Source organism: Corythoichthys intestinalis, chromosome 14, assembly GCF_030265065.1.
Source record: "Corythoichthys intestinalis isolate RoL2023-P3 chromosome 14, ASM3026506v1, whole genome shotgun sequence".
NCBI classification, from domain to species: Eukaryota; Metazoa; Chordata; class Actinopteri; order Syngnathiformes; family Syngnathidae; genus Corythoichthys; species Corythoichthys intestinalis.
In genome coordinates, this window is record NC_080408.1 from 32,004,696 (window position 1) to 32,076,784 (window position 72,089).

The following is a 72,089-nucleotide window of genomic DNA, read 5'->3' on the forward strand; positions in this document are numbered from 1 at the left end:
GCTGCTATATGCTTAGAACAATTAAAGATCATTAGTTAGTTGCCTTCTATTAGTGGTAAGTATTTACTGTGTTAAAAGTCATACTTTCAAACTACATGTCTTTGGCGGAATCTTGTTGCATCTAAGCTGAGTTGGCTAAATAGCTGTGGGAAATCATCCCCCCCCCCCCCCCACAAAAAAAAAAAGGATAATTACTATACTCCACCTGATTGGTCTTTAGAAAACCTCAGTTTTCCCATCAGGTTGACGCATCCATCTTGAAGGGACTCCAAGCTCCCCACCGCCTGCTCCCACGATGCTTTGAGGGCCATTGCTTGCTGCGTGTGGGCTACCCAGACGCCACTGTGGTCCAGGGACAGATAGAGTGACCCGTCTGAGAAAACCCGGTCAGCCCAGTGCAGCTCCGAGCCCTCCAGTACGCAGTCACGGGAGCGAAGGACCGTGTAGCCCTTCCCTGTCAACAAAAACATTCATGTAGGGCTGGGCGATCTGACCAAAAAAGGATCAAGATTCATTTTTAATCTCATCTCGTCCAATCTGATTTCTTTTAATTTTTTTGTACTTAGGTTTGCTATTGTTTTGTTTTGTTTGTTTCCTCCACCCTTACCCTTAAAGACCAAATGTGAAGTAAGGTTGGCCAACCATGTTTTTGAATAATATCAATGGCTAAACAATTATAAGCATATTTTCGTTTTTTTTTTTTAACGCAACCCTTCCAGATTCTTTGTAACCCATAGCAACGCCCTTGACAACGAAAATGCTTTTCTTCGACAATCTTTGGAAATCTTCGGAAATTACGTCATGCAGAGAACTGTGAGGGAAGTCCGCCATAGAACAGTATTGATGCATTGCTTCTCGGTAAGATGCCACGGCGGTGTGTGGCGATGTATTGTTCTCAATCTAAAGAAAAGTTGTCTGTGTGGCCAAAGGATAGAAGGGCACGTAAATGGACATCTTTCGTTCGCACAAAGTGAATGAATTTCACGCCACGTTTGTAGTGTTCTCTGCTACAAAAACTTCGAAGATGCCTGCTTCCTCAACCGGTCTGCTTATGATCAAGGATTTGCAAAAAAGTAACAGGATTTTTGGATAGATGACTGATTACTTTTTCAAAGCAGAGCTGCCAACTGTTGTGGAATGAACAGTAGAAGGTAGCGACGTTAGCCGAAAGGTAACTTGAGGCATAACCCCGATCGTGTTGTTGAATGAACAGTAGAAGCTAGCGACGTTAGCCGAAAGCTAACTTGTGGCAATCCCCGATCATAGTTGTATTGAGTTCATTTTGCCTACACTTATAAATTCATCAAAACTTTTCTTTTATCCCAGGCAATAGTAGGTGGTTTATTTACCTGACATGTTTCGGCGAACACTTCCGCCTTCGTCGGTCAGAGTACGAAGGCGGAAGTGTTCGCCGAAACATGTCAGGTAAATAAAAGCTAACATCACTAGCTTCTACTGTTCATTCCACAACATGATCGGGGATTCGTCAAAACTTTTCTTTTATCCCAGGCAATTGTAGGTGGTTTATTTACCTGACATGTTTCAGCGAACACTTCCGCCTTCGTCAGAGAGTCCACAGGCGGAGGTGTTCGCCGAAACATGTCAGGTAAATAAAAGCTAACATCGCTAGCTTCTACTGTTCATTACACAACATGATCGGGGATTCGTCAAAACTTTTCCTTTATCCCAGGCAATACTAGGTGTTTTATTTACCATACATGCTTCAGATCATAAAAATAATAACAGCCTATGTTTTACCAATCTTGTAATCTCGATGGGTCTTGTCTCCATTCCATGTCAGGCAGTCTGGGCACATTGTTTGCATCCTGATTAGCGTCTGGCTAATACATGCACGGTCCAACATAAAATTCCAACATCCTCCTCTTCCTCCAACTCTTCAAAAACTTGGATCTCCTCACTTGCACTCGATCTATCGCTTATATCACTGTTTGAATTATTGTTTGAAAAGCTTTTTATGGCGGCCATATGGAGCGCTGCCATCGCTGTTCTCAGTGTGACGTATCACTTCCGGGTTCGTCCCCTTCCAGGCTCGAACTTCAGAAACGCGATAATTATGTCAAATATACAACATATAAATTATTTTTTTCATGCTTTATTTGTTGGACAATGTTTTATTACATTAATTGTGACCCTTTTTGGCATTTTATGAAATTATTTCACATTTGGTCTTTAAATAATCTGCAACGAAACTAGTGAGTAGTTAAACATTTCATTTGAATATGGAGTAAATATTAAGAAAAAAATTAGAAGTAGTGAATACTTACTACTGTGCAAACAACACTTTCATTGGTCAATATTTGAAACAGTCGACCCAAAATTACAGAAATACAAAGTCAATAATAAAATCCGTGATATAAATATGGGAAACTATTTAAAAGAAAAAAAAAAACAACTATAAAGATAAATGTAAAATGATTGAAAGTGACATTATTAGTCAATACCAATAAAAGAAATGAAGGACTACATATAATATTAGGAAAAATATTAGAAATTCGCTCAACAATACAGTTAATTAACACACTTGAATGTGTGTTGCGGAAGAGAAAGAATGTGGTTGTCATCCCACCCCCTCAATTCAATGGTTGATAAAACTTGTTTTTGGCAGCTGAAAAAGGCTGTAGGCACATGAGTGTTGTTATAAGTGTTGTTATGAGTGTGTTTTCTATTAATTTTCCCGAGGCATTTCTTTGTGAATATTCATTGTTTTAGTCAGCGTGTCAGCCAAGCGTTGTTAATTTTTGTTAGCGCTTGAATAGTGTTTTCTGATTATTATTAGCATTACGCTCGATTAAAAATAGAATTGCTGACCATCGAGATCAACCTGAAGACATTTTCGATCCACAATTTCGATCTCAAGATTGCACAGCCCTACATCTGTGCATTTGTTTTCTGTAGTGCTTGTCCTCATTAGGGTTACGGGTGAGCTAAAGTCTATCCTGCAAAAGAAGGGTAAACCCAGGACTGGTTTGCCAATCCATCACAAATTACATAAAAAAACAGTAGGTCCCCGACATGGTGTCAACCGGAAATACATCTAGCTGACATTAGCACCAACATATTAATAGTTAGTGTAGGCGCTTAATGTATTTCTTGCTGTTGTTTGTGTTTCTTTTCTCTCTTTTCTTGTGCTTCTTTTCTTCTGTTCCCCCATAACCCCTTCCTGTTCGCTGCTTTGTCGTAATAAACGAGGTACTGTATGTTGAATGATCACAATGGGAGTATGTCATACTCTCAATGTGAAACATTAAAATTGTTCAGAACAACCGGACACTTAGACTTCCGTTCTCCGTGTCAAACAGCTGAAAAGGACAGGTTTAAGAAAAAAAAAATTACATAAAAAAAAAGACCACAAAAAGATTCACAGACCCACAGATATGTAAAAATTAAGAGTCTTCAGGGGATGCTTTTAGAATGTGTAAGTAAGGAAACATACGCAGAGATTAAGGGGGAACCGGGCGGCACAGAACCCCCAGGTGGCCAAAATTGTCATTACATGTAATTGACTTTCCTATTTATGAATTTAAAATTAAGACTTTGCCAGTAAAATGTTGCCTATAAAAGTTGTAAAGTAATAAACAACAAAAATGAATGAAAAAAATATTTTTATAACGGGTAAAAATTATTTTTCGTACAGAACATGTGACTGGCACCTCAGAGACATTTGGTTTGCTTCGCCAAAAAAAGAAGAAAAAAAAAACTGAGGACAGAAGCTGCAAGATGGATATACATCGGTACCTCGACATACGATCGCTTCGAGACACGATCTCTTCGACATCGAACGTAAAATTTGACACACCATTTGTTTCTACATCCGACCACATGCTCTAAATACGACGATCTATGACAGCACCGCAGTTTCTTTGTTTTCCCGCAAGTAACGCATGGCAGATTTTTTTGTGAGGGAAATCAACATGGGTTCTAACAATGTTAGTGCAGTTGGTGAAAAAAAAGAAAACAAGGTGATGCTTACCTTTACCATTGACATGAATATATATATGATAGAAAAATATGAGCGTGAGATGCGCATCCGTGATATGGCTCGCTCAACAATACAGACGTAGAGGTTCTATGACGGTCCTCCTCCGTTCACCAGTCTTTATAAGTTAAGGTGGCAATTATTATTGTGGTAACATTGCCAAAGAAATCGCCAGCTTCGTCAGGTTTATTCCATCAACTTGTGCCGAGTGTTCCCCACAGCAAGTAAACAAGGTGAAAGTGAAACTAAACTAGCTCACTCTATCAAGTCAGCCACGCGATGCGTTCAGGTACACCACGCAAACACATTTGCCACATTAGAACCCGGTTTGTTACATTATTACTAGGGCTGTCAAAATTATCGCGTTAACGGGCGGTAATTAATTTTTTAAATTAATCACGTTAAAATATTTGAAGCAATTAACGCACATGCCCCGCTCAAAAAGATTAAAATGACAGCACAGTGCAATGTCCACTTGTTACTTGTGTTTTTTGGAGTTTTGTCGCCCTCTGCTGGCGCTTTGGTGCGACTGATTTTATGGGCTTCAGCACCCATAAGCATTGTGTAATTATTGACATCAACAATGGCGGGCTACTAATTTTTTTTTTGATTGAAAATTTTACAAATTTTATTAAAACGAAAACATTAAGAGGGGTTTTAATATAAAATTTCTATAACTTGCACTGACATTTATCTTTTAAGAACTACAAGTCTTTCTATCCATGGATCCCTTTCATAGAATGTTAATAATGTTAATGCCATCTTGTTGATTTATTGTTATACTAAACAAATACAGTACTTATGTACCGTATGTTGAATGTATATATCCATCTTGTGTCTTATCTTTCCATTCCAACAATAATTTACAAAAAAATATGGCATATTTTATAGATGGTTTGAATTGCGATTAATTACGATTAATTAATTTTTAAGCTGTAATTAACTCGATTAAAAACTTTAATTGTTTGACAACACTAATTATTACAGGTATTATTATTATTGCTATTATTATATTATTATTCCGATTTTTATTCATAATGTATTTGTTTTGCTCTTTGTAATTGATATTTGCAATAGTAACATCAATATTAGTGTAGGTTTTCGGGCTGTGAAACGAATTAGTGGAATTGTAGTGTATTGTTATGGAAAAATCCTGCTCGATATACGACCATTTCGACTTACAAACAAGGTCCTGGAATGAATTAACTTCATATGTAGAGGTACCACTTTGTACATTATTTTTTTCAAACCTAAGCTGAATAACCTAAGCTTTCAAAAGCGACAAAAACTGCTGAGCGAGAACCAAGGACTGAACATGTGGACCATGAAATGCCAGAGAGCACTGCCAAAATGGTGAGCGGAATTTCAGTTTGCCCTACTAAAGATGTTAATTGTACAACAGAGCCACCACCGGGCATACCATATTCAATGGACGACGATCTTGGCCAAAGGCATAGCTATCCTAAGCAGCCTGATTTAGAATTCCCCTCAAAAATGATGGGAAACAAAAAAAAATGCTTATTTTCAACATAAGAGAACAGACAACAGAAAAACGTGCGTGCACACACACACACATCTGGGATGCCTGTATGTACGAGGATGGGCTAAGCTACTATCCGAGCATATATCTTGCAAGTTAATTTTATTGCTGACACCGCGTTTCGGGGTCATCAACATGTTTTGCGCCCCCTGCCAAAAAAGGAACCCAACATACCCTGGAAAAAAATCTGTAGGGTCTGGCTGAGATTCAAACCTGTGACCTCTTGTTTGTGAGGCCAATGTGCTATCAAACACATTTTACTGGAATTGGTTCAACTCTATTGTCTTACTTAATACTCCAGTCTGGTTTGCGAGGAGCTTCAAGGGGATCAAATCAGCCGACATCATCTGAATAATTCCATTGACTTCCTGAGTGGCGCCAGGATATGGGACCCCGTTGAGGAGGACCCGTCCTAGGACTGGTTGAGTGCCCAACACCACCCACTGCTGCAGCTGAACGACCATTGTGTCTGAACAGAAACCAAAACAGACCAGAATGAAAGTAGGTTATTTCGGGACATGGGAATTAAAGTGAGTTAATGCATAACTCGGCCACAAAGTTGATTGACACTATGGATTTAAATGACATTGGAATGTTGTACTGCATATACTGTATGTGTCCTTTAGCTGACTTGCGCTGGAAAAGCGCTACATTGATTAGTCACGAATCAGCACATAAATCAAAGAGAAAACAAGTGTCCATACTTCTGGACATTTTAGTCTTCAATTCTTTTGGGCATACACGTTACCACTAAATGACTAGTAAACTAAATATGTATAATACAGATGAATAGCTATAATATACTTTAATTATCATTCATTTTCGAAGTGCGAGCTTCGACAAAGCAACAGTGTACAATACAAAAAGTTTATCATTTATCGCATTCCCCCCTTGGTTTAATTACAAAGAAAACGCGTTTCTTACCCACTGGAACTGGTAGAGTCAGTGACAAACGGGCCAGGGTGACAAGCACGAAAATACTATCAAAATGCATTGGTTCTCGTCCCAAAACGATAATAAATAACTATAATCCTATAATTTGAACATACGCTACACGTACCTCGCGTGTCTCTCTATTTTTATCTTGAAGTGTTTCAGTTTAATATTGAGACAAACTTCCCTTTAGTACCTCTGATTGGTTCAAAGAACGGAAACGCACGGTAAATGTCCACCCACAATTATAATGTAGGCAAAAATTTTATTGTTACTCATTTTTGTTGCAGCATTTCTGAATATCTGCACGTATTTTGCGATGATCAATAAAAAAATAGGCACGTAAATAATTTCCAATAAAATTAACGAATTAATAAAGTATTGCATTTTGGATGGAAAAATCAATTATTTAAATAGTAATAAAGATTTATTAAAAAAAAAAAAAAAAAGAAAAAAGAAAAAAACGGAAAAATAAAAAACGATGTGTAACCTAGAAATATGAACATTGTATGGAAATCGGATTAATTTACAAAAATTAAAAAAAAAAAAAAAACAATTTCAAACAAATCTTTATGCATTGTATAAGAATAATAATAGACAAGTTTCTGAGCCTAGCCTATGTTAAGGTACGCTAAGGTACTTCAATTTCTTCTGTCTGCTCGCAACTTCCGTTTTACAATTTCTCCATCCAAAATGACAGTGAAGCTGAATTAACATTACTCATCAAAATCCCTTAAAAAAGTCAATTTGGAAATACCGCATCCATCTGCCATCATCACGACAGGGGAGGACAACATGTTCATGAAGGCAAATGGGGAACCAAGCTTGTGCCACCACAAAGACCGACTGTTTTTGTAGCCGTGTTACCACTGTGTTATGGAAGGTATGTTCTTCCTATCACTGCATTTTCATGTGTGCAGTGTTCAAGAAATACTAAAGCTAAAATATTGCACATGAAACGATTTGTTGCCTTTGATATTGTTATTACGATGATGATTGTAATTATGATGATCTTTAATAATATTTACTACAACTACTGTATCTGTTGCTAGCCTGTAGCTAATCAGTATGTGAAGCATGGCACAATTGTGTAAACGCATAAATGCAAGTGTTACAAGTTTTTGTTCGTTTGTTTACAGGTGGAAAATGCTGTAAGGCAAGGGAAGACAGCTTGACTTGTACGTTGATGGACATATATCGAGACTACGTGCATTCTACTTTGATGATGGAAGGCTCGACTTCCAGGGGCGGCCAAGAGGCAGGGGCTGGGACAGACAGTGGCTCGCCTTGCGGCAGACCGTTAGATCGATCCCCGGATCCAAGCACAAGCTTTTTAACTGCAACAACTTTAAGATACACTATTGGAGTTGGTATTACCGAGGACAGCTGGAGAAAGCCCATCTGAATGCCGCCGAGGGTTTCATATTGTCGGGTGAAAGTTTGGCGAGGCTCCCTTAAGCTCTGCTTTCTGATAACACATTCCACGTATGCTCAACATTTGTTAATATTTTTCTAATAATTATATAAATAGTGATTCATTGACCTGTTTTGCACATGCACCAATCGTTTAAAATAAAACAAGAAACGGAATCATGTTATCCAAATGTTTTATTGCAATCAATGTCTGCAATAAAAAAGAATGATATACTATTTTTGTTTATATGTACATACCTTGCAGTATTTTCTTGCAACAGCAAAATCCGTGTCAGCCCATCTGCATTCGGCAAATCTAATATAATTTGTAGTTTCACCTCATTTTGGTCACTCAAGTGGCCAGCCTATCAATCTACACGTCACGTCAACACAGGCTGACAGGTTGCTATAATTTTGTCCACGAATGATCAATGAAGTGATAAGAACAATCATACAATCTCATCTACGTCGTGAAAAATGGTATTAAAGATGTCACGAGGAAGGGCAGGCAATTTGTGATACTGACATTTGATTGGTTAAATTCGTACCATATTAAGAAAAATGTTTGACCAAATGTTGGACAGCCACTTAATATATAAATATTTGTCGTTATTCATGTCCTTCTCCACTATTAAACATCAGAAAAATGAAAATCTTTTATTTATTTATTTATTTTTAAATACAATTCTTACCACACTTTGTACATGACAAAGATGTTGTCTTTCCCTGTAACAAAGAAGTAAATAGCAGAATTCATTTCCAGTTCACCCTAAAAGGACAGTTGAAAATGTACATTTTGTGATGATCGGTAAATTGGTTTCTAGTCCATTTTATAAACATAATTATATTAAGTTTCATATTTGTTTTCTAATTGTTTCATTGTGTAGGAATACAATTTGTTTGAAAACACTTTAAGGTAATCAAATTTAACCCTTTAGCCCACAACATGCGGCCTTGACATCCTTCCCTCAAACTTTTTCAAAACTGTTTTTCATTGCATAGCCCCAGACATACTTCAGATTATAAATACTTCTCTCCAAACAGGAGAGTTTCCACAGACTTTAAAAACTGCAGTAATAAAACCTCTCCTAAAAAAAACCTAATCTGGATGCCTCAACCATTAGCAATTACAGGCCAATATCAAATCTGACATTCCTGGGGTAAATTATCGAAAGGGTTGTGTTCGAACAGATCCAGACTTTTATGATGCAAAACAATCTTTTTAACTCGTTTCAGTCTGGATTTCGGCCACAACACAGCACTGAGACCGCGCTTATCAAAGTCCTAAATGATATTCGTTGGAATACCAATGCAGGCAAATCATCTGTTCTGTTACTATTGGATCTCAGCGCCGCATTCGCACGGTTGATCACAACATACTACTCAGCAGATTGGAACAGTGGGTAGGGTTTACTGACACTATTCTTCAGTGGTTTACATCCTATTTACATGATAGGGATTTCTTTGTGTCAATCGGAAACTATCAGTCAGAACGAACCAAATTCATGTGTGGAGTCCCTCAAGGGTCAATTCTTGGACCACTCTTATTTAACATCTATATGCTTCCGTTAGCTCAGAAAATGGAACAGTATGACATCTCCTATCACGCCAATGCAGATGACACACAACTGTACATTTCTGTGTCCCCACATGATTATAGTCCCTTAGTCTCCCTGAGTAAATGAATTTATCAAATCAATGAATGGATGTGCCAGAATTTTCTCCAGTTAAATGTGGAGAAGACAGAGGTGATCATTTTTGGGCCAAAAAAGGAAAGGTCAAAGATAAGCAGGCAACTTAGCACAATGTCACTTACAGCTACAAATCAAGTCAGAAACCTTGGCGTAATTATTGCTCAGACCTAAAATTTGATAGCCATCTAAAGTCCGTCACTAAATCCGCTTATTACCACCTAAAAAATATAACCAGAATTAAAGGGCTTCTGACTCAACAAGACATGGAAAAACTTATGCATGCATTCATTTTCAGCAGATTGGACTATTGCAACAGTATATTTACGGGTCTTGATAAAAAATCAGTCAGGAAGCTGCAGCTAGTACAGAATGCTGCTGCCAGAGTCCTCACAAATACAAGGAAGCTGGACCACATTACACCGGTTTTGAAATCGCTACACTGGCTTCCAGTGAGTCAAAGGATAGACTATAAAATACTACTGCTCGTCTACAAAACACTTAAGGGCCTTGGACCAAAATACATGCTTGACTTGTTAGATTCCTATGAGACATCTAGACCCCTAAGGTCGTCTGGAACCGGTCTTCTGCATGTTCCAAGAACAAGAACCAAGCAGGGTGAGGCAGCATTTAGTTATTATGCTCCTCACCTCTGGAACAAGTTACCTGAACGTCTGAAGTCTGGTCAAACTGTTAGCTCTTTTAAATCAGGGCTAAAAACGCTTTTGTTTAGCACTGCATATCCATAACTGGCTATATATTTCAGTCTACCTACTTTCTATTCCTCTTGTGCATATCTCCATTGCTGGTTTCAATTATTAGTAGTAGTAGTAGTTTTTGTTTTATTTTTATTTTTTGTTTTATTTTTATTTATTTATTTTTATTCTATTTGTGATTAAATGCGATCTTTTGTCTTGGTTTTTACGTTGTATTGATTTAAATGTGATTTTTATGATCTTCATGTGATGTAAAGCACTTTGAATTGCCTTGTGTTGAATTGTGCTATATAAATAAATTTGCCTTGCCTTGCCTTGCCTTTCATCGAGGCGTTACAATTTTTTCCCCTCCGTAGGCTACTCATAAACATGGCTCTGCTATTCACGGCGTTAGACGTCGACTCAATTTTGACTGGGAGGGGGCCAGTAAATTCATCAATGCCAGTGACTCAGTGGCACTGAAACAAAACCATTCACAGCGAATCTTCCTGGTTTAAATGTATAGGATGTCCATCACCATCAATGGCATTCAATGAGTTAAATATGAAAAAACTTAGGGCAGTAGCCAGTGTGTATTTCTGTGTTTATTCATTTTAATTTCATTATTTTTTTTATATTTTTGTAGTTATAGTTTTTTTTTGTATAAAATAGCTGTCCACAGTAGTGACCAATGTCCCTAAAAGGGTTAAGCCGGGGATCAGCAACCCGCGGCTCTAGAGCCGCGTACGGCTCTTTAGTGCTGCCCTAGTGGCTCCCAGGAGTTTTTTTTTTTTAATTTTGAAAATGGAAAAAGATGGGGGAGGGAAATATACGGTATATTTTGTTTTCATATTGTTCCTGTAGTAGGACAGACTTGACACAAACTCTTCTAAATTCTTTTAATCCATCAATATTGTAATGAAGTTAAACTTGAGGCGGTATCGTACAACAGAAAAACCTGTCAAGCTGTACATTTTTGGCGTAATTTGTACAAGTGAGCTCTGATTTTTAAATGTGTTCGCTGTATGTTCAAAATCTGTACGTTTTTCGTGCGTTACGGTTTTTTTTCTCCTTTCGGATTTTGTCACCATTTCCGCAATGAGACAATGTGTGTCACTATGCGTTACTACGTTGGTTGATTGACGCGACAAAAGTCAGAGACACGGAGAGAGGAGCGTGTTTGTTGTGACGTTGTAGCAAACGCGATGCTAGGCTAGATGGCTCCAATATTTCCTGACTGTAGCCGACAGCCTACAATCTACGCCTGGATATCACATGCATATAGAACTACATGTGAAATGACAGACCCGGCGGCGTTAGTCAACAGCCACCATCTTAAAGCAGTAGACTTCTCAGAAAGGCTCTGTTGTAGTGAAGCTTCCAAGCGGACCTAAGTAACTTTTTTTATCTAAAATACTCCTAAATCGGCAAAATCTTGACTTGAATCTATCTTTAAATGATGAAACAGTTTTAAAACTTACACATGTCGAAAGTAGACAGAAGGGAATTAATGCAAAAACGGGAGCAATTTTAACAACTTCAACAGTTGATTCACAACATTAAATGACTTCCAAACATAGCAAAGGTTACTATGTTTTTTGTTTTTTGAAAAAAATGAAAAAAAAAAAAAAAAAAAACATGAAAGGTAACACCAGTTACTTTGCCTAGTAACTAATTACTCGTACATTCATTCATTCAGTAACCAAGTTACTAATTACTTTTGGGGAGAAGTAATTTGTAACTTAATTACTTTTTAAAAGTAAGATTAACAACACTGGTCATAAAGATGAAGTCTGCAGAATAAAAAAAATTGACGAAAGCGGAGATTTTATTCTGCCAATTTGTTGCCGAACACAATTTGCCTGCAACTATTGCTGATCACTTCTCAGAATTAACAAAAGAAATGTTCCCTGACTCAAAGATTGCATCGGTAAGTTAATTTTATCAGTTGACCTTTTTTATTTATAATTGGACACTCTAACGAACTACCTTCAAGTCAAACTGAATCGCGAGCTGAAGTGCCATGAAGTGCAGCCATCAAGACATGATAGAAATTGCCAAAAGTGCTACATACAATTACAAAAAAAGTCACTGTTAAATTTTAGTAATCACGATGTAGCTGAAGATATTGATTGTTCTTTGATTGCACGAGGTTATATGTTATAATATTACCAATAAAATCATATTATTTTAAAAATTTAGTTTTATTTTTGTTTCATATTGCACGCTATATACTGTACAACGTTGTTAGATAAGTCACCAATTTGTAAGGGCATACGTCACTATTTGTAAGATTGCCAACGGCCTCTGGTTGACAGGTATGAACAGAGTAGTCACGTAGTGTGTCATCCTCTATAGCAGGGGTCCCCAACGACCGGGCCGCGGACCAGTACCGGTCCGTGGTGCATTTGGTACCGGGCCACGCAGAAATAATAAATAATTTATTAACGACTGCATTCTGGCCGATTGACTTTGGCCTGTGCCGCTTAACACACTAATATCCCTGTCTACTCTAGATATACAACTAAAGGATAGGAGGCCGTCATAGAAATGCATTGATTGGACTGTTAGCAGTACATCTTGTTTTGTATATCTATGTGCGCTTGATCTCGATAATAATGTACTGTATGACGTAGGTCGTATCCATCACATTTGTTCCCGGAAATAATTAGCCCCCACACTAGAATGACTGAAAAACGGACGTCTTTGGGCAGATTTTTTACGGGGAAAAGGGAACCTGATGAGCCTACAACCTCGAAGAAAACAAAATCTATTCTACTTCCCAATCACTAAAGACCAACGAACTGCGAAGGAGTGGATTCGTGACCCATATGTGAGTAAACCGAGTGATTCGTGCATGTCTGTGCAACAGGAGTATCAGCTTGTAGAGATCGCAAATGACAGCGACCTTAAAGTGATCCTCGATTTTAAAGACATGTAGGCTCTAATAAATCACAATTGTTCTCTTGTATTAAAATATGTCGTTAGAAACACATAAAATGTTAAATCAATGGAAATATTTTATAATATTTAGTGCATATTTTGACCGATAGTTGGCGCCATGTTCTGCGGACGCGGAGTGATGACGTAGATGATATTTTTCCAATCGTGTAGCGTGTGTACAACAACTGTGTATTACTGGCTTAACTCGCGAAGTAAAATGCCACGATGTGCTGCTTATGGATGCAATTTCGACTCAAATGGAAACAAGGAGAGTGATGTGAGTCTCCACAAATTTTCTGTTGACAAGAAGAGGAGAAAGGTTTGGGAAAATGCCTGTAGACAAGCAAATCTTCCCAAACAACCAAGGCTTTGTTGTCGCCATTTTTCTCCTACCGCGTTTGAGGATTTTAGTAGATGACAACTAATGAAAGATCTCACCGGAGCGGCTAGATATAAGCGCAGACTAAAACCAAATGCTGTTCCAACTATTTTCTCGCACAAGAAGCCTCAGCCTGCTCGGATATCGAGTGAAATGCGCGCAATGAAGCGAGACGGACGAGACACTCTGGCCGCCCTCTTAAGCACCCAAGCCGCTCCTGTCGCTACAGCGGGAGGCGAACCTTCGGGCGTACCGCTAGTCACAGAGGAAGCTAATAATTCACCTCTACTGTCAGTTCATCAGGCAGTGTGTGTTCAGTATTCAGCTAATATGAGTGATGCTGCCACTCAAACTGATCAAAGCACGTCCAATGCAATTCATTCAATGCAACACAAATGTCCCAACCCCATTGATAAAGCAATAAATTCTCATCGCCGGAATGGCATACATGTGAAGTCAAAATCCATTTTAGGGGACTCCCTCTGAAAGCTCATCGCGAGAATGGCAAGAGTGCCAAACAGTAATCAGAGAAAAGGGTGGCTACTTTGAAGATACTAGAATATCACACGTTTTTAGTTATTTCACCTTTTTTCTAAGTACACAATACACACGTGTGCATTTGTAGCAAGTTATAACAGAATTCACCGGCGGAAATTATGTTGGCACGTTGTGTGGTGGGGGTGGGGGGGGGGGGGTACTTTGTGAAGGGAACAGCTGGAAATAACTGTTACCTTCCGCGGGTCGCATGCCAGACAGACATTGCTATTTCTTGCAGCCTAAATGTCAATAAAACAACGCGGATTAGCTCCGTGGTTTGATATTCCGCATCCTTCCCTAGCTCGCCACACATTCAAAGTTTTATTGCCTTCAGTGAGAGTTTATAATGTCAATGGTCAAGAAAATAAAAAGGCACGAATGCCAATGTGTTTTGGCCTGTACTGTATGTAAAGCATACGACAGCTCTGGATGCTAACAAACTACACAATTATATTGGAATGAGTTTGATGACGCAATAACTCACCTTGAAGATCTGCTGACAAAAACCTGAGTTCTCGACAACATACGCTCTCTCGCTCCGTTGTCATCGAGATGCACTTGCCGCAAGTACACCAGAAGTTTAGCCCAACTCTTGCCTCATCAGGTATTTCTTGCTCTGCATTTCGCCTTTGCTGCTCGTCTTGTGAACGACTGACAGTGCTGTCCTGCTCTTCACTTTTCTGCTCTGGTTCAAATTGGAAGGGACGAACTGACGAGATGTTGCTAATGAATGACACGCTGAAGTCTAGCAGCGGGATTTGTGACGTCACAGCACTGCGACGTCAACAACCATGGCGAACAATCAGTTAAAATAATCTTACAAATTTTATTAAAATGAAAACATTAAGAGGGATTTAATGTCAAATTATTATAACTCATACTAAGATGTATCTTTTAAGAATTACTTGTCTTAAAACTAGAGGATCACTTTAAACTTACATTTGAGACAACAACTCTACCGAGGTTCTGGATTAAAGTCATTTCGGAATATCCTGACATCGCTAAGAGAGCACTGAAACTGTGCTACAATTTCCAACATCGTATCTTTGTGAAGCGGGCTTCTTTCACTCTCCCATCTCGGGACCCTCTCGTCTCAGCGAAACAAGCTCAGGCCACCAATTGATTCAGCGGGTGAGTTGTATTTTCCGTGCACTTAACACGACGTGTCTAAAAACAAATGTTATTTTATATTTGCTGTATTTTTCTGCCGCACATTGCCAGTGATCTGACAAATTTGGCATGCATGTAATGTTAAAAATGACCACGAATGCAGCGATTCCAAAGTACACACTACAAACTTTCTTTAAAGAAAGGAATATTAACTTAAGTTTGCCATGTTAGCTGCACACAACAACTGCACGCAGCTCTCTCACTTAACGACGTCGCCGTGTCGTTAAGCATTAATTTACGCCATTTCTGTGTTGCACTTATATGTTTATGATGTAAATAGTTTTTTAGCACCGATGGATAACATTGAGAGTCCAACTGAATATAAAAGAGGGCTTTTTTCACCGCCACAAAAGCTTTGGGAGCAAAATTTTATAAGGGTGCAAAATTTGACAGAACACCGGTCCGTGAAAAAAAGACCCAAATCACACCAGTCCGTGGTGCAAAAAAGGTTGGGGACCCCTGCTCTATAGAATAAACTACAAGGGAAAAACATTTAATCATGAAGGCTCATTATGTATTTGTAACCTGTCATGGCCTGAGTCCCTCCTGCAGCATGGCCTAATTGCCTTCAGTTATCCCCACCTGTCCTCAATTCACCTACTCACAGCCAAGCCAATAGCACTGCCTCATTCAACAATCAACCTGTGTATTTAAAGCCTTGCTTCTCAGTTCCACTCTGTCAGACCGTCTGCGAAGCCTGCCTGTTACCTGCCTGCCTAGCTCTCTGAATCTGACTCTCGTTGCCGAATCTGAACCTGCCTGACTGCTGCCTTCTCTCCTGCCCTGGTAACTCGACCTGCCTTTTGCTTTTGGAAACCTGACTTCTGCCTAGCCCTTGTCTGTACTGCTGCCATCTTTTCACCTGCCCTGCTGGTCCTGTCAATAAATTGTTGAAAACGTGACGCATTTGTGGTCCTCCTCTGTCGGGTCCGTGACAGTAACCAACTCAGTAATTTTGATAGTAGGCCAATATAGCGAATATAAATTAATAAAGCCAAGGGCGTAGGTTTGGTCTCAACATTGGTAGGAACGATATAACAGCGTAATCTGCATGTACACTTTTTGCTGGGGACGGGACATTTATAAGGCCAAAAAGACTGGGTGAACGTGGGTCAGGGCCACATTTCTCACCAATATGAACCTAATTAATTAATAGGCAAAATGATCAATGCAAAATAAATCTGTATTGACTTATATAAGTTTCATGTGTATTGGTTCAGGTGATACACCGTTCGATTCAAACCTTTGTTTTCAAAAACTACTAAAGAAACATTTTGAAAACTTCCAGAATCAATGTTTGGATTTTATTAGCAAATTTAAATTGCGATATTTGAACACAAATTACATGAACATACACAAGAAATACAAACTTGTTAATCATCAATTAACTATAAGGGGGTAAGTCTTAGTTCACTACATTTCTTAAAGTTTAATTAACATTAACAATAGAAAACATACAGGAGAATATATCAAAGTAGCTTCCTCCTCAAGTTCGAGAAATTCACACAGATTAATGTTATGCTAACTCTGATGCAGATCGGAATTTCAGTAGATAAATTAGTGGTGTGTTCCCCGCCTTCGCAACATTGACGTCTTTTTACATTACTTACAGTGGCTGCTGCTGGTGGAAAAAAACGTCTAATATCTCGTCATGTTGTATTTCTGTCGGGCTGTGAATGCGTGTGTGTGTGGAGGGGGGTCAAGTCATCAGCCAATCAAACTTGTGTTTGAGGGTGGGTGGGGGCCGTGGCCCTGGGTTGGCGCCCGCGCGGTTTCTCCGCCCGTCTGCGTGGCTGACGCGCGCCCGGTGGGGCTTGCGTGCTGCTGGATGTGGTAGGGCATGCTCGGGTTGGGGGTTCCGGTGCCGGGATTGGCGATGCGGCGGCGTAGGGTTGGTCGCCAACGGGCTTACACTCATAAGAGATTCACACGATTACTGGGTTCTAGATCACAGAACTGATTTGTGTACACTCTACCCCTTTCAATCACTTAGCTTATAGTCTTATAGACACCCCCACCGCCATTCTCCTCTTTCACTGGCCAATTGGCCCCCACATGGTGTAAACCGGAAATACATCTCGCTGACGATAGCACCAGCATATTAGTAACTAGTTTATATGTTCAATGTATTTCTTGTTGTTGTTTGTGTATGTGTTTCTTTTCTTTCTTCTCTTGTATTTCTTTTCTTCTGTCCCCCCATAATCCCTTCCTGTTCGCTGCTTTGTCATAATAATAAGGTATTTTGAATGATCACAATGGGAGTATGTCAGACTCTCCATGTGAAACATTAAAACTGTTCAGAATCCGGGCACTTAGACTTCCATTCTCTGTGTCAAACAGCTGAACAGGACAGGTTTAAAAAAAATAAAATAAATAAAAAAAATAAAAAAATAAAAAAACTTGTGTTTGAGGGGAAAAATGGACTGGCACATTAGGCAAGTGAAAACGGGTCAATGTAAGGCTGAACCATAGACTTCATAACCATAGAACCATAGACTTCATACTTCATAACCTAGAGTTATGAACAGGGGTGAAAGTGGTTAGAATTTCTTGCCGGAACTCCCCAACGTGAAGGTCGCCACGGAGCCAGAAATTTTATTTATTTGTTTATTTGGGGGGGGGGGTAGGGGGGGGGGGGTCAAAACTACTAAAAAGCAAAGCAAACTGTTTTGGTCAGTTATTTCTATAATGCATACAAAAAGTGATTTTCATTCAAAATTGTATTTTTTTCAATGATTTGCAAAATAAAAGTTAACAAAAACAGCTATAACCCCAACCTCCATCTCCTAATTTTTATTTTCCCTCATTTCCTCACATACTAAATGCTAAATCTCAATTTTAACTACTTAAGAACATAGGAAGTAGGATATTAAAATTGAAGATAATGTAATAATAAACATTTACTTTTTGTTGTGTTTTTTAATAATAAAGATATAAGTAACATACATTCAGAAAAATAAGTACAAATGCCTTATATCATGCAGAGTGAAATGGAATATATCATGAAGATTGCGCAAACATTGACTTTTTGAAATCATAAGAAAATTAATAAGTAGCCTAACATAAATGAATAAATATAAGCCCAAAGTGCACATTGACTTCTAAGATGTTCTAAACCTCCTCATCAGAGCAAATAAAACTAAATATGATAAATAAGCCCCCTTAACTCTTTCCTTGGTCTTAAAGATTTGATCCATTTTCTGTTGCATTGCCCCCCCCCCCCTTTCAGAAAACATGCACATTTAAACCAATCAGAGCTAACTATCTCTGGCGATCACATGTCAGTACTCAGATAACGGCAGCAGCTGGGGAAACCTCCATGCCGTCCGTGGAATAAAATAATTAATAAATATCAGTGGAAACGGATTACGCTAAACAAGCACTTTATTATGCTTGTTGTTAACACTTGAGTATGTAAATCTGATGTTGGTAGATTGTTTTCTTCTCTGAGATGAAATGCATGTGTGGCAGCTTTGTATATATATATATATATATATATATATATATATATATTTTTTTTTTTTAATTTAATTTTTTTTTTTTACATAGCGTTTTGACAGTTGCCGTCATATTTTCGGAATCAAAGCACCGAATACCGGAACAGCATTCCGGCCCTGAAACTTATACCGGAACTGCATTCCAACCCTGAATCTTATACCGGAACTGTGTTCCTGACCGTTCCCGCCCACTTTCACCCTGGTTATGTATGGAGGTAGATTTGTGTCTTTATTATTCAATCAAAAAAAAAGTTGCTTCAATCAAATAAAAAGTTGCTTCAATCAAAATATATATTTTCAATCGAAGAAAACGTCTCTTCAATCAAAAAAAATGTGTTTGAATGCAAAAATAAATTTGAAACTCAAAAAAATATATTTGAAAACTATTTTTCTTTGATTGAAATTTTTTTTTTTTGATTTAAGTCAAATTTTTTTTGATTGAAACACCATTTTTGATTGAAGTCATGTCATTTTGCGTTTGGACCACATTTTGGCTAGGACATTTGTGTCTTTATTATTCAATCAAAAATTAAGTCGCTTCAAACAAAAAATATATATATTTTCAAAAGAAAATCACTTCAATCAAAAATTTTAAAAATATTCAATCGTAGAAAAAAAGGTTTGAATGTGAAAAAATATTTGAGACTCAGAAATTCGCATTTGAACACTTTATTTTTCATTCAAACCGTTTTCTTTGATTGAAGCAATCCTTTTTGTGTTTGAGACATATTAGGGGTAGGACATTTGTGTCAAAATCATTCAATCGCAATAAAAGTTGCTTTAATCAAAAAACTATTTTTAATCAAAGAAAAAAATCATTTGCAAAAATATATTTTTTTGAAAATATATTTTTTTTATTTGAAATATATATTTTTTTTATTGAAGTATCACTTTTTTTGAAAAGCAAAAAGTTTTAAACTCTTTTTTTTTCAAAGTGGAAAAAGTTTTGAACACCCTTTTTTTTAAAGTGGGAAAAGTTTTGAAGGCACTTTTTTTTCGATTGAATCATTTTGACACAAAGATTCAACTTCAACGCTAGTTCCGGTGTGTTTGAGTGGCAGCTGATTGCGCCAATGGCATAAAAGTATGAAGCAAGAATAATGGCCATTGGCCACCAGGTGTCTCCTGAAGCCATCGGAGTCTCCTGAAGTACGGTGCCCTGCTGCTTAATGTGATTCAACACTGCGAACTTCACCCGCTGCCCTGACGTGACGGTTGGCAATTCGTTCCAACCGGAGTGTCCGCGACGCGCCGGTACAAGAGTGGTTGTTGAGTGGCCCGACACTAGCCTGCCCAGTAAGAGAGTGGACTACCGGCGAGTCGCCGGCGTCCACGCCTGGAGCCCCGTCGCTTCAACTTTGAATGAGTGTCGTGTCATTCGCGGACCGTCCACTCGACAGCCGGCCTCCGCGCCTGGGGTGTGATATCGGGGTCCGACCAGTGTGCCGCGACAGGGCAACATGCCGTTGCGGGTTCTCCGGTGAAATGCCGATGGTACACCCCCGTACCGGTGCCCTATATTCGGCTTGGACTCCAGGAGACTCCGATGGCTGGATGGAGCCCTGGTGGCCATTATTCTTGCTTCATACTTTTATCCCATTGGCGCAATCAGCTGCCACTCAAACACACCGGAACTAGCGTTGAAGTTGAATCTTTGTGTCAAAATGATTCAATCGAAAAAAAAGTGCCTTCAAAACTTTTCCCACTTCAAGAAAAAAGTGTGTTCAAAACTTTTTCCACTTTGAAAAAAAAAGAGTTTAAAACTTTTTGCTTTTCAAAAAAAGTGATACTTCAATAAAAAAGATATATATTTCAAATAAAAAAATATATTTTCAAAAAAATATATTTTTGCAAATGATTTTTTTCTTTGATTAAAAATAGTTTTTTGATTAAGCAACTTTTATTGCGATTGAATGATTTTGACACAAATGTCCTACCCCTAATATGGCTCAAACACAAAAAGGACTGCTTCAATCAAAGAAAACGGTTTGAATAAAAAATAAAGTGTTCAAATGCGAATTTCTGAGTCTCAAATATTTTTTCACATTCAAACCTTTTTTTCTACGATTGAATATTTTTAAAATTTTTGATTGAAGTGATTTTCTTTTGAAAATATATATACTTTTTGTTTGAAGCGACTTAATTTTTGATTGAATAATAAAGACACAAATCTCCTAGCCAACATGTGGTCCAAACGCAAAATGACATGACTTCAATCAAAAATGGTGTTTCAATCAAAAAAAACTTGACTTAAATCAAAAAAAAAAAATCAATCAAAGAAAAATAGTTTTCAAATATATTTTTTTGAGTTTCAAATTTATTTTTGCATTCAAACACATTTTTTTTGATTGAAGAGACGTTTTCTTCGATTGAAAATATATATTTTGATTGAAGCAACTTTTTATTTGATTGAAGCAACTTTTTTTTGATTGAATAATAAAGACACAAATCTACCTCCATAGTTATGAAGTCTATGTCTGAACATAATGAAAGTACTGTAATAATACACTTAATAATGGTCGGGTCAATTATATCCTTATAACATATGGGAAGACAATCTAAATGACCTATATGACTGAAGTCATCATATAATGCAAATAAGGTTGCTTAAAAGTTGATGGGGGCAATATCAGCGTCCTGAAAAGTTGGTAGTGTTATGTCCCTAATGTCCCTATGCAAACCTACGCCCTTGCATAAAGCATGTGTTGCTTTCATTATAAGGCCTATATAAGGCTTTTAATATTTTGCGGCTCCAGACACATTTTGATTTTCGTTTTTTTAATCCTATATTGCTCTTTCATCATTTTAGGTTGCCGACCCCTGGGTTAAGCGATCAAATGATAAATTGATCCAAACTCATGGCACCGTTCGTAAAAAAGAAAAATATTGTCGTAATCCGAGGACGGTTTTGCGTTTGACTTGCGCAACCCTGCGGCGCGTTGCTGTAGCTGTACGTACACCTCTGCACTCTGATTGGCTGAGCCGTTGCCAGGAGTGTTTACAGGAAACATGGCTTCCCTCTCTGTTGTAGAGCCGCAAGAAATGGAAGGTGAGTCTGTAATGTCGAAACGCCGTCGTCCCGTCTCATCTATCAACAAGGTTGAATGTAATTAATGACAACGAGCGCCTCTTTGAAACCACGAGGGTATTGGAACTGTCGTTTGCGTATGAATAACAGAAGTCCGGCTCACGTTTGCTAACTCGTGTGCTAACAACAAGGCTCGCTGGCTGACGTCGTTGGTTGACGCCGACCATCGAGTCACGTTGTCCCCGAGAATCGATGTCCAACTCTGGCTTGACAGGTCGACTCTCACCGGGGAGGTAACCATGTGGCTAACGTTCTTCTACAATCTGTTTCACACCGCTCAGAATGTATGGCAATTTTACGACGTAAACGGCGGATTGAAAAGCAGATTGCTCCGGAATGATGGGAGCACACCCACACTAACGAATCGGTACAGATTTTGTTATTTTACGTCATTTGCAATGATGAACAAGCAGTGTGAAGTTTCTTTTGTGTAGTCATGTCAAAGAAGAGAAAATGTATTCTGTTCACCAGCAGGCTGGGACAAAAGTTTAGGGAGGAAGAATGAAGTGTGGGAACTAGGAAGGATGAATGAAGAGAAGGACAGACTAGCCCTTTGTAGGACACTCATTTAACTCATTCAAAATTGGTTGTAGCAATAGCATCCTTTTCTAGTCATAATATATTTGGACGTCTAGCACCGTCATTGGCGTTGTAAATGGCAATGAGCTAAATACTACGAAATTAAAAAAGAACTTTAGAGTTTTTTGGCTAATGATCGCAGCCCCCAGTCAAAATGGATTAGATGTCTACCGCAACCAGTGGCACTGGCACTGTCCTCCCAGTTTAAATGAATTGTACATCCACCGTTGTCAATGGCAGGCAACGTGTTCAATACTATGAAATTAAAATTAAACAAAATCAACGTTGGAATGGTATTAGATTAGGGTTTTCAATTCATTTAAATTTTATTCAAGAAATATTTTATGAATATATTAAGTGCAAATCATACATTCATCCATCGATCATCTACCGCTTAATCCGGGGTCACGTTGCGGGGGCAGCTATAGCAGAGAAGTCCAGACTTCTTTCTCCCCAGCCACTTCAACCAGCTCCTCCAGCAGGATACCAAGGCATTAAAATTATAATTTTTACCTAGTGTCCACAAAAGTGTACATCACATTTTGGGTGATGTAGGCCACACCCAATTCTAATATTGTGTCCTACAAGACCCATGATCTTAAAATTTGCTTTTTTCCCTTGAAATTAGTCACTTACCCTAGGGATTTACTGTATGTTTGAAGATAAGCTTTCTGGTCCTCCCCTACTACTGTACAAGGCTAGGTGAAACGTCAGTGGCTTTTCCTGGTTTGTCAGTTAGTTTTTGATTTTAGCGAGGACTAATTCCACAATGCCTTTAACCCTTTAATGCCTCCAATATGAAGCAATTGTCAGAGAATCACAAAATTGGAAAAATAAGGTGTTAATGAAAACGTTTGTGTGTAATAAGCGCTCTAATATCTATAACCCTTGATAAATCCTGTTTTTTTTTTTCTCATGGAACCTGCAGATGCATGAGTTGACTTGCATCAATTTTTTTTTGGAGGAAAGATATTTAGTCTCGAAATCATGAAATTCTAAGTGTATCAAATGTGATACATTTGGCAAGAAAGGGTTAAGATGTACGTTCCCTGGATGCCACAATGCACAGAACAACATGGTGATGTTATTTAAACTACCAAAAGATTAGGAGGTGGTATTTAAAAAATACGGTAATAAAAAAATGTGGGTTGATTTCATTAAGCATGGAGAGCTACGCATTACCAACACAACCAGTCTCTGCTGTGAGCATTGTACAAAGGATAGTTTGTAAACTTCAATTAGAAGTAACAGGGCTTCATGTGTTATTTTATGCTGGGTAATGGGGCTATACTGTAGTCAACTGGTCTTAAGCCGGCTGCACCACTCTCGTTGGCTCCCCCGGTCGACAGTGACAGTGGCACTGTAAAATTATACAGCACATTGGGCAACCCTGTTATTTTTATATGTTGCATACATAAACCTGGATTGGATATTATTTTGCATGTTTGACTTATAGTGGATCGGAGGGGAGAGTCCGAGGAATCAGGCGACGACGAGACAAGGAGGAAAAGCATCAATGGCGACATGGATCCAAATCAGCCTCCCGCCACGAGTAAGTCATCCCAACAAACTCCCAAACAGAGAGAACGATGGCACATTTTTTTCTTTCCCTCTTATGCAGTGGTGGATGGATGAATGTTAAAAGCATAGGTAGAGGTCTTCTCTTTGTGTTCAAGAATGTTGTTTGATTTTATTAGATAAAGAAGAGTCTCCCGTTGAAATGGACACCATCACTCTGGACCCAGAAGAGGAGGTAAGAGGGAGTTTGACATAGTGTTGCTCATATGTTCAAATTTTGCTGAAATTCAAGTGGGTTTTTTTCCCCCCTCAAATTGATGCTATTTGGAGTAGACCAAACATACTGTACACAGGTGTTTCAACTTCGGAGGAAGGAGGAAATTCAATTTAATAAAGTCACACACATAAAAAAAGCAATTTAATAACATTTCTTGGGCCCAACATAAAAGAGGTCAACTTGACAACAGGCTTCAACCAACACACATTATCTGTGGCCGTTTAAATAAGGACAGACTCTCCTAAACGACCACCTGAGGGAGGTATGACAATAAATAAACCAAATATTGCCAGCTTAATTAGATGACAACAAATAGAAAAATGTACATAAATTAACACCAAACAATAAATCAACTAATGTGCATTAATTGAAGTCTAAAAATTACTCCAAATCAATCAATCATACTTAAATTAACTTAAATATTCCTCCTCCAGAAGGTAGGTACCAGGTCTTCCACAGCACAGTCGTGACCTCAAATTAGAAATCAAAATCAATTAATTATTCAGACGAATATTAAAGAAAGAAAATACATGTCCAAATAACTCAAAATATCGAGTAATTATTTAATTTACTCGATATTCAAACAACACTAAATTGTAATGGTAGATGTATCCACCACACTATTGGTTGGTGTTCTCTCAATTTTAGCAAATGCAGTATCAACCAACAAATTTCAACCTAAAGTAGCTTGCTCTTCATAAAAATACATATATATATATATATATATATATATATAACTTAAAAAAAAAAAAAAAACTCTGATTTAATATTTTGAAGCATTGTGGTTATGAGCATAGGAGGATCCCATCCAAGGACAGCATTTCAATTTCATAAGGAATGCTCATCACTAAAAATAATGCTTTAAGTACATTTTTCTCTTAGCTGCTGGTCAACTTAAGCTCAGAGAATGAAATGAAACATTTGAAATCTGTCATTTTATGTTAACTGTACGGTTAAATTTTCTAATTCGAAAATTGAAACCAAAAACACTTGCAACCACTAGGGCTGCCACACACCTAATGGAATATTGAATTAATTGACAAATATTTTGTTATTTTTTGTTCCAGTGCTAACCCAAGGCACCAGATTGATTGTTCCATATGTCTAATATGAATATGTTCCACATATCAATCTAGGATGAATCCAATTCAGACCTTTTTCATGGGAGGAACCTTAGAAAAATATACGGCTGCTGATTGGACAGTGGCTCTTTTCGTCGCACTTACCACCGACCAATCTACATTTAGCCACAGTATGACATATTGGTTAAGGGGAAACTCCAAAAAATAGTTTCCTGAGTGTTCGAAGTGATTCATCTCTATACCATACATCCATTGCAATATTGTGAAGATTCACTGCATATTTTCCAAATCGTCTCTGTATAAATATGTTAAGCTTTTCCTGCTTTTTACAGGATGTTGACCTAGTTCATTGCCGTATTGGAAAAATTGAAGGACTCGAAGTACTACAGAAAGCAAAAGTAAGTCACTTAGCATATGTTGCGGCTCAGTTAGAAATTTATTGACAGATTGTGAGTTGTTTTCCCTGTTTTGAAAACAAAACTCAGCAAAAATGAAGATTTCTCAATCTTTTTTTTGTCTTGTCCACACAGACCCTCTCCCTAAGGCAGAATCTGATTAAAAAAATTGAAAACCTGGACAGTCTAAGCTCACTACGAGAGCTCGATTTGTACGACAATCAAATCCGCAAGTTGGAAAACCTTAACAAGCTCACGCAGTTGGAGTAAGTTGGTACTTTGATTGTATACAGTGAATCCCCAAGTATTTGCCGTTTTTAAATTATGTTATGTTCATGAATTTTTGGGGACACCTTAGAATTTGGAATGACACCTTGGATTGAATTAAACTTTAAAATTAAGGCACTTTTTTACTGAAACTTTTTCCCTCGGCTCCATCATAGGCAGCTGGATGTGTCCTTCAACCTTTTGAGGAAGGTGGAGGGTTTGGAGCAGCTGACTCAGCTGAAAAAACTTTTTCTGCTTCACAACAAAATCGGCTGCATAGCCAACCTGGGTCACTTAACCTGTCTGGAGATGCTGGAGCTGGGCTCCAATCGCATTCGAGTAAGTTTGCTCTCAAATGGTGTTTTACAAGTTATTGTCATCATTACTATTTAGTTGTTGTGTTTTCTAGGTCATAGAGAACTTGGATACGCTCACGTCTTTGCAAAGCTTATTCCTTGGCACCAATAAAATTACCACGCTGCAGAATATGGACAGTTTGCACAGCCTGACCGTGTTAAGCATTCAGGTACTTAACACACTTTTAGCGTTACCTTATTTTCAGGGCTGTGCATACGTGGCTGATTTTCTCTGTTTTACTTTTAAATGAGAACGATAGAATACATTTTTGGATCCATACATGTTGGAAACACAAGAATTTCTCATTTTTCAAACAGCTGACAGAACATAAAAAAGACACATACAAGGGGAAAGCAAGGACTGCACCATGCTGACATTTTAGGCAAACAAAAATGACAGTGTAAAGTAACTTTACTATTAAGCTTGATCTGTGAAGGAGTTCAAATCAAAGCAGTTGTTTTTGTTCTTGCTTTTTGTGATGGATTAATTTTAGCGCGTCTACTTTGAGAAAAACTCAAGTCAAATTAGACAGTGTGTTTAAAGTAGTGCTGGGTGAATTTAAGATGGAAGATCGTGAAATATAATTTAATCAATCTTGGGGAACAGTCCATCAAAAGGAGTCTAATGTTGATGATTTTAAAGCTGTTTACACTCCAGTTGAGGGGAAACTGGTAAACGGTAAAGCTAAACAAATAACAAAGAAAATTGCACATAATTTGAATTTAAATACCCAAAAAAACATTTCATATTTGGGGCCCGCCAGCTTAATCCTAATTTACGATGGTAGATGCCATTGTATAAAAACTACCAGTTAATAAAATAACTTTAAAAACCAAGTTTGAAGAGAATCAAGATCGGAAAATATTAAATGTGATCCTCATTTACGCAGCCCTAGTTACAAGTACAATTTAATTGTGTACAAGAGTTTTTTTTAATCAAATTATGAACTCCTTTTGATTTTTTTTTTCAGAGTAATCGGATTACTAAAATGGAAGGTCTGCAGAACCTGGTCAGCCTACGAGAACTCTACTTGAGCCACAATGGCATCGAGGTCATCGAGGGCTTGGAAAACAATGTTAGACAAAAACCTGTCCTTTGTGTACTCTGCCCGCTGCAGGAATGCACATCAACAACAGCAGCCACAGCAAAAGCAAAATGTTTTTTTTGTGTCTCCCATCAGAAAAAGCTGACAACTCTGGACATCGCGGCGAACAGAGTGAAAAAGATTGAGAACATTAGTCATCTAACGGAGCTGCAGGAGTTCTGGGTATGAAGCAAATGTTTTGAATTTCTTTTGTGCACCCCCGCCCCCTCGTCTTTTTAACACTATTGCCTGTGCTTCAAATGTTTGCCTACTAGAACAGTTGAACTTAGAGGATTTTATTTAAAAATAAAAAAGGTGATACAGATCGTGTTTACTGTAAGTTAGCTCATTAGATACAAACGGCGGCAATTAATGTCCAATCTACTTTGACTGACTCATCACTGCCAATCCCTCCCTGTTCAAAGGGATTGGACATCCATCACTGTTGAATTAAATGGTCTGCATTAAGGCTGCAGCTATCGATTATTTTAATAGTCGATTAATCGATGAACTAGTTAATTTGAATAATCGAGTAATCGGATAAGGAACGTAAAAAATTAAAATACCTGCGCGTAGCCTCAAACGGTAAAAAAAATTAATGAATGCGGATCTAAGTACAACAAAAGTACAATTGGCTAACTTAAGTAGCAAAGGTCCACTAACTTAAATGCTATAAAATGATAATGTTTTTTTTTTGTTTTTTTTTTTACAGTACTTAGAACAAATAGTTCACATATTCCCACAAAAAATGGCTTAATATTCCTATAAAATTAATTACGAATGCAAAAAAAAAAAACAAAAAAAACAGCTCAAACAAAAACTTATCTTTTGTTGGTCTTAACCGAGAGCAGCTGGATTCAACCATGTGAAATGAATTATGTTATCTTCAATGGCACCACTAAAGGGCAGTGTATCCACCCATCTCAATAAAACTAAATGCGAACACTTTCCAAACAAAGTAACAAACCATTACAACGGCACTTTAATGAAATGAATACTCAAAGCATCAAAATTTAATTTTAATCTTTTTTTTCTAATAGAATTACTCGAGTTAATCGATTAATCTTTGCAGCACTAGTCTGCATATTTCACTAGTAAAATAAGCATCCTAAAAAATCTGATCAGCATTTCCTAAACAAGTGCTCAAACTCTCTTCAGATGAACGACAACCAGATCGACAACTGGTCGGATCTGGACGAGCTGAAGAACGCCAAATCGTTGGAGACTGTCTACCTGGAGAGAAACCCGCTGCAGAAGGACCCGCAGTACCGGCGGAAGATCATGCTGGCGCTGCCCAGCGTGCGCCAGATCGATGCCACCTTCATCCGCTTTTAAACACGCACTACAATATATGCCATTCACTTCAGTATTCCCCCCGCACTCTTCTCACAACTCGATCACTAAATCTTTTTTTCTGCGTTCACAAATTACACATGGCGACATTAAAGTCACCCACTTACGCACTTGCTTGCTTATTAACGACGTTGGAAATAAACTGTGAAGTAACATCAACTCCGTCACATTCCTATTGCCCATCACGCCAGAAATAACATCATATTTGAAGAATTAAAATGGAAGGCTCGTTCCCTAAATCGTAATACAGCGGCACCTTGACTTAAGAGTGCCCAGGTTTACAAGCTCTCGTTTAGTTGAGTTTTAGTCATGGTTGCCCATGCACTTTTTTTATAGAACGTAACTCGAGCAAATATTAGGTGGCATTTCAATTGAGAAAAATGATATGTTACTGTTGAAATATGTCCTTCAGTTGCAAGCTTGGTCAAGCAATTAAGATTGTAAGGCAACGTAACACTACAAGATGGGCCAAAAGTAGTCTTGCACTTTTTGAATGGAATTGAACAATTTTACAACATTTTTAAAAATTCACAAACTCCCTTTTCGCCTCTTCCTGCCTTTGTTTGTTCAGACTTTTTTATTCATGCATCCTCGCCCTTATGTTTAAAACATGCTTTTCTACCTTCGTTATATCATCCTTCCACCTACCTGTATTTGTAACTTTTTTTTTTTTGCATGCGGTCCTTCCATCTGTATTTTTTCAATACTATTTTAGAGTTCACTTTGTTATTTTCAATTTGTGGTACAAAAAGTAGGAGTGCAAACATACTATTGACCCATCTGCAATTGAGTTTATAGTAATCGGCACCAAACTAATTATTAAATGTTGAAATCTGAAAGCGCGAATTTCATCTGTGTGGGGGTTTTTTTTCTAAATTTTATTTTACAGCAAATCTTGACGAATGTCCCTCTTGTGTCGCCCTTATCTTACAGCAGAGTGACCGCTCTGTGATAAAAACAACGCATACAAGAATGTAACATTTGTGTCTGTCTAGGGTGGTAGTTCTTTGATTTTTTTCATACACTGATCACAGCTTTGATTCTTTTGCTTGTTCAGTTTATTTGGAGTGCTTCGCAAAGGTTTTTACTGTTTTACCTCGAGCTCTGAGTCCGAATGATGAGTTTAACGATGCTGCAGTGACACGTTCTTGTATTATTTATTGACAGTTCGCACTCAACTTTAAAAATTAAAAAAAGATGAGTGGCTGTTTGTACGGTGGTCTCTTGTATACACCTGAGATCTCTTGATGCATGAGTACGTTAAAAATTTGCTTTTTTTCGTTACATTGACAAGATGTTTGGTTGAAATTTCAAAGTTAAACACCTTTTTGATTATTTTAAACGATTATAAGAGTGTATTTTGAACTGAAGTGGTTTAAAATAAAGTGTAAGTGGTTTAAAATAAAAGTCATCTTAAATTGCCACTCAAGGAGAAATCTGATTTTACTATTTGTTTAAATGTTCTACATCACAGGGTTTTTGGACTTGAAATGGAATGTATTATGCAAACAACAATAAATGTATAGTACTACTTACTAAGGTGTCACTCATTTGTGATTTTGGGCTGTTATAGCAAGTGAAATGTATAATGAGTATGAAAAATATCGGCACTACTACTAAGCATCATTTCGGGTTTTATTTGAGGAATTTTAAATTGTGGCAAGTGTGAGCTGACTCAACATAATTGGTTATAAGACTACACACTTGCACACTCAAGATGGTTTAATTGTGAGGTGAACACGCTTGGGTGAAGTGCTGCAGCAATGAATCAATTAACGAGTAATTCGATCAGATTATTCGAATTAAATTTTGCTGCTTCGAGTATTCGTTTATTGACGGTAGTGTTGTAATGGTTTGTTTTGAAAGTTTGCATGTAGTTTTATTGATTTGGGTGGATACACTGCCCTCAAGTGGCAACAGTGAATATGACAACTCATTTCACATGGCTGAATCCAGCTGCTCAATGTTAAGACAGACATAAGCTAAGTTTTTGTTCGAGCTAATGTTTTTTTAATACATTCGTAATTTAGTTTATGGGTATATTTAGCTGTTTTTGTGGGAGTATGAGTTTGAACCATTTGTTAAGAGCACTGTAAAAAAAGCATTTAATCTGGCAGACCTTTGCTATATAAATTAGCCAATTGTTCTTTTGTTGTACACTATACAGTATACAGGGGTGAAAGTGGCTAGAATTTCTTGCCGGAACTCCCCGACGTGAAGGTCGCCACGGAGCCAGAAATTCTATTTATTAATTTTTTTCTTTCTTTTTTTTTGGGGGGGGGGGGGGGGGTCAAACTTCTTAAACTACTGAAATGCAAAGAAAACTTTTAGCGCTGTTATTTCTATAACACATACAAAACCTGATTTTCATTCAAAATGGTATTTTTTCGAAACAAAAACAGCAATAACCCCAACCTCCATCTCCTAATTTTTATTTTCCCTCATTTCCTCACATACAAAATGCCAAAATCTCAATTTTAATTACTTAAGAACATAGGATTGGAACATTGGAGATGAAATGCATGTGTGGCAGCTTAGCATTCAAAAAAAAAAATTCTTTTTTTACATTGAATTTTGACAGTTGCCGTCATATTTTCGGAATCAAAGCACCTGAATCTTATACCGGAACAGCATTCCGGCCCTGAATCTTATACCGGAACTGTGTTCCGGCCCTGAATCTTATACCGGAACTGCGTTCCTGATCGTTCTGGCCCACTTTCACCCCTGACAGTATATTACAAAAGTGAGTACACCTCTCACATTTCTGTAGATATTTAAGTATATCTTTTCATGGGACAACACTGGCAAAATGACACTTTGACACAATGAAAAGTAGTCTGTGCGCAGTTTATGTAATAGAGTTAATTTATTTTCCCCTCAAAATAACTCAAAATATAGCCACTAATATCTAAACCCCTGGAGACAAAAGTGAGTACACCCCTTAGAAACTACGTACATCCCTAAATGTCCAAATTGAGAACTGCTTATCATTTTCCGTCCAAAATGTCATGTGACTCGTTACAGGAGTGCTGTCAGCATTGCCGCAGAGATTGAAGAGGTGGGGGTTCAACCTGTTAGTGCTCAGACCATACGCCGCACTCTACATTAAATTGGTGTGCACGGCTGTCACCCGAGGAGGAAGCCTCTTCTGAAGACGGTACACAAGAAAGCCCGCAAACAGTTTGCTGAAGACATGTCAACAAAGCACATGGATTACTGGAACAATGTCCTATGGTCTGATGAGACGGGTGGGCTTTCTAACAGGCTGACCCCCAACTCTTCAATCTCTGCAGCAATGCTGACAGATTTCCTGTAACGAGTCACATGACATTTTGGAGGGAAAATGACAAGCAGTACTCAATTTGGACATTTAGGGATGTGCGTATTTACTAAGGGGTGTACTCACTTTTGTTGCCAGGGGTTTAGATATTAATGGCTATATTTTGAGTTATTTTGAGGGGAAAATAAATTCACTCTATTATATAAGCTGCTCACAGACTACTTTTCATTGTGTCAAGGTGTCATCTTGTCAGCGTTGTCCCATGAAAAGATATACTTAAATATCTGCAGAAATGCGAGGAGTGTTGCCTGGTACGGCCAGACTGTTCTCCCTGTGTTTTTCAAACACTGAGAGTATAGTCTGGGACCCAGCCCATTAACGGCCTCTCAAGCAAGTACAAAATCAATCGACAAATCAGATTCGTTAATTTGCGTGACGTGTTCTTAACGAGCAACGTCACTCTCGGAAGTCGTCTCCACAACAGCACAGATGGTGAACAGGAGAGCCGAGAATATGTTCCAATCCATGGTAAAATCAGTTTTAACTTACTAAAAACACATCGACACAAGTCATTGACAACAGTCTGTCTCGAGCTAGCCATGTTGAATAAACTGTGCTCTCCTCGTATGTTTACTTCCGCGCGCAAGTCCCTCCTCCCGCCCGTCGCTGATTAGTCCACTCCGCTGTCTGTTCGTTGTGACTTGCTCCGCCCTGGAAATTTTATCCGCTTAATGGTGGCCAGACTCAATAGCTGGAACAGCGGTGAGTCTGGAATACCAGGCTACGAGGAGTGTACTCACTTTTGTGATACATTGTACTTATCTTACTATCCTCCGTTTCAGGCTCAGCTCGGGCATTTTAATTTTTTATGTTCCTTATCCGATTCCTCGATTATTCGAACTAACTAGTTCATCGATTAATCGACTACTAAAATAACTGATAGCTGCAGCCCTACTTGGGTGGTTTAATTGTGTTTCTTTCAATTGAGTTATACAGGGTGTCTGTCACAATGGTGGAAAACCCTTTAAAATCCATTTTAAAAATTCAGATTTTCTAAACTGTGTATTCTTTTACATGCACTTAGTTACTTGCATTTTCCCAATTATGGGTTCAGACGCCCGGAACACCTTCCTATGTGCATGAGCATGTGTGTTACACACAGTTCTGGAGGGAAAAGGTAACTAATAGAAAACTACAACGTCCAAAATGCATCATTCTGTGTGTGACGTACACACGACTCGCGCCAGGCAGAGCAAAAGGGGTGTCGCTGCGCATGCGCGACGTTCATGTTGTTGTTTGTGGCGGTAAGATGGCGGCGCTCGGAGACACCTCGGCTCCGGGGGTGAATGGGTTAATACAACAATTCACAGCAATAACAGGTAAAAACTGTACGTCGTTTTCAGCCCAAATTAACAGTTAATGTGTAGGGGACGTGTGGGAACGGTTCCTCGGGTCGGTAGCAACCAGGAAATGGGTGCGGAGTTGTTAAAAGGGACGTTAAATGTGGCTGGTGCTCCTCCGCTGTCAGTAGGGGAGAAAAGCAGAGCCCCTTTTAACTGCCAACTATTAAAAGACTCTACACTCACTAGTGAGTGTGGAAGTTAAACCTTTTTGATAGTAAGTTAACTTTTCACCCGTAGTGCTTATGTGTGGTGGTGACTACAAGTTACATATCGTGATCTCTTAGCTGCCTCTGGTGTTACTTTTACATTTCGTGTTGTGCATAACTGCAGAATGGAGGACCAAGCTTTGCCTTCATTCTCACCACCTTTAGCTACTACTTGTCATGTCTTCGAAGAACGTGATTGCCGTGGAAACTCCACGCGTCTCAGTGTAATTTGTGTGCCTGCACGTTAGACATCCATACACCACACAATCGGTTATTCATGTCCACGCGAACAAAACGATGAGAGAGTAAAGTTTATTTCACGTAGACATGTTTGGAGGGCTACCGCTCCACCATGTTGGGAGGCTGGAACGCGCATGCGCAATGGGAATCGGAAGTGAGAAACTCCTATCCTGCAGGACAGGTAGTATAAACCAAAACTGCGGCTACAGAATACACATGACTTTTTTTGTAAATGATGACGATTTTTTTTATCCTAATGCACATATTGTAACCTCATAATTTGTAACGACAAAATATTCCAAATATTCTTGTTAATTAAACGTGATTGTCGAAATTTGCGCTTTTATTACGTCGTTCTTATCACGTCGAACTGAAACTGCATTGCATAATGGGAAATTTTGCTTGTCAACCACGGGGATGCACTCGATCAACGCCTTGTCTCGAGCTTTAATGCTGGGTTATTTACCTGGGGGTTAATTCACATTTTAATACTACCACTATCAGATTGCAGAACAGAAGCTGTCAATTACCAGGGCCTGACCGATATGGACTTTTTGGGGAGGCCAGTGTTGATTCTGTTATATTGATTTTGCAAGTCCTAAAGGTGTTGTAAAGACATCTGGAAGCTGCTTTAAAATGTGTCTCCTTCAATACTCTACAGGGGCTACAGAGAGTGTAGGGAAGCATATGTTGGAAGCATGCAACAACAATCTGGAAATGGCAGTGACCATGTTTCTGGATGGAGGCGTGGTGGCGGAGGAGCCCAGCACAAGCTCTGGTTCGGCAGCGTCCAGCAGCAGGGTTCCGCCTTCAGAGTGAGTGTTCGTGTTCGTCCTCCAACTACTTTCTCTCTGTTATGGTCCTTTTGGTTAGATGTTGAGCGTTTTGCATCTTGTGTGTGGTCACAGCGAAGTACGAGCGCCCATTCCCCAAAAGCAGGACATACTAGTGGAGCCGGAGCCGCTTTTTGGAGGTATTGCATTAATTTAATCTTAGATCACTGCATTCTTGCAAGGACTTTAGTAACACTTTAAGCGTTGCTGTTTCTCTTACACCTCCAGTGCCAAAACGGAGGAGGCCGGCTCGATCCATATTTGATGGCTTTAGAGACTTCCAGACGGAAACAAGTGAGTTTCTTTTAGGGCTAAAACGATTCATCAATTAAATTCAATAATTCAATAAAGGATGGACAAAGCCATCCGTTTCTCTTTCAGTGCTTTATTTTACCAGCTGTCAGATCAGTCTGTAAAGATAAGCTTATTTGGGTTTGCAGTTTTATTATCTTTACAGTAGGCATGTGCCGGTATGAGATTTTCACGGTACGATAACCGTGAGCAAAAATACCGCGGTTTCACGGTATCACGGTATTGCAATTATAGCTCCAAAATTTTGAGATGTATGGGTTTAAAAAATTTTTAAAAAATTCCATTGAACAGGATTTTTTTTCAAAACATATTTGCAAATAGGAACATGAATATAATGTGAAAATAAATAAACAAAAAATAACATATTTTATATAAAATTAAAATAAATAGAACCTAGACTATACCCACAGCCACAGCTCAAGTTGCTCAATATTAGAGTAAGAACAAAATAATTGCTATAAAGAGTAAAAAGACTTCTAAATAAAATTAAAAATATATACTGTATGACTTTTTTTAAGGGGGAAGCTCAAGTGAAGTTTCGCCATTTTCAGCCACTGTGTCAACTCTAGTCTACATGATGCCATGCCTTTGTGTTAAAAAGAACAAAGAATTCATAAGTTAATAAGTTAGTTGAAAATGTATAAGTTAGTTATATAAATTAGATAAAATGAAAATATTGTTGAGGAAAGGTTTCTTCTAAAAAAAAAAAAAAAGTGAGGAGTGAGACCTCCTTTTCCCAATTAGCGATCTTTGACGCGATTCTTTTTCTTCCCCCCCTTCATTCAAGCTTGTCTCTCACTCAGCGGCTGTGAGACATAAAACCACAACGAAGCTGCTCTCCCAGCTTAGCCTAGGCTAAAATTTGTCTTTGTAAGTTTTAGTTAGTTTGTACATTGAATTTGAAAGGAAAATGTGCGTTTTGTTTTTGGCGAACTTTTTAATGGTGCTACTGCTATCCTGTTGAACCTAATCACACGTGGAAAAATACAATTTTACAAAGTTTTAAATGTATTCATTTGTATATTTCACCATGGTTTGAGTGCTCAATAAATTGAAGAAAAGTACGCCTTGTGTTTGGAGGATTTGTTTGTGGGTTTGCTGGCTGTTTAGTGACACTGACGGCAACAAACGGGAAGGGGTGAGCGCTGCCGCACCAAGCCACTTCGGCTGCATTTTGGCGCATGAAAAATAGCGAATACCGTACTAAGGTATGACGGAAAATTTTAGTGGTTTTGAAACCGCGACGTTTTCACACCACGGTAAACCGTGAAACCGGTAACCGGCACATGTCTACTTTACAGTTTAGGTTATTAGCAATATTCCAGTGGATAAGGATGCTGCTAATTTCCCCCTCAATTTTCCCATCTCGTATGTGTCACCGTCTTGCCCAATCCTGACGTTTCATAAGTGGATCAAAATCATGTTTGTTGTCCATAAAATTTTTAATGAGCTCCAAGGTGAAGTGTTTAGGCTGGTTTATGCTTCTGTGTTGCGATGATGGCGGACCTACGGCGTTCACGCAGACCCAATTTAAGACTGCTGCAACCATTAATCGATGAACTCTAGTATTTCGATTAGAAAAAAAAGATTCAAATTAAATTTTGCTGCTTCGAGTATTCGTTTAATTATTGTGGCGTTGTAATGGTTTATTTGGAAAGTGTTTGCATTCAGTTTTATTGATTTGAGTGGATTCACTGCCCTCTAGTCGGCCTCATTTCACATGGCTGAATCCAGCTGCTCTATGTTAAGTTTTTGTTTGAGCTAATGTTTTTTTTAGTGGATTCGTAATTTAGTTTATGGGTATATTTAGCTGTTTTTTTGGGAATATGTGTCCGAACAGTTTGTTAAGAGTATTGTTAAAAATTAAAAATAAAAAAAGAGCGTTTTATAGCATTGAAGCTAGCGGACTTTTGCTATGTAAGTTAGCCAATTGTTCTTTTGTTGTACATAGATCCTTATTTAATTATTTTTTATACCATTTGAGGCTCAGCTCAGGTATTTTAATTTTTCATGTTCCTCATCTGATTACTCGATTATTCGACAAACTATTTCATCGATTAATCGACTACTAAAATAATCGATAGCTGCAGCCCTAGACTCAATGCCGTAGCCTGACGTCCGCCTCCAAAAAATCCTGACTACGCATCACGTCAACGCATCTTGACTAGACATGTGCCGGTTAGCGGTTTCACGGTTTACCGTGGTGTGAAAACGTCGCGGTTTCAAAACCACTAAAATTTTCCGTCATACCTTAGTACGGTATTCGCTATTTTTCATGTGCCAAAATGCAGCCGAAGTGGCTTGGTGCGGCACCGCTCACCCCTTCCCGTTTGTTGCCGTGAGTGTCACTAAACAGCCAGCAAACCCAAAAACAAATCCTCCAAACACAAGGCGTACTTTTCTTCAAATTATTGAGCTCTCAAATCGTGGTGAAATATACAAATAAATACATTTAAAACGCTGTACAATTGTATTTTTCCACGTGTGATTAGGTTCAACAGGATAGCAGTAGCTCCATTAAAAAGTTCGCCAAAAACAAAACACACATTTTCCTTTCAAATTCAATATACAAACTAACTAAAACTTACAAAGACGAATGTTAGCCTAGGCTAAACTGGGAGAGCAGCTTCTTTTATGTCTCACAGCCGCTGAGTGAGAGAAAAGCTTGAATGCAGGGGGGAAAGAAAAAGAATCGCGTCAAAGATCGCTAATTGAGAGAGGAGGTCTCACTCCTCACTTTATTTTTTATTTTTTTTTTAGACGAAACCTTTCCTCAACAATATTTACATTTTAACTAATTTATAAAACTAACTCATACATTTTTAACTAACTTATGAATTATTTGTTCTTTTTCACACAAAGGCATGGCATCATGTAGACTAGAGTTGACACAGTGGCTGAAAATGTCGAAACTTCACTTGAGCTTCCCCCCTCAAAAAAAAGTCATACAGTATATATTTTTAATTTTATTTAGAAGTGTTTTTACTTTTTATAGCAATTATTTTGTTCTTACTCTAATATTGAGCAACTTGAGCTGTGGCTGTGGGTATAGTCTAGGTTCTATTTATTTTAATTTTATATAATATTTATTGTTTGTTAATTTATTTATTTTCACATTATATTCATGTTCCAATTTGCAAATATGTTTTGAAAAAATCCTGTTCAATGGATTTTTTTTTTTTTTTTTTTAAACCCATACATCTCAAAATTTTGGAGCTATAATTGCAATACCGTGATACCGTGAAACCGCGGTATTTTTGCTCACGGTTATCGTACCGTGAAAATCTCATACCGGCACATGCCTAATCTTGACGTGAACGTCAAAGGACCGTGATTGGTCCGCTCAGAATGTTGTTTCCGGTTCAGCACAACAATACCGCCGTTTTCAAACATCCGCAAATGTCTTTTGGTTCGCCTACGCTTACACATTTGAATTAACACCATTTGTTTTTTACCCAATGATTAACTGCAGCTGTAAATACACGTTCTATCTCCCGATTCCATTGCTGTCTATAACCGGAGGAAAACTTAATGAATTTGAGAAGAGTGCTCCAAAACCGTGCAAAGACAAAGCCGCATCCTTCTAGTGACTTGGCGGTGAATTACAGAGCAACGCGGTCCATTTAAAACAACTTCAAATGCTCAATGACAACGTAGGGTCGACGCCGTCGCTCCGTCTTCACCGCAACACGCAAGCATAACTCAGCCGTTAGCCAGCAACATCCTAAAATGAAATCCGTCCTGGTCATTCAAAAAGGCAGTTGGTGAACGTGGTTTCTTTTCTCCTTGGTGTTTCAATATGTCGTTAATTTCAGTTTCAGTGTGAAAAAAACATTCCGCCTAAATACCGATGTACTCAATAAAGTCAATTCTACGGAACTACAGACACAACTGTCGGGTGGCTACCAATGATGAAGTCTGTTTCAACCATTGCCTCACTATCTTTTCATCCTTCTATGGTCAGGTGTTTTCCCCTCACTTGCTCCCCGTCTTTTTCCAGTCCGCCAAGAACAGGAGCTGCGGAACGGTGGAACGGTAGACAAGAAACTTAGTACTCTAGCAGACCTTTTCCGTCCTCCCATTGAGCTGATGCACAAAGGCAGCTTTGAAACGGTAAGGGGTCCTTCTTTTTGTTTGTAAACCATCCCTCGGAGGAAAGTACATGTACTGCAAATGGAAGAAAGGGAAACTTACTGGCTGCCTCATACCCATTTGAGATTGTACAATTTAGAATTTGTCGAAATTCTCCTTAGAAAATCGTTAAAACAACAACCTTTGATTGGAGCTCTTTTGTATAGATTATAATTACAGTAAAAAGTGTGTTTTTGGTGCCATTTTTTCTAGAACTCAAAAGTTAAGACAAAATGTTCCTGACAAAATAAATATTCAGAAATTCCCTGAGAAGTCATCATATGGTTTAGCAGCGTTCCTGTATATGATTTTTTTTTTTTTAATGATTTCGTTTAGATTTACTTTTCTAAAAAGAAAACGTTTATTGTAAAGGTGCAACAATTAATTAATCGACAACTACCGTAATCGATTCGCAAATTAATCAACAACTATATTGATAACCGATTAATCGTCTAGGACCTTCTTCACCTTAAACTTGTCTGAATTGTTGAAATTATAACATAGATATAGCTTCTCAGTTGTAAATATCAGATTTCTTCATTATATTTTTGTTAAGTCAAAGTCGGACAAGAACAAAAGTCTACTTTTACTTTGGAAAGCAACAATTCACATTTTCGGACATCTTGCTGTCTAAACTAGATTCTTAATAAGGCTGCAACAACTAATCAATTGAATCGATATAATAATAAGTTAGTTGCCAACAAATTTGATAATCGATACAGTTAGGCCTGTTGCGATAACAAATTTTAGTGTGCGATAATTTATTTAATAAATTATTGCGATATGCGATATTATTGCACCCCCCAATTAAAAAAAAAAAATACAATAACACTGTGAGAATACAGTATATATTAATAGATCATGTACACCCATTTAAACGCAATAAATGTTTACTCTTAAATTCAAAAATACCTTTTAGGAAATCACAACTAAAAACAATAGACCATGCCTCTTTTAAGTAAAAGACCATAATATTAATACTTACACAGAAGAAATAAAATGTGTTTTTAAGAAAAATAAAATTCCACTTAATAATTTAAGCATCTAGGCAAATGAAAACGTTTCCCCTCATAGCTTCTGCTATGGCGTTCCATGTGTAATACATTGGTACCTCTACATACGAAGTTCATTCCTTTCAGGAGCTTGTTTGTAAGTCGAAATGGTCGTATGTCGAGCAGGATTTTCCCATAAGAATACTCCGCGACCCTCGTGAGGACAAAGTGGCATGGAAAATGAATGAATGAATAAATAATTCGTTCCACAGCCCAAAGACCAACACTGCATCCTTAATAAATACTGCTGTTACTATTGCAAATAGCAATTACAAAGAGCAAAACAAATAAAATATGAATAAAAATCAGAATAACAATAATATAATAATAGCAATAATAACAATAATACAGTACATTACCTGTAATAATGTAACAAATCGACTTCTAATGTGGCTGACTTTTTTTGCTGTACCTGAACGCACCGCGGGGCTGACGGTGAGCAGGAGAGCACTATTTTACTTTCTGTTTCGATCTTGGCTTCAACAGCAGTGGACACTCGGCGAGTTAATGGAATAAATTATTTGAAACCTGCCGAAGCTGACGATTTCTTAGGCGATGTTACCACAATAAGAACTGTCACCTTAATTTAGCGAACGGAGGGGGACCGCTGGCCGAGACTGGCATTCTATGACCCAGTTCATGGATGCACACAACATGTTTATATTTTGCCATCATCCACATCTTCATTTCAATGGTAAGCGTCACCTTTTCGTTTTTATCCTCCACCTGCACTGTCACCTTTTCTTTTTTTTTTCCTCCACCTGCACTAAACTTAAACTGCACTCAACTAAAAAAAGAACTAAAATGCATTTTGCGTAGTTGGTAACAAGAAAGCCGAACTTTTAACAGCACGTCAGCAGCTGCACGCGAGGCGATAAATCTCAGTGGAAAATTTATTGCCTTCATTTTTATTTACCGTGCGATAAATGGAATTATTGCATATTGCGACAGGCTTATATACAGTTGAAGGAAATAGTCATCCATTTTGTCTTCATTGCTCGTTGCAACATGCCGAAAAGAACTTCAAGGTAAATTGTGAAAGTAATTGAAAGAAGTGACATTTATCTGATTAATGTTTAATTAATCGTCATACTAATCGATTATGAAAATAATCGTTAGTTGCAGCCCTAGTTTATTGGCTAACATGCCTTAATGGGGCAAGCTCAAGATTAGCTTGGGCAATTAAAATTTCTAGGGCTTTAGCCTCTGAACTTTTTTCGCATCATGAAATACATGTTCATCAAATTTTGCTGCGGTTGGTGAAAACCGCCAGGGCCTTTTTAAATTTCCAAGGAGAGTTTCATGAATACAGTGGTTCCTAAATTCTAAACTTAATTCATGACTTTGCTGTTTGTTTACAATCTGTAATAGGCGAAAGAATGTGGCCAACTGGAGAACAAGTGGTTGATGATCAACATTCAGAATGTCCAAGACTTTGCTTGCCAGTGCCTGAACAGAGACGTGTGGAGTAACGATGCCGTGAAGAACATCATCAGAGAACACTTTATTTTCTGGCAGGTACGCAGCTCTTCTTCGACTCCCCTTAAGCCCTTTTGTTTGCTCAGCGGAGTCTACAGGAATGCAATTGTAAGGCTGTCAAAACAAAACAGTTTGACTCTACTTACAGCTAAGCTCTTGACATGGAGCGGATTAACGATCTTTGTCTCAATGTGTGTTAAAGGTATATCACGACAGTGAAGAGGGAGAACGATACATCCAGTTCTATAAACTCAACAAATTTCCATATATTTCCATTCTAGATCCACGCACCGGTGAGTTGTCTTGTGAGTAACAGACTTATCGTGTACAATTAATCAATTTTATCATGCTTATGTCATTTTTTTTACTCTCTCGTCACATGGACTTGGAAAAAGCAGCTTCATTTTCTTCAATATTATACCCATGAGTTTAATGCCAGGGAAATCACTGTAGTCTTCCGTAACATTTTACATGTGTACCGTATTGGCCCGAATATAAGACGGCCCTGATTATTAGACGACCCCCTCTTTTTCAAGACTCAAGTTTGAAAAAAAGAGTTTTTGAACACCAAATTAATTTTTATACAGAAAATAAATACAGTACATCTGAAACAAATGATTATAACAATATATTTGAGAGAAAAAGCATGTTATTTTGCCTCTCTCAAATCTTAATATCTGAACATTTAAATATGTAAACTAAAGTGCAATCACATTCGTAAATGAATGGCTTCTAGTTTTTGAAATTTAAATAAACCAATCTATTGTGATAAAACAACAAAATTGCAATAACTACATTAACCATCAAAGTAACTATGTAACTAGTAACATCTAACTGTAGTCTTGAGACAAATCTGAATAAGGAAAAACATTGCAATAAAATAATGCAAACTGGTTAAACTTCAGAGTAGCTGAGATCTGTCGTGACTCATGACAGAACATCGCTTCAGTGATATGTGGCGCCATCTAGCGTCGTGAATGGGTATAACGTTGAGACCGCGAATACAAGCGACCCCCACTTTTTCAGTCTTATTTCAATGCAAAAAACACTGTCTTATATTCGGGCCAATACGGTATTTGTTTTAGTAATAGCCGTGCACTAAATACGAGAGTTTAGGATCAATATATGTTATATGTTGTCTGCAACTTCGGCGTACGTCAGCGACTTAAGTTGTTGCCATGACACCTTTTCCTTGTCATTCATGTTTGTAGAGGTGCGCGGGAATATGCAGAGATGGATCAAAACTGGATCGGAGGTGGTTTATTTAATAGGTGGTTGGCCCCTAGTGAAAATAACAGTGCCCGGTGCAAAGTAGGGATGTGACAATATATCGAAAGTAGAGGTGTGTGTTGCCTCATATCTGGCAATACGATTTGTATCACGATTCATAAGTGACTATTCGATCCCGATTAATCCCGATACTACACTTTAAGACGATTATTGCGATATTTGTATATCACTTTTGAAAAAAACCCAAATCAGAATAGAGACAAAAATACATTTATATCAATTTCTTGCCGAAACTTCATCCAGCATTCAAGTAAACATGTTTTTATCTTTGAACAACATATGGCTTTTATTATAAAATTTTCTATTTTTTAGTGCCAACCTTGATTTATTGCAAACCAGCTTTAGTCCAAACTTGCCTACAGTATTTTTTGCACTATAAGTCGCGCCTGAGTATAAGTCGCACCAGCCATAAAATGCCCAACAAAGAGGAAAAAAACTAAGTCGCGCCGGAGTATAAGTCTCATTTCTGGGGGAAATTTACTTGATAAAATCCAAAGCATAGAACAGATATCTCATCTTGAAAGGCAATTTAAAATAAAAATACATTACAGAACAACATGCTGAATAAGTGTACAGTATGATAATGTTACATGATGCATGAACAACGAAATGCGAACGTGACCGGTATGTTACTGTAACATAGCTATTAGGAGTTATTCAGATAACTATAGCTTTAAGAACATGCTAACAAGTTTACCAAACCATCAGTGTTAATCCAAAAATTCAAAATAACATGTGAAATGATATAGTAATGAGTTCATAATTTCACACATAACTCACTCCAGAGTATAAGTCTCACCCCCAGCCAAACTATCAAAATAAACTGCGACTTATAGTACGAAAAATACGGTAAATGTAGAATTCTAAAGATGGGGGGAAAAAAATCTTCAGGTTGTAAAGCACGTCAATAATGAACTTTTTTTTTTTTTTAACGGCAGGTCAAAACATTAGCTTGAGGATTCAGGTGTACCAACCACCAGAGGGCTAAAAGACTAAAACTAGGTTCTTCTATCTACAACTGTCCAACATAACTGTAGTGCAAGTGATTTCATGCCTCTGTTTCTGCAGTAAAAGCAAAAAGGAGCCCAAATTTCAGACTTAGAAAGGTGCTTCAGGGCATCGCGTATCTCAATCTCCACCATGTGGAAACTTTTTCTCCATGGCACTAAACCTCGCGAGACTATAGTGTAAAGAAGCCACCCGGCTGCCAACTAATGGGCGGTAGTCGAAGTGCAGCCACTGTATTGTTTGTTTCCACCAAAAACACACGTGTAAGGATCGATATAGACTGATTTTGAATCGATACGACAATTGTGGGACATAATATCTTAATATATCTCATTATCGATTTTTTAAAAAACCATTAATAGAAAAGGTGATATATTGCTGTACTTTGTAGCCCAAAAGGTTATCGATATACTCCTGCCAAGAATCGATATATCGTTTTAAAAAGGAGTCACTTTAAAAAAAAAAAAGGAATCAACAAGTTGCTACCAAAATCTTCCATTATAATAGTGTCTTTAGCTCACTCACTGTCATTGACGGCACTAGAAATCCAATTCATTTTGACTGGATTGGACGTCTTGGGCCGTCACTGGCACTGAAACCAGAGCATTCCCAGCCAGTCTTTTGTGGGCATTTGCAGGGCACTTCCTGTTCATTTTAGTAAATTTACAGGTTACTTCCTGTTGATTTTGAGTTACTTTCTAGTAATTTGAGGACATTGTTCATTTTCAGTAACCCAAAATCAACAGGAAGTAATCCATAAATGCCTCAACAGGAAAAGGAAGTGACTGAAAATCGAAATGAAATGACGTGAAATACCTCCAAAATGAACCCAAAATGGCCATTGATGGCCGTAGATGTCCAATCCATTTGAAGTGGGAGTGTCAGTTCATTCAAATGGATTGGATGTCTACTAGTGATAACTAATTCCAATTCAAAGCAGATGTATGAAAACTTGTTTTGTCGTGTAGAATATCCTAGAATGATTTACTGACCCATGTATTGATAATTGTTGTATCACCATGTCATGAGATCATCATTATCGTGAGCCTTGTATCGCATATCGTATCGTGAGGTACTCAGAGGTTCTCACTCCTTGTAAATAGATTGCAAAAAGACTTATCATTTGGGAGATCAAAGCCGTCGAGTCACACATGAGAGGAAAAACACACAAGTTACTGTGAAAGAAAATGTCAGAAATTGTTGCAACTTGCAACATGTTTTGGTCTTAAATTATATTTTTAAGGTCTTACAAATGTCTTACAAAGTGTTAAAATTGATGTTTAAAAGGGTGCCTTGTCTTGATGAAACATTTGTTTTTGCCTTTTTAGGTGTGTTGTGTTTTAACCACATAGTTCTGTTCACCACTGTAGGTCAAAAAATGGTGGAGTGGAACGAGCTGGACGTGGCGTCCTTCCTGGAGCAGGCCACTGGCTTTTTGGCAGAACACGGGCAGTTGGATGGGCCATCTTGCCCTGCCCCGCCGGCCAAACGGGCTCGCTCTGTAGGTCCCTCATCTTCTGTGTTGCCCCTCCATCGCGGAGACTTATCACCGTGTACCTTTGTTTTTTTACCTTTGCGGTATGAGGTACCATCCTAGATGTTGGCTTTGGTGATAATGCAGACAGATTTTGAGGTATGACAAGGTTGCAGGCGGCACATATGGAAGTAGTTTCTGTCACAGTGATAGTAGGCATGTGGCGGTATGAGATTTTGACGGCATGATAACCTTAAGCAAAAATACCGCGGGTATTACGCTATTACAATTATAGCTCTAAAATGTGTTATTTTTAGATGTATCGGTTAAAAAAATCCATTGAACAGGATTTTTTTTTCTCATTAAATATTTGCAAATTGGAACATCCACACGAATATAATGTTAAAATAAATAAATAAAATAACAAAAAATAAGTAAGTAACTGAAATATTTTAAATGAAATGAACTTGTAGACTAAACTCACAGCCACAGCTTAACTTGCTAAAAATTAGAACAAAGATAATTTTTTTTCATAAATAAGTAAACACTTCTAAGTAAAATTTAATATATATATGGCGGACATCACAGACAAGACTGAAAAAGCAGTTTCTGCTCTTGCACTCCTCTTTAAAAGAAACTGCTGTATTTTAAGACAAAACAACTGTTGTGCTTGATGGAACAATATGTCTATATGCTGCCATAGCAGATTCATGGCGCATTAAGCCCCTGAACTGTTTTTAATTTGTCCGTTTTACCCTGAAAACCCCTGTTTACAGACGTCGCGCAACCGCTTTTGTTTTAACCCAGCTATAAAACTAAGGTAATTAATTATATTTATTATTCAAAATGTCTGTCATTTTTAGCTTTGAATCATTAAGTGATGTCTAATATTTTGTTTTTAAAAAAAAAACAACTTAAAAAAATTATTCACGCGCATATTTTAAACTTTTAAACAAATGACGTCACAATGAAAAAAAGGCGTCTGTAAAAAAGTCACGGATATCTACCTCATAACTATCGCTTAATTGTATTTTTTTTGTTACTGTCGCATTTTCTCCGATATGTTAGATGATAAATAATTGATCCAAACAAAGAAAAATTGAGGAAAAAAAACATTTAAAGGGGTAAATATATGAAAAAGAAAATCTCGACCACTCCTTGATGTCTGCGATTTCTGCATCGCGACCCTTGGTATATTGCCATGTTTCATCCATAAAATCCCCCAAAAATCCAGCTGTGGAGATTCACAAATGTGTCTTGACACTCAGTGATACATGCTACATGGAGTTTTTGGATCAAACAAGGTAAGTAAGCGATAATATCTCGTTAAAGTCATGGCGTCTTTAATTCTGCTAACGCGTGTGCTCACCTCCAGATAGGGTTTTGCTGTTTAAAAAACTTGCAACTAACCCTACCCCTAAAAAAAAAAAAAAAAAAAAAAAAAAAGGCCCTCCGGTTCAAATTTTTCTTCCACCAGAAAAAGGACATTTTAAGCTTTCCAATGATGTATCACACATGCATATCGGACAGTTTTGAAATTTGGCCAAATTGGGGGTCTCAGAGCGGAACTTCAAGTCCCCCGAGTGTTTTCCGCCATATATATTGCTGGCATTTCACTGAAATGCTCAACATTTTTAGAGACTCATTTTCTACATATTTCTCTTTCAGTCCAAGTCAGGAATGTGAGTATGTTCACCTTTTCTGGGTTAATATTCCAGGACTACTATTAATATTAATTGTTAAATATTAATGGAGACTGAGAGCAAGAGACTGACCACGTGTGTATGAGTCGTATCATTATTTACTCACTATGCACACACACACCCTCTCACAACGCAGAGGGTGCCAGAGAGAAAAAACACCATAGGCCGTATTATGAAAATGTTATACTGAACAGATGTTGAACAGATACAATGGCAGAAGACTTAACAAAAGTACGCTTATCGTGAGGAAAGCCGTCTTGGCACGCTAACGCCACTTTAATAGCCCCGTTAACAAGCTTACGTTATAGTATGTGTTTTGCCTTTGCCAGACACACGAGACACGCTGGAGTGAACTCTCGTAGCTGGTGGGAAACGTACATGACAGCATTTACTTACCTTAAATTTTGTGTAACGTGACGGATGATGGTCACGCAAATATTAAATCATGTTGGAGGTGTTGCCTGCACGTCGGCTTTCCTTCCTCCTCTAAGCTGCGCCCGTCTGTTTCTTTTCGGTAGCTGAAATACTTATACCTAAGGTTGTAACGGTACATGTATTTGTATTGAACCCTTTCGGTACAGGGGTGCTCGGTTCGGAACGGAGGCGTACTGAACGAGTTTCTGACGTAATGTAACCCGAGGCTGTGAGTCGATTGGGTTACAGTTTCTTTGTGTAGATTATATTTACTGCGTCTTCTCTACTATAATGAGGACCAACACGGTAGGACAGTTTAACCCAGAAACGGCAGCGGTGCGTCAACGTGGCCACCGCGAGAACGCAGTGAAACGCGGGCGTTAAAGTCAATCAGCCAATGCACACCAGTCGCAGTGCGGCCGCGTGTTAGATGCGTCCCAGAAGCGGCTCAACGCGACGCACGCGAAAAGAACGGCAGATCTTATTATTTGACACGAGACGCGGCCCTCCTGCGTCAATACTACTACCGGTAGCTAGGATCGGGCCGGAAGTCACTCGTGTAAAAATACGGTGGATCAGGTCGATTTTCAAACTAATATGCAATTGTAACCTACTTTTTGAGTCCATCAGATCTCTTGAGTGATAGATCGGGGCACAGTTGACTTGTCTTTGTTGATTTACTGCGGTCTTCTCTGCTATAATAATAACCAACACGGCCCCGTGTTCAATACAAAACCCTCCTACCTCAACAAAACAAGTAGGAACTAATATTCACATAGGAACTAAAGTTATACAACATAAAATATACAATATAAATGAATACTACATCACATTTGTAAAATATAAACACATAATAAAATAAATAATAGCCCATTTAAATAAAATAAATTGAAATGAGCTAAAACACCTGTAATTAAATAATAAGAATAATACACACATCCTGCTTACACAATTAAATTTATTAATTTCTGTGTGGCGCTTTAACTTGAGAAAATCCCCCAATAGACCCTACTCACGTGACGTCACAGCCACGCCCCCGCGCCATGTTGTCCGTCTACTCGTCATGTTATTGCATTAGCGCTTCGTAAATTCCTCCTATTATGGCGTGTTTTTCTGCTCGTTAACATTAATAATCAAAATGGTGAAGTCGTGTGTGGCGGTCGGTTGCAAAAACAGAGAAGATAGACGGAGAGACTTGAAGTTTTACCGTATTCCGAGAGACCCGGAGAGGAGAGCGAGATGGACTGCTGCAATTCGACGAGAAAACTGGGCTCCAAACGACTACCACAGATTATGTAGTAGTCATTTTATATCTGGTAAGATGCATTTAATATATATTTAGAGGGTTTTGGGCTGACAACCACAATTAAGATCATTGCTAGGCTAATCGGCGATAACATACACTCAGACGTTGTGAATGAACTACCTGAAAATATATAATTATAAGGGGATAATAAGACAGTTGTCATACAATTAATTTACAATCTCACTATTGAAGTCAAAAGCCAAAAAATAAATTCAACTAGGGACAATCTGGAGTAGTGCTATCGCACTTCATATTTATTACATATTATATATGTATGTAGTGAGAGTGCTATCGCTGAACCATATAAACATTAAAAGCCCTAGCTCCATTGACAAATGACATGAAATACATGAGACTTGACAGTGGATGTTAGCAAGAACAAAAGATTTTGAATTGAAAATTTCGTAACTCACCTTCCCGAGCACAAGATAGATTCCTGCCGAACTTTCGTGGACGAGGACCTGTTTCACCCAACCAGCAACGAAGTATTTATAAGCCTCCAAGCTCTTAAAGTTTTTCAAACTTTCGTGAGAATAGGCTAATTTTGTGTGGACAAGATAGTTGTAAATATCAGGGTAGCAGATGTCAGTCAAAGACGGCGAAGACGGCGGGTCGAAAAACCCGACTATAGGACTATAACTTTAGTCTATAGACTATAGTCTATAGACCCTACTCACCTACGTCACAAAATGACGTGTCGCTGTATCCGGCCGCCATATTGTCCGTATTTTTTAGACCTACTCTCATTGTTTTCAATTAGTCGTGCAAGTTATAGAGCAATTCATGGAAGCCCCGGTGTTAACTGACGCCGTAAACTCATTGGATGCGTTGCATAAAAGGCGTTATATGGAAAAGCTTCAGTTTATCCATTCGCCAGATCCATATTTGATGCCTAAATCGATGTTTTTCAACCCGCTGTCTTCGCCGTCTTTGCCTGACCCTGATATTTACAACTATCTTGTCCACACAAAATCAGCCTATTCTCACGAAAGTTTGAAAAACTTTAAGAGCTTGGAGGCTTATAAATACTTCGTTGCTGGTTGGGTGAAACAGGTCCTCGTACACGAAAATTCGGCAGGAATCTATCTTGTGCTCGGGAAGGTGAGTTACGAAATTTTCAATTCAAAATCTTTTGTTCTTGCTAACATCCACTGTCAAGTCTAATGTATTTCATGTCATTTGTCAATGGAGCTAGGGCTTTTAATGTTTATATGGTTTAGCGATAGCACTCTTACTACATACATATATAATGTGTAACAAATATGAAGTGCGATAGCACTACTCCAGATTGTCCCTAGTTGAATTTATTTTTTGGCTTTTGACCTCAATAGTGAAATTGTAAATTAATTGGATGACAACTGTCTTATTATCCTCTTATAATTATATATTTTCAGGTAGTTCATTCACAACGTCTGAGTGTATGTTGTCGGCGATTTGCCTAGCAATGATCTTAATTGTGGTTGTCAGCCCAAAACCCTCTAAATATATATTAAATGCATCTTACCAGATATAAAATGACTACTACATAATCTGTGGTAGTCGTTTGGAGCCCAGTTTTCTCGTCGGAATGCAGAAGTCAATCTCGCTCTCCTCTCCAGGTCTCTCGGAATACAGTAAAACTTCAAGTCTCTCCGTCTATCTTCTCTATTTTTGCAACCGACTGCCACACACGACTTCACCATTTTGATCATTAATGTTAACGAGCAGAAAAACACGCCATAATAGGAATTTACGAAGCGCTAATGCATTAACATGACGAGTATACGGACAACATGGCGCGGGGGCGTGGCTGTGACGTCACGTGAGTAGGGTCTATAAAGATTTTGAAAACAGTTCATAAAAAAAAAATAATAATAATGTTTCATTTCATTTGTAAAATACATGTTAAAATCTTTATTGGGATTGCTTTTCTCTTTAGCACAGGACTTCTTTTTTCTTCTTTCTTTCAGAAAGTAAGCTGACCAATACTCGGGGTCAGAAAGGCAAATTGTTGTTGGATTATTATCTTTAAATACCCGCTACTTTTTGAGCAGAATTCTAACTTTGTATAGGCTAATGTTCCTATTGTTGAAAGCACAAAAGTGTGTAATAAACAACTAGCATATTTATATTTTGCATTTTATTTTCTTACTGTAACGAAAATGAACCGAACCGTGACCTCAAAACAGAGGTACGTACCGAACCAAGATTTTTGTGTACCTACTTATACCTAATACTAATACCTCACTAGCGACTGTCTTTTTGAGGGGGTGGTGGGTGGCTCAGGAGCAGGGGTCGCGTTAACTGAATATTTTCCGTCGTTGACCGTTTTTTTGAAACGGTGACGGAAAAAACTGAAGTCCATCTGTCATTTTGACAGGTTGCAATGCACACCCCAGACCACAGGGTGGCGAGTGAGCATATTAATTAGCTATTGTCTCTCTTAATGCATGACGTCCTTGGCCTTACTCGGAAAAATGTCAAGGCAACTGAGCGTCCAAACTAAGTCGTCTGTCCGAGGCAAAAGTCCAAAACCTCATGACAATAGCCTCTGAAGGAATCCCACTTGAGACATTTGATTATGCACAAGCGGGCACCAAGTCTATGCGCACCAGGAGGAAGACTGCGTTCAGGCCACAGCAGGTGAACTGTTAATTTCATTGTTCCATATGTAGCCTACCTACTGGGGCCACAGTCAGCTGTTTTTGTCACTGCGGAGAAAAAGTTACATATTCATATGCTTGATGGCACGGTGTGGATTCTATTAAGCTTGTTCGGACAGAATATTGTAGCGTCACCGGGGTCTGGTGGCGGCACCGTGATTGACACATCAACGCAAGGTTGTTATTGGTGCACCCGGTGTGCCAGCGCGTCATCCAATTGGTGGACTAGATTGCCGCCTGTGTATATAGTTGCCTCTTTTTCTTTGGGGGCGGAGTTGTTGTTTTGTTGGTGTTGCTGGCGGTAAGCGGAGTAAAAAGAGGGAGAAAAATACCACGACTTCTGTGTCTAATTTTTCGCCGCCAAGCAAGCATTACATTATTAATTAAAAATAGGGCTGTCAAACGATTAAAATTTTTAATCGAGTTAATTACAGCTTAAAAATTAATTAATCGCAATTAATCGCAATTCAAACCATCTATAAAATATGCCATATTTTTCTGTAAATTATATATATATTCTGTAAAATAAATTGTTGGAATGGAAAGATAAGACACAAGATGGATATATACATTCAACCTACGGTACATAAGGACTGTAGTGGGCATTTCACTCTACTGTCATTTAAATCTGTCTACGCTGTCCTCACTCCGAAGCGTCTACTTTTTCCAAAGCTAGACAGCTAGTGAACGATGCCTTAATAATCAGACTTCTTCCTGTTTCATCTGATTTATTAATAAAATGGCCTCAAACCATTGTCCTCTTTAGACCGTTGTAAAACTACAAAAAAAAGTACACAAGCATTGCATTAGCAACAACGTTAGCTTAGCACGCTATACAGGTTCACTAAACATCAACAAAAAGCGTCTCATACAAAAAATGTAACATTTCGCTTACTAACATAATATGTACATTCTTTACAACAACCATGCTTACGGACAAATCTTGTCCAAGGATCATATAAGCACAATATTACAACGTAGGCGTCAGCCCGAGATGTTGTGCAGCCAAATTGAACTGACAAGAACACAATAAACCATGTCGCAAAGCGACCACAAGGGTTCGCTGTTAGACAGCAGAAAAAGCCTTGCTGTAAAACTTACCAAAAGGCATAATACTGTCTGAGCGGGACATATGCGTTAATTGCGTCAAATATTTTAGCGTGATTAATTTTAAAAATTAATTACCGCGCGTTAACGCAATAATTTTGACAGCCCTAATTAAAAAATGAATGAAAACTAAATACTATTGAATATGTCATTATTATCATTTTTAAAAATTAAGTGACGGGTAAAAATAGATTATGACCAGATTTTTATGACCCTGTCAGTCAAAATGACAGACAACGAAAAAGTCTAGTGCAACCTCTGCTCAGGAGTAGTTTTGACAGCGACAGCAGTGTCACCGACACACAGGAGCAACAACCGGAGGGGGAGGGGTGAGTGCTGCCGCTCCAAGCCATTTCTCGCTTCATTTTTGGGACATAAAAATAGCTTATACCGTACTACGGTATGACAGAAAATGTTAGTGGTTTTTAAACCGTGACGTTTTCATACCACGGTAAACCTTGAAACCGGCACATGCTTACAGTGCCCTCCATTATTATTGGATTTATAATAATTATGTGTTCTTTAGCTTCTAATATTTTTTTTTTCTAAATAATATGGGACCATAATGGAAAAAAGAGAAAAATCCAACCTTCAATACAAGTGCATTTATTCAGTGGGGAAAAAATCCCACATAAAGAAATAATTATTTGACATCAAATAATGTGTGTCACCATTATTAGCACCCCTGGTGTTAATACTTTGTACAACCCCCTTTTGCCAACAGAACAGCACCTAATATTCTCCTATAATGTTTCACAAGATGGGAAAAGACAGAAAGAGGGATCTTCAGCCATTCCTTTTTGCAGAATCTCTCTAAATCATCCAGAGACCTGGATCTTCCCCTCTGTTCTCTCCTCTTCAGCTCATCCCACAGGTTTTCAATGGGGTTGAGGTCTGGGGACTGAGATGGCCATGGGAGGAGCTTGATTTTGTGTCTTGTGAACCATTTCTGTATAGATTTGGCCATATGTTTAGGGTCATTATCTTGCTGAAAGACCCAGTGACGACCCATCTTCAGCTTTCGGGCAGAGGCAACAGATTTAGATTTAAAATGTCCTGGTATTTCAAAGCATTCATGATGCCATGCACCCTAACAAGGTTCCCAGGGCCTTTGGAAGCGAAACAGCCCTACAGCATCACTGACCCACCCCCATACTTCACAGTGGGTATGAGATGCTTTTCAGCATGCGCATCTTTCGTGGCACGCCAGACCCACTTAGAGTGTTTGTTGCCAAAAAGCTCAATCTTGGTCTCACCTGACCAAAGCACACGGTCCCAGTTGAAGCCCCAATACCGCTTGGCGAACTCCAGATGTTTGCGTTTATGATTGTGAGTGAGGAAAGGTTTTCTCCGTGCATGCCTCCCAAACAGCTTGTTGGCGTGTAGACAGCACCTCACACCCACTGTGAAGTATGGGGATGGGTCAGTGATGCTGTGGGGCTGTTTCGCTTCCAAAGGCCTTGGGAACCTTGTTAGGGTGCATGGCATCATGAATGCTTTGAAATACCAGGACATTTTAAATCAAAATCTGTTGCCCTCTGCCCGAAAGCTGAAGATGGGTCGTCACTGGGTCTTTCAGCAAGACAATGACCCTAAACATATGGCCAAATCTACACAGAAATGGTTCACCAGACACAAAATCAAGCTCCTCCCATGGCCATCTCAGTCCCCAGACCTCAACCCTATTGAAAACCAGTGGGGTAAGCTGAAGAGGAGAGTACAGAGGAGAGGACCCAGGTCTCTGGATGATTTAGAGAGATTCTACAAAGAGGAATGGCTGAAGATCCCTCTTTCTGTCTTTTCCCATCTTGTGAAACATTATAGGAGAAGATTAGGGGCTGTTTTGTTGGCAAAAGGGGGTAGTACAAAGTATTAACACCAGAGGTGCTAATAATTGTGACACACATTATTTGATGTCAAATAATTATTTCTTTATGTGGAATTTTTTCCCCACTGAATGAATGCACTTGTATTGAAGGTTGGATTTTTCTCTTTTTTTCCATTAAGGTCCCATATTATTTAGAAAAAAAAATATTAGAAGCTAAAAAACACATGATTATTATAAATCCAATAATTATGGAGGGCACTGTAAGTGATAGGCATAGAACGCTTTCATAGGCCAAGTTATACGCCTGCCCCTGCTAAAAACAATGGCTGAGGAAGTAACCCCAAACATACATCGAGAATGCATGCTTATCTCCGGATAAAAGCCTATGGAGCATGCATTTTACCTGCTAAAGACTGAAGGGAGTCACCCACCCTTTTTTATTAGCCACTGACATATTTTTGTTCATTTATATTACTGTTTTCTTTTGCTTTGTTAGCCCGGGTTACATCGTAAGAAAAAAACGAACTCCCTGTAATTATTTTACAAGTGTCTTGGTTTGGTCAGAATCAAACAGATTTGTCTTTCCCGCCACCCTTTTTGCTTTTGTTCTTTGCTGATTTGTTTTTAACATCTGCACTCTTGTTTTGTAATTTTAGGAGAGCCTGATCGATGCCAGCGAAGACAGTCAGCTGGAGGCAGCAATCCGAGCCTCGCTACAGGAAACCCACTACGAGTCCTCCAATGTCCCCGATGTCCCCGCCTCACCCAAGTCTGAGGACGACTCTGACGCTGAGCCTTTCACGGACAGTGAGGGACCTATCTCAGTCGATGGTTCTGACGGCGAAATGCCGGAACTCCTGAAAGAGAAAGCTTACACCGGCAAACACCCCACAACGGCCGAGCCCGCCCTACCCCATCTTCATCCTGATAGCACATCTTCTTGTCACCGGAAATCGCCGTTCAAAGAAAACAACCACAGTCACAAAAAAGAGGAGAGCAAAAAGAACCACCTGGAGCCCTTGCTCACAAGACCACGTCAGCCTCATTCGGACGCAGGGAACTCGTGTACGGCGGTAGCAGACAGCGCGGGTCCCTCCAAGACCTGTGACGATGACTGTCCTGAAGATAATGGTATGCAACTTGGAGATATAACCATGCTGAGGTTCTGCCTATTCCATTTTAACTGGTTGGATATCAAAAGCATATTGTACAACCATGAATTGGGGTGAATATATAAGCATTAATGCACTATTTCCACAAGTACACTGTTCAGTAAGCAACTACATGCCATTTCTTTCATTGTCAGGTGTCAGAAATAGGTACCTTTACATACAGATTAAGATTTTAAACTGCTCCACACTACAGTGATTTGACCAAACGTGATTATTCTCCATGATGGTTCAGAGAATTCTAAAACTATTCCCCCGTCCCATGGTTTCCCCCTAGAAAACTGATGGACTACCATGTTTTGAGAAAATAAATATATAAAAATGTTAAGTGTACAATCTAGAAATGTCTTATGTGTTATTATAAGTCATTTATTAACAATACTTAAACAGTCTTAAAAAAAAGCCACAGCCTGAAAATAAAGTTTTAATGAACACAAATACAATGCAATTCAATGCAGTGACAGAGAGCTAGGACAGGTTTGTTCACAAATCAACCATAAAATGTCGCCATTGTGTTTCAAACCGTATGAGCAGACATGGTTAAAACGATGTTAAGTATATGTATACTTTTTATTAGGGCTGTCAAATTTTTCACGTTAACGGGCGGTAATTCATTTTTAATTAACGCATGCACAGAATGACCCGTTCATGTGTTGCCTCAAACAGTTTACAATGACGCCATTTTTGCACATTGAGAGCGAAAAGGCAGAGAATTGCGTAGTATTGTGGCAAACGACGAGGGGAAGAATAAAAGGGGATCTTTTTCCTGACACGCTTAATTTAACACAACGCAGAACATATTGCATACCATTTGCAGCTACTACTAACAGTCATGGTTGCCCAACTTCCCATCATGCATTTGGGCGGAGAAGGAAATGCTCTTTTTCTTAACACGCTTAGTTGAACACAACGCAGAGCATATTGTATACCATTTGCAGCCACGACTGACAGTCATGGTTGCCCAACTTCCCATCATGCATTTGAGTGGAGAAGGAGATGATCTTTTTCTTAACACGCTTAGTTGAACACAACGCAGAGCATATTGTATACCATTTGCAGCCACCACTGACAGTCATGGTTGCCCAACTTCCCATCATGCATTTGGGCGGAACAATTAAGTCGCTACAGTATCATGTAGTGAAAGCACAACAAAAATAAGATTCCTATCGCTCAAAAAATAATGTTCACAAAAAGAAAAGCGCTCAGTGCAAAGCGAACTGGCATTCCCAATCAAAATAGCTATGCAAAATACACATAAAACGCACTCAGACTTTGCCTTGGCTAGATCTCTAATTTAAAACTCGCCATTGACACCTTGTGGTGTATTTCAATCACTACCCTACGTAGTTAAAGACACTGTGGAAGAACGGCAGGGAGCCCATGTGACATTAAGAGGGGTTTTGATATAAAATTACTATAACTTGGACTCAAATTTATCTTTTAAGAACTACAAGTCTTTCAATCCGTGGATCCCTTTAACAGAAAGAAAGTTAATAATGTTACTGCCATCTTGTGGATTTATTGTTATAATAAACAAATACAGTACTAACGTACAGTCTGTTGAATGTTTATGTCCGTCTTGTGTCTTATCTTTCCATTCCAACAATAATTTACAGAAAAATATGGCATATTTTAGAGGTGGTTTGAATTGCGATTAATTACGATTAATTAATTTTTAAGCTGTGATTAACTCGATTAAAAATGTTAGTCGTTTGACAGCCCTATTTTTTTTATATTTTCTATTCTATTTTCTATTCTATCAAGCACTGTTTTAGGTTAAGGGGGTAAGAGAAGCCCTGGCGGCCTGCCGGGCTTATAGCTCAACTGCGGAAACGCTTTTTTCTTCCCTTTGGGAAAATTGTGCATTTTCTGCATGGTAAATGAAAAGTCGTTTACTGAAAAGTTCATCCCTAGAGGAAAAATTAAGTAAGCTATTGTACTCTCAGTGACGATGTCTTTTTTGTTGTTTTTTCCCTCAACGCAGGCCCCAAAGCAAGATTGATGCTTCGTTACCCAGATGGACATAGAGAGCAAATATCCTTGTCGTCTCAAGCAAAACTTATGGTAAGATGGTCCCCTACATTGAACTACTTTGTTACACGGTAGCTTAAATGAAGGAGAACTGTCTGAACTCATACTTTTTAGTTCTCTTGAATAATACTATATAAGTGTCATTACATTATTATATACTGTAGGGGTGGACCAATCACAATTTTCTGGCTGGCTAATCACAGAATTATAAGAACCTGAACAGTCGAACTCAATTTTTACCAATTATGATTTTTTTTTTTTTTCATAAACAACACCAAATACTTTTAATATTACAATCAATCTTGTTTTATTACAAAAGACTGAACATTTCCTGTAAACCAGGACTCTTTTTTTTCTAACTGCACATGCAATAGTTATAATAATTGAAAAGTTATAACACTTTTCTCACCAAACTAATAAATCATAACTTAATTTACAAAACATGAAAACGCAGCGGTATTTTGCTGTATAAAGAAATAGTTTGAATATAAGCCAAATGTGTGCATTCACTAAACAGGTCAAGTACCACACAGTGAATATAAGGAACGTCATACAATTTTGACTCCTTCATACATTTAATGTAGCAAGGAGCAGCAGACATTTGCATTAAATGGGGGGCTAGAATATTAATTTCGTGTGATGACATGACTCGCAGACCCCCATTTACTGCAAAATGGACCCAAAGGGGTGCCATTCATTTGTGCTCCGTTTGCGCTAGTTGTTGGGACACCCCTCTGTTATTGAGAGAGTTGGTACACTTCGTCAGCCGCAACGGAGGTGCTGCGATTGACTTCATCACTCGTAATTAATATCTCAATATCAATAAAACTATGGCAGCACAAACGAAAATTTTTACTGCACAAATGTAGCCTAAACAAATGGCACCATTTCGGGTCCATTTTGCAATAAATGGGGGGGCTGTGTGACATCATCACTCGAAATTCATACCTCAATATCTCAAAAACAATAGCAGCTTCAGAGGTAATTTGTTGGACTGCCCCATGGACCACATTAGGACAATATAAAGTGTTTAATTCTTTACATTCATGTACATTTTGTCATTTGGTTTTGACTTCAAGGCACTGGTGAGACACGTCCAGTCCAAAGGTTACCCCAACGAACGCTTCGAACTCGTAACCAACTTCCCTCGACGGAAGCTCACCCACTTGGACTATGACATCACGCTGCAGGAGGCGGGGCTTTGTCCGCAGGAAACTGTATTTGTGCAGGAGAGGAACTAACCTTAGCGGACTTAAACAACCATCATTGGTAGTAAGTGGGACTGGGGCTGGGTTAGAGGAGGCTTGTGGTCTTTTGGGGGGGTGGGTCTCCCTTCTCTTTCCAAGATCCCATGGGTTCACAGCTCCTTGGCCAGTACAGGATGCCAAAAATCATTTGGTTTCTTGCGAGGATTCAGGTTTTTTTTCCTGGATTCCAGGCCCAGCAAAATAGAATGACCATGCTATAGCTGTTGTTCCAATCAAATCTTCACTCAAAAGACTCCAGCTGCCACTCTCAGCAAAGACTAATGATGTTTTTTTTTTTTTTTTTTTGTATCTCTTGCTATTTCTCATACCCAAAAACGGGAAAAGGAAGCCTCATTCTTCATCCACTCATTCAGATTCAGCTGTTCTCTCTTTGCAATTCTGAAATGTTTGACATTTCTAAGGGGGACTGCATCGATCACCTTTTTACTCGCATTTCTATCAGTCCATTAGAGACTAATGGTTGATCCTTTCCTTTTTTTCTGGAAAGCCAACTTTTGATACGGAACAACAGAATGCTAGCACACATCTCGCCTGTCAGTTGGACATTTGCTGTACAGAGGTGGCTTAGCGAGAGAGACGAACTGAGATTAAGCTGTTAGATGGGTTCCCCCCCCCCTTTCTTTCTTTTTATATGCTGCCAAGAAATTATGCCCATGATGAAATATAATTACCAAAAACCAAAGGAGCTTTTGTTTGGTGTTTTGTTCACTCACTCGGGACAACAACTCAACACGCGATACAATGTTAGATCATTATTATGTAGCACATTTGTGTCGAGCGGGTGTTTCCTTCAAGGGAAAAGGCTAACCAATTCATTATTAATTTTCAAAAAGAAAGGAAACTAAAGGCTGAATCTGGGAATCATTTAAATTCAGTTCTTTGCCAAAGTACCCACAAGTCAAATTTGAAATATTTGAAATTATTTTTTTTAAATGACAGCTTCAGTGATGGACTAAAACCAAGAAAGCTAACACTTGTAAAATGCATCCTGCGTCAACTGTAGTCTTATTTATACATACAAAATTTTGCACATAATTATGTTTAAGCTTTATTAAAAAAAAAAAAAAAAAAAAGGCTAGCTAGCTGAAAAAAAAAAAGTTCCTCTACAGAGGCATAATAATAGACCCCAATCACCAACGTCACACAATCACGTGATCGCTGTATTGTGCCGCCATATTGTCCGTCATTGTGTGTCGTATTGTCAATGATAGTAGTTTGTAAAGGTGGATTCACTTGCAAATTATGGAAGCCCCGGTGCTTTCAGACGCTGTAAACTCATTGGATGAGTTGCATAAAAGCCGTTATTTGGAAAAGCTTCGGTCGAACCAGTTGTCAGATCCATATTTGATGCCCAAAGCCCCAAACCGATGTTTCCTCCCGTCCGGTCCCGTGCGTCAGAGCTCGTCCTGAGACCACAAAATTTCCAATCATACTCCAGTTTATGTCACGATGAGGAGTCTGGTAACCAAAATCGGCCGAAGTGTGTGTCGTAAAATAGCTGCCCCGCGTGAAATGTTCCCCCTGCCGGGAGTGCTTATTTATAACGCTTTATTGACGTGAAAACATCAAATGTTTTCATGGTACAGTAATGGATTTACGACTTTAAGATCAGTTTTAAATAATTAAATGACACAAAATATTAGTAATGTATTTTAGTAACAAATCGTGGACTGGGCCACTTAACCATCTTTGAACAGAAATGTATTAGTCTACAGGTTTTCACGACCATATCCCAATGACAATCACACAGGTATGACATTTATTAGTTCAAGCAGAGTAAAATAATACATATTCACGGTACAAAAAGTCGTTTCCGTGTGGGCGCTCCCGTCAGGAGGGACATTTCACGCAGGGCGGCTATTTTTCGGCACAACACCTGTTGTTGTGCTCACGTTCTTGCTGCGCGACCGTGGCGACGAGCTTCGTAGTCTGCGTCTGATGATGTCTGCGATCATGTTGGCATCATATTGATGTTTTCGCCGCTGTCTGGCGGCTGTCGACACAAACCCATCATGGACCGAGATAAAAAAAAACATGCTGCTTTAGAGATTTGCCCTTTTAACAATGGGCTCACAGCAACTACTAAAATGACCATTTATCTTCTCTGTTACTGCAACCAACCGCCACACATGCCTTTTCCATTTTGATTAATCAAAGTTAACGATTGTCAGGAAGGTTTTGGGGTTCGTTCACTAGGCGGTGATTCCTTAGACAAGCAGAAAAACACGCAGTAATAGGAGGAATGTACGTAGCGGTAATAGGTAAACACTATGAGCTGACGGACAATATGGCGGCACCAGTCAGGGGGCGGAGTTGTGACATCACGTGATTGGGGTCTATAGGCTACCAGAAAACACTTCAGCCTCACTTTTTTTTTTGTTCAATTTTTTTTGTCCTCAATTCTTTTTATTGTTTTTCAGTCACATTTTGAATTTAACATGCATTTCTCAGCAATGGAGTCCAACTGGTACACTATGTACAGGGGTGCACATAATTTTTTTGCCCAGGTTCTCAGAGGAGGACCTGGAGATGTGACTTGGTCCTCATTGAGCTTGAGAGCCGACCCGCCTGATGCGATAAAATTATGACAAGCTTTACTTAGAGCCAATTACCTTTAATTAATTATATAAACAATTAACGCTTGATTAACATCAACTGGCACAACAAAATTGCCATTACTTTGAGGGGAAATGTAAAGAAATAAACATAAAAGCACCAATTCAAAATAAAGGGCATTCATATGCGGCTCTCACATTAACTCCAAGCCTTTGTAAAAATGGGATGTCCTCCTCATACGAGCTCATTGAACGTGCATGTTTAGCTTTGTGAAATGCGAGCAAAAACACGTTTGTCAGCGCATGGCGCTGTTCTACAATAACTTTATTCCGCCACTTGTCCATAGGGCGAGTGGGGTCCTATCTGACATCGATAGTTTGCTTAATTGCCACATGCTGTTTTTTTCGTGCTTTTCAAAGTTTGGATGGCTAAAATTCTTTGACCCTACATAAAATGCGCTGCTCTTATTAGCGACATTGGGATTCTCACGGCAAATGTTGCACCACATTTCCGTGCGAGCATCATTTGCTTCTAGCCATGGTACCTCCTGCAGCCACTTTTCAGCAAAAGTCCTTTTTTTCGGTAGCTCCGGTGATGTCTCTGTCGTCTGTCTGTCTTTTGACGGGGGTGGGGGATCACGGAAATAATTACTCAGTGGGGCCGAGAGAAAGTGATTTTCTCGTGTCTGCCGCAAATACAGTTGTCAGCCATTGGTACGCAAAAGCGTATTGAAGCCGTTGAGGGCCAGCGCGTTTGTCTATGTCCGGTACGCATGCACGCATGCGGACCACTTATGTGCACCCCTGACTATGTACCTTGATGTCTAGACATACATGCAAAACCCCCCAAAAAAACCACATATACACACAAACAGCACCTTGTCAGACATAAAGAATACTGTATAATAGTACAATTTCTCTACAGTTCAGCAGCACCTAATAGCCCTACACAGCGCTCCACAGCATGCGACAATGTATATATGAGCTTTTGGGTCCGGTGGGAGGTGTGTCCAAATAACACCTGTCACTAACAGGAAAGAAAAAAATAAAAAACAAAAACAAACAAAAAAACTTGTTATTCCGGAATCTGAGGAAAGTTCAAGGACAGGGCCGTCCCAGACGACTAATTTTCTCCCGATTAGTCAGCCGACTATTTTTACGATTAGTCGACTAATAATTAAAAGAAAAAAATTATTATTATTATTATTTTTTTACTAATTTAGCAATGGAATTTTTGTTGACGCTCATCAATTCACAATAACATTTTGGAACACTTAAATTATTAAAGTACAAATAAACACGTAAATAACAAAAATAAATCACAAATAAACTGAGTTCAAATGCTGATAGAATTAACTAGTGCAAAAGAATGGAATGTAAACAGATTCAGAACACTGACTTCGCCTTTCCAACATGATTCAAAACAATTCTTAAAAAAAAAAAACACCTAGCATTATTATTATAGTATAGTACAATATATAATAATATTATAACAATTAAAATAATTATTCATTGCCAATCAGATTTTTCATAAAGGATGTCATTTTAAAGGTATTCTTAGTGTAGAATCCGAAGTATGTGGGATTAACTCCAGAAATTGTTATTTATATGACGAACATGACATGCTTTTGTTTTGAAATGTTCACCGGAAGTATGTTTGCTAAACAGCTAACTTAAGCTTTACACTCCGCAAGAAAAGCACTTTTTGTCATTGCATGTGTTTTTTTTGTTTGTTTTTTTTTCGTTTGCAAATGCTGTTAACCAGCGATTTTTCATGTTTGAAGTGTCACCTTTTAACCGCAAGTTTGCGTTTTGGAGAAGACTGCCAATGTTTTATATCAGGCTAAAGTAGGTTGCCTTTTTTTCCCCATTCAGCTCAATGTAGCAGTGCTAACATTTCCACTGTTTAATATAGATTTGTTTTCTTATTTTGTATGTCTGAACTTTAATTCTACAGCGTGTTGATAAGAGAAAGGAACTGGAGTCTCATATGCCATCAGCACGTACGCACAAATGTATCCACGCACACGCATGCATGCGCGCGCAGCGATAAAACGCAGCTGTGAAAATTACCGCCCTCATTTTTATTTACCATGCGATAAATGGACTCATTGCATATCGCGACAGGCTTAGCAACTTCAATGAAACATGTCGTTAGTTAGTTAGATGGACTTACTCCTGTCGTCTTCGACAATGACAACTGGGTGACAGCGTAGGTTTATTCACGGCCGACGGGCAGCCAAGCTTGGCATTGAAGAGACAGGATACAACAGTGTACCTTCCTTTGTTTCTTTGACATATGTCAATGTTTTGGACACTCTGGTGCGCTTTTTTGGCTTTGTGCCGCTTTCCCTGTTTGTATACAGAACGTCCGACTTCTGAACTTTGCATGCATATGTTTTTAACCCTTCATTAACCGTCGACGGGATGTTGTACTCGTCGACGGGTTTATGTCATCGATGACGTCAACTAGTCGGGACAGCTCTATTCAAGGCCCTAGCATACGTCAAGAAAGGAGTCCACTTTGCATAAAATTTGTTTCCGCAGCCCCCAAGCGTCTTCTCAAGGTGAACACAGTTTAAATAAAATTGACTTTATCCAAAGTGTGTGAGATGGTGAGATGGGAGATTTCCATGCAAGTAGTATCAGTCGGCTTGCCAAAAGGTAACAAAGGCAATTCTATCCTGATCCATCTTGGATAAATCCAGCACAGATGAGAATGTTCCAAACAGTGCTATGGTGGGGTCTGGACTTATTTGTCTGTGGCATATTTCTGAGACTGTCTTAAATACCTCCACCTAGAAGTTATATAACGATGGGCAAGACCAGAACATGTGGATATGATTAGCTGGTGAACGGTTACATTGTGCACAGGTGGGCGCAATATCTTTATAAATCTTGGACAATCTGTCCTTAGTCCAGTGTACTCTATGGATAATTTTGCACTGAATAAGACCATGCCGTGCGCAAATTGATGAGGAATGAACTCTTTCTTAGTGTAGCCTCCCATACTTCCTCCAAAATCATCCCACACAGTTCCTGTTCCCACAGTGCCTGAAGAGGTGCCAATGAGACATTTTGTAAGCTACAAATTTGGCCATAAATAATCGATAGACTGCCCTTGGGTGAAGGCCAGCCTCACTTTACAAGGTGATAATTCCAATTTAAATCGTGATAAATATTGAATTTAATTGTTATGTTTGACATTTAATATTAAAACATCAAGTTTTACGTCAACATTCGATAAAATGAAGCAATTCCTTCCAGTTCTGATCACTGGCTGAGTCATTTTTTGGGTTTTATAAATTAGTTACTAGCTAATACAAGCATGAGCAATGTTTTAGTCCAAATTAGCTTCATGTGAAAGAGCAAATAATCGAATTATGCAAGTTAGGAATTTCTTTGAACTATGAAAATAGAGAAAACTATGTTTAAACACAGACAATGACACTCCAAGTGGCAGACAGTTTGGGACAAATTTAAAGTCAAATACTCCCAAGTAGGGGTGTGACAAAATATCGAAATGGTAATATATCGTGATACTTTGTATTACAAAAGGTTATCGATATGTTCCTGCCAAGAATCGAGATACCGTTTTAAAAAGGTGTCAATGTCTTGAAAAAAATAAAATAAAAAGGAACCAACAAGTTGCTACCAAAATCTTCCACCATAATAGTGTCTCAGTTAGGCTGCATTGACGGTGCACGACGCCAAATCCATTTAGACTGGGAACTAGGGCTGTCAAACGATTAGAATTTTTAATCGAGTTAATCACAGCTTAAAAATTAATTAATACTAATTAATCGCAATTCAAACCATCTATAAAATATGCCATATTTCTCTGTAAATTATTTTTGGAATGGAAAGATAAGACGGATATATACATTCAACATACTGTACATACAGTGCCCTCCATAATTATTGGATTTATAATATTGTGTTTTTTAGCTTCTAATATTTTCTTTCTTAATAATATGGGACCTTAATGGAAACAAAAGAGAAAAATCCAACCTTCAATACAAGTGCATTTATTCAGTGGGGAAAAAAATCAAACAGCCCCACAGCATCACTGACCCACCCCCATACTTCACAGTGGGTATGAGGTGCTGTCTACATGCCAACAAGCTGTTTGGGGGGCATGCACGGAGAAAACCTTTCCTCACTCACAATCATAAACGCAAACGTCTAGAGTTCGCCAAGCGGTATTGGGGCTTCAACTGGGACCGTGTGCTTTGGTCAGATGAAACCAAGATTGAGCTTTTTGGCAACAAACACTCAGTGGGTCTGGCGTGCCACGAAAGATGTGCATGCTGAAAAGCACCTCATACCCACTGTGAAGTATGGGGGTGGGTCAGTGATGCTGTGGGGCTGTTTCACTTCCAAAGGCCCTGGGAACCTTGTTAGGGTGCATGGCATCATGAATACTTTGAAATACCAGGACATTTTAAATCAAAATCTGTTGCCCTCTGCCCGAAAGCTGAAGATTGGTCGTCACTTGGTCTTTCAGCAAGACAGTAACCCTAAACATATGGCCAAATCTACACAGAAAGGGTTCACAAGACACAAAATCAAGCTCCTCCCATGGCCATCTCAGTCCCCAGACCTCAACCCCATTGAAAACCTGTGGGGTGAGCTGAAGAGGAGAGTACAGAGGAGAGGACCCAGGTCTCTGGATGATTTAGAGAGATTCTGCAAAGAGGAATGGCTGAAGATCCCTCTTTCTGTCTTTTCCCATCTTGTGAAACATTATAGGAGAAGATTAGGTGCTGCTTTGTTGGCAAAAGGGGGTTGTACAAAGTATTAACACAAGGAATGCTAATAATTGTGACACACATTATTTGATGTCAAATAATTATTTCTTTATGTGGGATTTTTTCCCAACTGAATAAATGCACTTGTATTGAAGGTTGGATTTTTCTCGTTTTTTCCATTAAGGTCCCATATTATTTAGAAAAACAAATTATTATAAATCCAATAATTATGGAGGGCACTGTAAGTACTGTATTTGTTTATTATAACAATAAATCAACAAGATGACATTAACATTCTGTTAAAGCGATCCATGGATAGAAAGACTTGACGTCCTTAAAAGATAAATGTTAGTACAAGTTATAGAAATTTTATATTAAAACCCCTCTTAATGTTTTCGCTTTAATAAAATTTGTAAAATCTTCAATCAAAAAAAATAAACTAGTAGCTTGCCATTGTTGATGTCAATAATTACTCAATGCTCATGGTGCTTAAACCCATAAAATCATTCGCACCCTAGTGCCAGCAGAGGGAGATAAAAAACACAGGTAACAAGTGGACATGACACTGTGCTGTCATTTTAATCTGTTTAAGCGGGGCATGTGCGTTAATTGCGTCAATTATTTTAACGTGATTAATTAGATAAATTAATTACCGCCCGTTAACGCGATCATTTTGACAGCCCTACTGGGAACGTCCGTTCATTCGAAACCAGAGCATTCACAGTCATTCTGTCCGATTTTTGGGGCATTTATAGGTCATTTCCTGTTGAGTTTGAGTCACTGCCTATTCATTTGGGTGATTCCCAGGTCACTTCCTGTTCAATACTCAGAATAAACAGGAAGTGATACGTAAAATACCCCAAAATCAACAGGAAGTAACTGAAAACCAACAGGTAAATGACCTTAAATAGCCCAAAATTACCTCATTGCCTGGCATTGGCTGCCACTGACGGCCATAGACGTTCAATCCGTTTGAAGTTCAAATGGATTGGACGTCAACTAGTGATAAACTCATTCCAATTTATAGCAGAAGCTTGTTTGTCTGTTTATTAGTTGTTTGTAGAATATTCTAGAATGGTTTCCTGACCAATGTATCGATAATCATTGTACCGCCATATCATCAGATCATCGTTATCGTGAGCTTTGAATCGCAAATCATATCGTATCGTGAGGTACCAAGAGGTTCCCACTCCTACTCCCAAGCTTCTTTGTGCTGGACATTATTTACAGACTATTAGCCAGGATGCCAGAACGCCAGAGATCGCTGTAGGCTGATCAGTTTTGGGCCTTGAGGCAAATGAAAATGGCAAATGAAGTTGCTTAGTCCGAACGAAAAGTCTTTCCTCAAATTATGTATTGGACGACAGAGCGGCTGAGACAACAATTAGATTTAGCGTCATTGGAAAAAGAATCGGTGTAAGAGACCAGGATATAAAGGTGGGGACAAATCGTTTATCATATTTACTTATATTACACTCTGTTACATGTCAATGACAAATATTCTGACCTTTGTGCCTCAACGTTAGCAGGCACTGTTAGTGCATATCACGTAAATGCTGATAGGCTCAAACACAAGTACAAGGAAGAAAAAATAAAATCGCCACACCTTCTTTAAAGTTATTTAACTTTTCCTGGTGTCACATTCACTATTTTTTTTACATTTTGGATGCAGATGAAGGCTTTGTTCAGGTGAAATGAAATGCCATATATAGCAAGGTTGTTTTTTTTTTTTTTTTTTTTTTTTTTGCTGCGTAAACAGTACCTTACCTTTGGGCACCTAACGATTCGATTACGATTAAGAGGCTCCAATTCGATTATTAATCGATTATTGATGTTTCCCCCTGCTTTTAATGTTTTGTACATTAGTTCCAAAATTGTTCAAAAATCCTCTCAGGCTAAACCAAACTAATATTTCGGTATCAAGTTAACAGTTAAAAACAGTAAATAAAATACTCAAGTCCCCATGCTGTATCAGCAGCTTTAAAATACATTCAATAAATTTAATGATGTTAATCAACCGTTAAAGTTGTTAAAATTGCTCCCGTTATTCTATAATTTCCCTTCTGTGTACTTTTGACATGTCAAAGTCAGTGTTGTTAATCTTACTTTAAAAAAGTAATTAATTATAGTTACAAATTACTTCTCCCAAAAAGTAATTGCGTTAGTAACTCAGTTACCTGAATGTTAGAGTAATTAGTTACTTGGCAAAGTAACTGGTGATAATTTTCATGTTTTGTTTTTTTCCCCCTCAAAAAGAAAAAAAAAAACAGGTAACACTATGTGAAGTTTAAAAGGTTGTTGGGACAACTGGCCCTAGCCCAGGGGTGAAAGTGAGCGGGAACGGTCAGGAACGCAGTTCCGGTATATGGTGCTTTGAGTCTGAAAATATGATGGCAACTGTCAAAACGCGATGTAAAAAAAGAAAAATACAAAACTGCCCAACCAAGAATTTCATCTACAAGAAGAAAACAATCTACCAACATCAAATTTACATACACAAGTGTTAACAACAAGCATAATAAAGTGCTGTGTAGGGTAATCCGTTTCCACCGATATTTATTATTTATTTTATTCCACGGACGGCATGGAGGTTTCCCCAGCTGCTGCAGTTATCCGAGTCTGACGAATCCACGCAGCAAAGCAAAACGCCTGGACTCATTTATATGTTCAATTGGCTGACATACTGACATGTGATCACCAGAGATAGTTAGCTCTGATTGGTTCAGATGTGCGATCTTCAAAATATATTCCATTTCACTCTGCATAATATAAGTCATTTGTACTTATTTTTTCTGAATGTATGTTACTTATATCTTTATTATTAAAACACACAACAAAAAGTAAATGTTTACATTATCTTCAATTTCAATATACATCTTATGTTCTTAAGTAGTTAAAATTGAGATTTGGCATGTAGTATGTGAGGAAATGAGGGAAAATAGAAATTAGGAGATGGAGGTTGGGGTTATAGCTGTTTTTGTTAACTTTTATTTTGTAAATCATTGGAAAAAAATACAATTTTGAATGAAAATCAGTGTTTGTATGTTATAGAAATAATTGACCAAAACAGTTTTCTTTGCATTTCAGTAGTTTTGCCCCCCCCCCAAATTTTTTTTTAAAAAATAAAATAAATAAATAGAATTTATGGCTCCGTGGTGACCTTCACTTCGGGGAGTTCCGGCAAGAAATTCTAACCACTTTCACCCCTGCCCTAGCCCAATTCTTTACCCTAATTTACCCTTTACCCTGAATCAACCGTTAAAAGTTGTTAAAATTGCATCCCATATTTATTAGTTCCCTTCTGTCTACCTTTGACATGTGGAAGTTTTAAAACTGTTTCATCATTTAAAGATAGATTCAAGTAAAGATTTTGCCGATTTAGGAGATTTTAGATAAAAACTTACTTAGGTTCGCTAGGAAGGTTCTCTAGAACAGAGCCTTCCTAAGAAGTCTACTGCTTTAAGATGGCGGCTGTTTACTAACGCATCTAGTTCCTATACTGTAGATGTTGCTAACGCCGCCGTGTCTGTCGTTTGGCATCTAGTTCTATATATACAGTGCCTTGCAAAAGTATTCGGCCCCCTTGAACCTTGCAACCTTTCGCCACATTTCAGGCTTCAAACATAAAGATATAAAATTTTAATTTTTTGTCAAGAATCAACAGCAAGTGGGACACAATCGTGAAGTGGAACAAAATTTATTGGATAATTTAAACTTTTTTAACAAATAAAAAACTGAAAAGTGGGGCGTGCAATATTATTCGGCCCCCTTGCGTTAATACTTTGTAGCGCCACCTTTTGCTCCAATTACAGCTGCAAGTCGCTTGGGGTATGTTTCTATCAGTTTTGCACATCGAGAGACAGACATTCTTGCCCATTCTTCCTTGCAAAACAGCTCGAGCTCAGTGAGGTTGGATGGAGAGTGTTTGTGAACTGCAGTCTTCAGCCCTTTCCACAGATTCCCGATTGGATTCAGGTCTGGACTTTGACTTGGCCATTCTAACACCTGGATACGTTTATTTTTGAACCATTCCATTGTAGATTTGGCTTTATGTTTTGGATCATTGTCCTGTTGGAAGATAAATCTCCGTCCCAGTCTCAGGTCTTGTGCAGATACCAACAGGTTTTCTTCCAGAATGTTCCTGTATTTGGCTGCATCCATCTTCCCGTCAGTTTTAACCATCTTCCCTGTCCCTGCTGAAGAAAAGCAGGCCCAAACCATGATGCTGCCACCACCATGTTTGACAGTGGGGATGGTGTGTTCAGGGTGATGCTTCTACGCCAAACATATCGTTTTGCATTGTGGCCAAAAAGTTCAATTTTGGTTTCATCTGACCAGAGCACCTTCTTCCACATGTTTGGTGTGTCTCCCAGGTGGCTTGTGGCAAACTTTAAACGAGACTTTTTATGGATATCTTTGAGAAATGGCTTTCTTCTTGCCACTCTTCCATAAAGGCCAGATTTGTGCAGTGTACGACTGATTGTTGTCCTATGGACAGACTCTCCCACCTCAGCTGTAGATCTCTGCAGTTCATCCAGAGTGATCATGGGCCTCTTGGCTGCATCTCTGATCAGTTTTCTCCTTGTTTGAGAAGAAAGTTTGGAAGGACGGCCGGGTCTTGGTAGATTTGCAGTGGTCTGATGCTCCTTCCATTTCAATATGATGGCTTGCACAGTGCTCCTTGAGATGTTTAAAGCTTGGGAAATCTTTTTGTATCCAAATCCGGCTTTAAACTTCTCCACAACAGTATCTCGGACCTGCCTGGTGTGTTCCTTGGTTTTCATAATGCTCTCTGCACTTTAAACAGAACCCGGAGACTATCACAGAGCAGGTGCATTTATACGGAGACTTGATTACACACAGGTGGATTCTATTTATCATCATCGGTCATTTAGGACAACATTGGATCATTCAGAGATCCTCACTGAACTTCTGGAGTGAGTTTGCTGCACTGAAAGTAAAGGGGCCGAATAATATTGCACGCCCCACTTTTCAGTTTTTTATTTGTTAAAAAAGTTTAAATTATCCAATAAATGTTGTTCCACTTCACGATTGTGTCCCACTTGTTGTTGATTCTTGACAAAAAAAATAAATTTCATATCTTTATGTTTGAAGCCTGAAATGTGGCGAAAGGTTGCAAGATTCAAGGGGGCCGAATACTTTTGCAAGGCACTGTATGTGATATCTACTATGTCTACCATATCATGTGGGCGTAGTTTGTTGGCTATCGGCTACAGTCAGGTATTATTGGAGCCACCTAGCATCGCGTTAGCTTGGCGTCAGAACTTTTTTGCCTCCTCCCCACTTCTGCTCTGTCTCGGTGAGTCAGTCTCCTTCAGACTTTCCTCGTGTCATTCAACCAATATAGTAACGCATAATAACGCACGCCTTTCCATCCTCAGTAGCGGTAACAGCGTTGCCAAGATGAGAAAAGTAATTAATTAGATTACTCACTACTGAAAAAAATAACGCCATTAGTAACGCCGTTATATTCTAACGCCGTTATTAACAACACTGGTCAAAGTTTTAAAACTGTTTCATCATGAAAAGATAGAATCAAGTCAAGATTTTGCCGATTTAGGAGTATTTTAGATAAATAGTTAATTAGGTTTGCTACAACAGAGCCTTCTAGAGAAGTCTACTGCTTTAAAATGGCGGCTGTTTACTAACGCGGCAACTACTAAACAACAAGTCTGTCATTTTGCATCTAGTTCTCTTTACAGTTTCTAACGCCGCCATCGTCATTTATTTTGCATCTAGTTCTATATATATGTGATATCTACCATAGCTGTATATGGACGTATGTTTGTAG

General features: G+C 38.5%; 3 protein-coding genes across 6 annotated transcripts in view; 2 read left to right on the forward strand and 1 right to left on the reverse strand.

The window, feature by feature from the left end:
* Nucleotides 1–6,612, reverse strand: part of LOC130930369 (uncharacterized) — a 9,822-nt gene extending 3,210 nt beyond the window's left edge. For both annotated transcript variants that reach the window (XM_057858277.1, XM_057858276.1), the window contains exons 1-3: nucleotides 6,462–6,612; nucleotides 5,827–6,006; nucleotides 206–454 (exon numbers count right to left, since the gene is read on the reverse strand). In XM_057858277.1, coding sequence (XP_057714260.1) covers nucleotides 206–454; nucleotides 5,827–6,006; nucleotides 6,462–6,531 — 499 coding nt within the window. In that variant the 5' untranslated portion in view covers nucleotides 6,532–6,612. The remainder of the gene's footprint in view (nucleotides 1–205; nucleotides 455–5,826; nucleotides 6,007–6,461) is intronic.
* Nucleotides 6,613–21,755: 15,143 nt separating this feature from the next.
* Nucleotides 21,756–30,311, forward strand: ppp1r7 (protein phosphatase 1, regulatory (inhibitor) subunit 7). 3 transcript variants are annotated; one of them, XM_057857476.1, is made up of 11 exons: nucleotides 21,807–21,844; nucleotides 22,165–22,250; nucleotides 23,919–24,014; nucleotides 24,160–24,215; nucleotides 25,672–25,737; nucleotides 25,870–26,000; nucleotides 26,178–26,340; nucleotides 26,411–26,527; nucleotides 27,329–27,433; nucleotides 27,539–27,625; nucleotides 28,601–30,311. In XM_057857476.1, the coding sequence occupies exons 3-11, from the start codon at nucleotides 23,987–23,989 to the stop codon at nucleotides 28,775–28,777; spliced, it is 930 nt and encodes a 309-aa protein (XP_057713459.1). In that variant the 5' UTR covers nucleotides 21,807–21,844; nucleotides 22,165–22,250; nucleotides 23,919–23,986; the 3' UTR covers nucleotides 28,778–30,311. The 3 variants fall into 3 exon arrangements, with proteins under 3 accessions (XP_057713457.1, XP_057713459.1, XP_057713460.1); XM_057857474.1 differs by lacking the exon at nucleotides 22,165–22,250 and having other exon boundaries at nucleotides 21,756–21,844; XM_057857477.1 differs by lacking the exons at nucleotides 21,807–21,844; nucleotides 22,165–22,250 and adding an exon at nucleotides 21,953–22,116.
* Nucleotides 30,312–33,329: 3,018 nt separating this feature from the next.
* Nucleotides 33,330–60,012, forward strand: ubxn7 (UBX domain protein 7). Its single transcript, XM_057858028.1, has 11 exons — nucleotides 33,330–33,454; nucleotides 34,586–34,739; nucleotides 34,833–34,897; nucleotides 34,986–35,051; nucleotides 39,070–39,182; nucleotides 41,624–41,770; nucleotides 41,934–42,024; nucleotides 45,400–45,530; nucleotides 55,160–55,634; nucleotides 57,657–57,736; nucleotides 58,783–60,012. Exons 1-11 carry the CDS (start codon nucleotides 33,349–33,351, stop codon nucleotides 58,942–58,944), a joined length of 1,590 nt encoding a protein of 529 aa, XP_057714011.1. The 5' UTR covers nucleotides 33,330–33,348; the 3' UTR covers nucleotides 58,945–60,012.
* The last annotated feature ends 12,077 nt before the right edge of the window (nucleotides 60,013–72,089 follow it).

What these genes read in the sequence shown, in the direction of transcription:
- ubxn7 (XM_057858028.1), top strand. Translation starts at nt 33,349, where the DNA reads ATGCGCGACGTTCATGTTGTTGTTTGTGGCGGTAAGATGGCGGCGCTC. An exon ending in GCCGGAGCCGCTTTTTGGAG is followed by an intron (nt 34,898 to 34,985) that starts GTATTGCATTAA and finishes TTACACCTCCAG; the next exon opens with TGCCAAAACGGAGGAGGCCG. An exon ending in CGGCCAAACGGGCTCGCTCT is followed by an intron (nt 45,531 to 55,159) that starts GTAGGTCCCTCA and finishes TTGTAATTTTAG; the next exon opens with GAGAGCCTGATCGATGCCAG.
- ppp1r7 (XM_057857474.1), top strand. Translation starts at nt 21,805, where the DNA reads ATGGCTTCCCTCTCTGTTGTAGAGCCGCAAGAAATGGAAG. An exon ending in AAATCAGCCTCCCGCCACGA is followed by an intron (nt 24,015 to 24,159) that starts GTAAGTCATCCC and finishes TGATTTTATTAG; the next exon opens with ATAAAGAAGAGTCTCCCGTT. An exon ending in TGGGCTCCAATCGCATTCGA is followed by an intron (nt 26,341 to 26,410) that starts GTAAGTTTGCTC and finishes TGTGTTTTCTAG; the next exon opens with GTCATAGAGAACTTGGATAC.